At 43.3% G+C, this 72,089-nt stretch overlaps 1 long non-coding RNA gene across 2 annotated transcripts; it reads left to right on the forward strand.

Moving 5' to 3' along the window:
• Nucleotides 1-14,722: 14,722 nt before the first annotated feature.
• LOC138645420 (uncharacterized) lies at nucleotides 14,723-55,564 on the forward strand. 2 transcript variants are annotated; one of them, XR_011314739.1, is made up of 3 exons: nucleotides 14,723-14,989; nucleotides 54,720-55,035; nucleotides 55,118-55,564. It is a non-coding gene; the product is annotated as an uncharacterized lncRNA (long non-coding RNA). The 2 variants fall into 2 exon arrangements; XR_011314738.1 differs by lacking the exon at nucleotides 14,723-14,989 and adding an exon at nucleotides 30,499-30,630.
• The last annotated feature ends 16,525 nt before the right edge of the window (nucleotides 55,565-72,089 follow it).

The raw sequence follows: 72,089 nt of genomic DNA on the forward strand, positions 1-72,089 counted from the left end.
CTGGCTATTCACTGCTTGCGTCGAGAAACACGTGATGGTGTCTCCGCAGCTCCTCTACATGCATCTGCATATTTCCCATAAGGGATGGGGGCAGTGTTCTGGAATCACTGCGTTGAGAAACACGTGATGGTGTCTCCGCGGTGTTGGATGTTTTGGTCTCCCCGAGGCCAATCATCTGTGCCTTTACAGTGGATTGAGGGTCCTACACGGCCACAGTCCACTTTGATCTGAAATTCTTGGTGTTCCACGGCTCTGATGAGAATCTACAGTTCTATAGAATAATGTAGATGATCCTTTTATCTTCTGGAACCACCAATGAAATACTGTGACCTGTCATTTACCAACTGATGGTGGGACCTTCCTCCTACCACCCACCACCAGCGTGGACAGGTTGGCATTGCCTTGGGCATTTGCTCATTTTCTAGCTTCACATTGTTCTGAGAAGTGTTGTAACAATGCCCAATACTATCACAACATGAAAACTATGTAGACAGATAAAGTGCAGAAATCCAGCTATATACAGAACAAGGCGAAATGCAGTCAGACATATATAATACTTCTATACTATTTCTTTTTTCAATATTAAATAGCTTTCGTGAGGGAAATACGTGAATGAACATTACTACTAGAGATGAAGGAATCGGATGATATTAAATTTACCAGATTCAAACGGCTGATTAAAAAAAAAAAATTATTATCCTTGGATGTCTCTCCAGATGCCAGAACATAATAAATGTAGGGATAAAAATGAAAAACATTATATTAGCCTCAACTGTCTTGGCACCACAGTTCCCCGCCCGGTCTTCCTCTGGATCGCCTCCTTTCCCTGACTCCGGTCTTCTCTTCCGTCTACACTCTTTGGCACCTCCGGCGCTCACCAGGCCTCACGCTGTGTCATGACACGGGTCATTCGAGGCCTATTCACAGCTAGAGGAGAAGACCGGAGCCAACGGAAGGGAGGAGGCAGACCAGCGGATAACCGGGCGGGGAGCTGTGGGGCCAAAACAAGTGAGGAATTTGGGGAGTATAATTTATTTATATATATATTTTAATACTATAGCTAAGCTAAAAACAATCAAGCAAAATAGTAGCCGGCTTGGTCATCACGCCCTTTATTCATGGGCCACCAGTCTTTACGCCACGAGTCCCATTAGCTCTTCTGGGCCTCCGGCCTTTTCACCCTATGTCAGTGTAGGCCTCATACGATGTCATGATATTTGTAAGGGCGCAAAGTCCAGACGTCACCCATGGCATGCAGAAGACCAGCAACGTGAATGAACTCTAGACTGGAATGACCAAGCATGGAGCTGGGCGGACACGGTGATGGCTCTGGAGAAGGGAGCACTCATTCCCGGCCCTTTTGAATACAGCAGTGGCTGTTACAGAAAAAGATTTGAGTTCTGGCTAATCTGTAATTCCGACCACCTGAAGATTGGACAGTCCCGGAAACTTTACATATTTGTAGAACAAAAGTCCTTCCAAGGACCAGCTCCTCCATCCTGGACGACTGTAAATTAACCACGTGGAATCGTTTCTCACATCGTCTTCTTGACACTCAGCCATTGTAATACTCTCCTGGTGCTGCCGATCCTGACAGTCTTCAGACTCTACCTTGGGCATTGATCGGTGCGGTATCTGTGTGCCATGCTTCCTCAGATATTAGACATCGGGGGTCCGGTTGAGTCTCTTGGATGGGCGCATGCAGGTGTTCTTCTGGGATGTCGGGGGCAGCGGGATTACAGGGGTCTGCAGGACAAGAATGACACGTGATGAATGAATTTGAACATCTGAGCCACACTCCAAGGCCAACGTTCATTCCCCGGTCTTCTCTGCCCGGATGTCGTCTCCTGGACGTCTCGCTATTGTAGAGACTGAGAAAAAATGTCTAGAAAGTCGCTGTGAAATTATCTATCGCCGTTCGCCTTCTATTTAGTAGGAAAATCAATGCTGCTTAGAGATGCAGGAGGAGGTGAGCTGTGACATCACCTATTGTGAATGGTGGATCCTGTGCTATCTGTTATGGCTGGCAATCAGGCAACACAGCGTGCAGTAATCAGCGCACATACAGAGATCTGGCAATAACCAAAAACAATAGGACGAGCTCTGAGACGTGGAATCTCTGTAGACTGCAGTACCTGATCTATCCTCACACAACTATAAGCAGCAGTGGATTGCGCCTATCACTACCTATGCAACTCGGCACTGCCTGAGGAGCTGACTAGCCTGAAGATAGAAATACAAGCCTGACTTACCTCAGAGAAATACCCCAAAGGAATAGACAGCCCCCCACATATAATGACTGTTAGCAGGATGAAAAGACAAACGTAGGAATGAAATAGATTCAGCAAAGTGAGGCCCGATATTCTAGACAGAGCGAGGATAGCAAAGAGAACTATGCAGTCTACAAAAAACCCTAAAACGAAAACCACGCAAAGGGGCAAAAAGACCCACCGTGCCGAACTAACAGCACGGCGGTGCACCCCTTTGCTTCTCAGAGCTTCCAGCAAAAGTTAATAGCAAGCTGGACAGAAAAAAACAGAAAACAAACTAGAAGCACTTATCTAGCAGAGCAGCAGGCCCAAGGAAAGATGCAGTAGCTCAGATCCAACACTGGAACATTGACAAGGAGCAAGGAAGACAGACTCAGGTGGAGCTAAATAGCAAGGCAGCCAACGAGCTCACCAAAACACCTGAGGGAGGAAGCCCAGAGACTGCAATACCACTTGTGACCACAGAAGTGAACTCAGCCACAGAATTCACAACAGTACCCCCCCCTTGAGGAGGGGTCACCGAACCCTCACCAGAACCCCCAGGCCGACCAGGATGAGCCACATGAAAGGCACGAACAAGATCTGGGGCATGGACATCAGAGGCAAAAACCCAGGAATTATCTTCCTGAGCATAACCCTTCCATTTGACCAGATACTGGAGTTTCCGTCTAGAGACACGAGAATCCAAAATCTTCTCCACAATATACTCCAATTCCCCCTCCACCAAAACAGGGGCAGGAGGCTCCACAGATGGAACCATAGGTGCCACGTATCTCCTCAACAACGACCTATGGAATACATTATGTATGGAAAAGGAGTCTGGGAGGGTCAGACGAAAAGACACCGGATTGAGAATCTCAGAAATCCTATACGGACCAATAAAACGAGGTTTAAATTTAGGAGAGGAAACCTTCATAGGAATATGACGAGAAGATAACCAAACCAGATCCCCAACACGAAGTCGGGGTCCCACACGGCGTCTGCGATTAGCGAAAAGCTGAGCCTTCTCCTGGGACAAGGTCAAATTGTCCACTACCTGAGTCCAGATCTGCTGCAACCTGTCCACCACAGAATCCACACCAGGACAGTCCGAAGACTCAACCTGTCCTGAAGAGAAACGAGGATGGAACCCAGAATTGCAGAAAAATGGAGAGACCAAGGTAGCCGAGCTGGCCCGATTATTAAGGGCGAACTCAGCCAACGGCAAAAATGACACCCAATCATCCTGGTCAGCGGAAACAAAACATCTCAGATATGTTTCCAAGGTCTGATTGGTTCGTTCGGTCTGGCCATTAGTCTGAGGATGGAAGGCCGAGGAGAAAGATAGGTCAATGCCCATCCTACCACAAAAGGCTCGCCAGAACCTCGAGACAAACTGGGAACCTCTGTCAGAAACAATATTCTCAGGAATGCCATGTAAACAAACCACATGCTGGAAGAACAAAGGCACCAAATCAGAGGAGGAAGGCAATTTAACCAAGGGCACCAGATGGACCATTTTAGAAAAGCGATCACAGACCACCCAAATGACCGACATTTTTTGAGAAACGGGAAGGTCAGAAATGAAATCCATCGAAATATGTGTCCAAGGCCTCTTCGGGACTGGCAAGGGCAAAAGCAACCCACTGGCACGTGAACAGCAGGGCTTAGCCCTAGCACAAATTCCACAGGACTGCACAAAAGCACGCACATCCCGTGACAGAGATGGCCACCAGAAGGATCTAGCAACCAACTCCCTGGTACCAAAGATTCCTGGATGACCGGCCAGCACCGAACAATGAAGTTCAGAGATAACTTTACTAGTCCACCTATCAGGGACGAACAGTTTCTCGGCCGGACAACGATCAGGTTTATTAGCCTGAAATTTCTGCAACACTCTCCGCAAATCAGGGGAGATGGCAGACACAATGACTCCTTCCTTGAGGATACTCGCCGGCTCAGATAACCCCGGAGAGTCGGGCACAAAACTCCTAGACAGAGCATCCGCCTTCACATTTTTAGAGCCCGGAAGGTATGAAATCACAAAATCAAAACGAGCAAAAAATAACGACCAACGGGCCTGTCTAGGATTCAAGCGCTTGGCAGACTCAAGATAAGTAAGGTTCTTATGATCAGTCAAAACCACCACGCGATGCTTAGCACCCTCAAGCCAATGACGCCACTCCTCGAATGCCCACTTCATGGCCAGCAACTCTCGGTTGCCCACATCATAATTACGCTCAGCAGCAGAAAATTTCCTGGAAAAGAAAGCACATGGTTTGAACACTGAGCAACCAGAACCTCTCTGTGACAAAACCGCCCCTGCACCAATCTCAGAAGCATCAACCTCGACCTGGAACGGAAGAGAAACATCAGGTTGACACAACACAGGGGCACAGCAAAAACGACGCTTCAACTCCTGAAAAGCTTCCACGGCAGCAGAGGACCAATTAACCAAATCAGCACCCTTCTTGGTCAAATCGGTCAATGGTCTGGCAATGCTAGAAAAATTACAGATGAAGCGACGATAAAAATTAGCAAAGCCCAGGAATTTCTGCAGACTTTTTAGAGATGTCGGCTGAGTCCAATCCTGGATGGCCTGAACCTTAACCGGATCCATCTCGATAGTAGAAGGGGAAAAGATGAACCCCAAAAATGAAACTTTCTGCACACCGAAGAGACACTTTGATCCCTTCACGAACAAGGAATTAGCACGCAGTACCTGGAAAACCATTCTGACTTGCTTCACATGAGACTCCCAATCATCTGAGAAGATCAAAATGTCATCCAAGTAAACAATCAAGAATTTATCCAGATACTCACGGAAAATGTCATGCATTAAAGACTGAAAAACAGATGGAGCATTGGCAAGTCCGAACGGCATCACCAGATACTCAAAATGACCCTCGGGCGTATTAAATGCCGTTTTCCATTCATCTCCCTGCCTGATTCTCACCAGATTATACGCACCACGAAGATCAATCTTAGTAAACCAACTAGCCCCCTTAATCCGAGCAAACAAGTCAGAAATCAATGGCAAGGGATACTGAAACTTAACAGTGATTTTATTAAGAAGGCGGTAATCAATACACGGTCTCAGTGAACCATCCTTCTTGGCTACAAAAAAGAACCCTGCTCCCAATGGTGACGACGATGGGCGAATATGTCCCTTCTCCAGGGACTCCTTCACATAACTGCGCATAGCGGTGTGTTCAGGTACGGACAAATTAAATAAACGACCCTTAGGGAATTTACTACCAGGAATCAAATCGATAGCACAATCACAATTCCTATGCGGAGGTAGGGCATCAGACTTGGACTCTTCAAATACATCCTGAAAGTCAGACAAGAACTCTGGGACCTCAGAAGGAGTGGATGACGAAATAGACAAAAATGGAACATCACCATGTACTCCCTGACAACCCCAGCTGGTTACCGACATAGAGTTCCAATCCAATACTGGATTATGGGTTTGTAGCCATGGCAACCCCAACACGACCACATCATGCAAATTATGCAGTACCAGAAAGCGAATAACTTCCTGATGTGCAGGAGCCATGCACATGGTCAGCTGGGCCCAGTACTGAGGCTTATTCTTGGCCAAAGGTGTAGCATCAATTCCTCTCAACGGAATAGGACACCGCAAAGGCTCCAAGAAAAATCCACAACGTTTAGCATAATCCAAATCCATCAGATTCAGGGCAGCGCCTGAATCCACAAACGCCATGACAGAATACGATGACAAAGAGCACATTAAGGTAATGGACAAAAGGAATTTGGACTGTACAGTACCAATAACGGCAGAGCTATCGAACCGCCTAGTGCGTTTAGGACAATTAGAAATAGCATGAGTAGAATCACCACAATAGAAACACAGTCTGTTCAGACGTCTGTGTTCTTGCCGTTCTACTTTAGTCATAGTCCTGTCGCACTGCATAGGCTCAGGTTTACTCTCAGACAATACCGCCAGATGGTGCACAGATTTACGCTCGCGCAAGCGACGACCGATCTGAATGGCCAAGGACATAGACTCATTCAAACCAGCAGGCATAGGAAATCCCACCATTACATCCTTAAGAGCTTCAGAGAGACCCTTTCTGAACAAAGCCGCTAGTGCAGATTCATTCCACAGAGTGAGTACTGACCACTTCCTAAATTTCTGACAATATACTTCTACATCATCCTGACCCTGGCATAAAGCCAGCAGATTTTTCTCAGCCTGATCCACTGAATTAGGCTCATCGTAAAGCAATCCCAGCGCCTGGAAAAATGCATCAACATTACTCAATGCAGAATCTCCTGGTGCAAGAGAAAACGCCCAGTCCTGTGGGTTGCCGCGCAAAAAAGAAATAATAATCAAAACCTGTTGAATAGGATTACCAGAAGAATGAGGTTTCAAGGCCAAAAATAGCTTACAATTATTTCTGAAGCTCAGGAACTTAGTTCTGTCACCAAAAAACAAATCAGGAATCGGAATTCTTGGTTCTAGCATCGATTTCTGATCAATAGTATCTTGAATCTTTTGTACATTTACAACGAGATTATCCATTGAGGAGCACAGAGCCTGAATATCCATGTCCACAGCTGTGTCCTGAAGCACTCTAATGTCTAGGGGAAAAAAAAGACTGAAGACAGAGCTAAGAAAAAAAAATGATGTCAGGATTTCTTTTTTCCCTCTATTGGGAATCATTGGTGTGGCTCCTTGTACTGTTATGGCTGGCAATCAGGCAACACAGCGTGCAGTAATCAGCGCACATACAGAGATCTGGCAATTACCAAAAACAATAGGACGAGCTCTGAGACGTGGAATCTCTGTAGACTGCAGTACCTGATCTATCCTCACACAACTGGAAGCAGCAGTGGATTGCGCCTATCACTACCTATGCAACTCGGCACTGCCTGAGGAGCTGACTAGCCTGAAGATAGAAATACAAGCCTGACTTACCTCAGAGAAATACCCCAAAGGAATAGGCAGCCCCCCACATATAATGACTGTTAGCAGGATGAAAAGACAAACGTAGGAATGAAATAGATTCAGAAAAGTGAGGCCCGATATTCTAGACAGAGCGAGGATAGCAAAGAGAACTATGCAGTCTACAAAAAACCCTAAAACGAAAACCACGCAAAGGGGCAAAAAGACCCACCGTGCCGAACTAACAGCACGGCGGTGCACCCCTTTGCTTCTCAGAGCTTCCAGCAAAAGTTAATAGCAAGCTGGACAGAAAAAAACAGAAAACAAACTAGAAGCACTTATCTAGCAGAGCAGCAGGCCCAAGGAAAGATGCAGTAGCTCAGATCCAACACTGGAACATTGACAAGGAGCAAGGAAGACAGACTCAGGTGGAGCTAAATAGCAAGGCAGCCAACGAGCTCACCAAAACACCTGAGGGAGGAAGCCCAGAGACTGCAATACCACTTGTGACCACAGAAGTGAACTCAGCCACAGAATTCACAACAGCTATCTACTGTATATAGAGATGTTATCAGTCATTGTACAGGAGGAGGAGGTGAGCTGTGACATCAGCTATTGTGAATGGTGGATCCTGTGCTATCTACTGTATATAGAGGTGTTATCAGTCATTGTACAGGAGGAGGAGGTGAGCTGTGACATCACCTATTGTGAATGGTGGATCCTGTGTTATCTACTGTAAATAGAGGTGTTATCAGTCATTGTACAGGAGGAGGAAGTGAGCTGTGACATCATCTATTGTGAATGGTGGATCCTGTGTTATCTACTGTATATAGAGGTGTTATCAGTCATTGTAGAGGAGGAGGAAGTGAGCTGTGACATCATCTATTGTGAATGGTGGATCCTGTGCTATCTACTGTATATAGAGGTGTTATCAGTCATTGTAGAGGAGGAGGAGGTGAGCTGTGACATCATCTATTGTGAATGGTGGATCCTGTGTTATCTACTGTATATAGAGGTGTTATCAGTCATTGTACAGGAGGAGGAAGTGAGCTGTGACATCATCTATTGTGAATGGTGGATCCTGTGTTATCTACTGTATATAGAGGTGTTATCAGTCATTGTAGAGGAGGAGGAAGTGAGCTGTGACATCATCTATTGTGAATGGTGGATCCTGTGCTATCTACTGTATATAGAGGTGTTATCAGTCATTGTACAGGAGGAGGAGGTGAGCTGTGACATCACCTATTGTGAATGGTGGATCCTGTGTTATCTACTGTATATAGAGGTGTTATCAGTCATTATACAGGAGGAGGAGGTGGGCTGTGATATCACCTATTGTGAATGGTGGATCCTGTGTTATCTACTGTATATAGAGGTGTTATCAGTCATTGTACAGGAGGAGGAGGTGAGCTGTGACATCACCTATTGTGATTGGTGGATCCTGTGTTATCTACTGTATATAGAGGTGTTATCAGTCATTGTACAGGAGGAGGAGGTGAGCTGTGACATCACCTATTGTGATTCGTGGATCCTGTGTTATCTACTGTATATAGAGGTGTTATCAGTCATTATACAGGAGGAGGAGGTGAGCTGTGACATCATCTATTGTGAATGGTGGATCCTGTGTTATCCACTGTATATAGAGATGTTATCAGTCATTATACAGGAGGAGGAGGTGAGCTGTGACATCACCTATTGTGAATGGTGGATCCTGTGTTATATACTGTATATAGAGGTGTTATCAGTAATTGTACAGGAGGAGGTGAGCTGTGACATCACCTATTGTGATTGGTGGATCCTGTGTTATCTACTGTATATAGAGATGTTATCAGTCATTGTACAGGAGGAGGAGGTGAACTGTGACATCACCTATTGTGAATGGTGGATCCTGTGTTATCTACTGTATATAGAGGTGTTATCAGTAATTGTACAGGAGGAGTAGGTGGGCTGTGATATCACCTATTGTGAATGGTGGATCCTGTGTTATCTCCTGTATATAGAGGTGTTATCAGTCATTGTGCAGGAGGAGGAGGCGAGCTGTGACATCACCTATTGTGAATGGTGGATCCTGTGTTATCTACTGTATATAGAGGTGTTATCAGTCATTGTACAGGAGGAGGAGGTGGGCTGTGATATCACCTATTGTGAATGGTGGATCCCGTGTTATCTACTGTATATAGGGATGTTATCAGTCATTATACAGGAGGAGGAGGTGAGCTGTGATATCACCTATTGTGAATGGTGGATCCTGTGTTATCTACTGTATATAGAGGTGTTATCAGTCATTGTGCAGGAGGAGGTGAGCTGTGACATCACATCCTCTTTGCACTGTTATGCTCTGAGGTCACACCTGGGCCTCGCTCCCCTTCGATCACCTTCCTCTATCCAGTCACCATTGCAGTCTCTTTGAAGGCATCTTTGGCACCTCCAGACTAATCCCTGTGATGTTGTGACTTTCTGACTTCACATGAGGACTAGTCACTACGTCATGACTTTGCAGTACCTAGTTTGCTGAACCTGCTATTAAATAGACCAGACCGGTGCCCGGACAGAAGATGGCGATTGGACCTAAGCCGTGAGACCAGTGAGGACCGGGTGAGTTTTATTCTTCATTTTTTTAAATTTACTATTTAAATCCACTTCCCAGCCCACTGTAATACAGGGGAATGTTGGCCGGTCGGTCGCCATCTTGCTGGTTTTGAATGGAGGGAATCTAAGAAAAAACTGCATATTCAGGCGATCCTGAATATCATTGAAAGCCATTGTCATTCTGCACTGGGGACCCCCAAAGATCAACTGCCCCACACTGGCCCGATCCAAACAGTTTACAAAGCCAGAACAGCACAGCGCCAAACACCATGTAGTGGCCGTTCACAGCACTGCAGTTCAGATCACATTCACTTCAATGGGAGCTGAGCTGCAGTCCCAAGAGCAACCACTACACGGTGTATGGCGCTGTGTTATTCCGGCTCTATATACTGAGTGCATCTGCGGGAGCTGATTATGGGGGCGCCGGGTGTCAGACCCCCGCTGATCTGGTATCCCTCACCAATAAGTCACACCTTGTGTTGTGGGGTATGAAGCATTAGACACCCCCTCTCCGCTTGGACTTGTACGACTGTCCGGCCGGGTCTCCTCAATAGACAGATGCACATATTCTGCTGGAATAAAAATAAGTAAAGAAAGAAATAAAATCACAAAATACATAGTGATAACAGTACTATACTATATTATCCACAGCTTAAAGGGGATGTCCCATCACTCCGTGTATCAGTGTTATTTGTGATCTGTAGGGGGAAATACATCGATCATGTCGTCCCTGAGCCACAATACTAAGAAAAAGCCACAGTAAAAAATAAAAAAATAAAGAAAAAATAACAAAATAAATGAAAAAATAATCCTTCCAAACCCCACGCTGGCCATCCTGCAGCATGTGAGCTGGATCTGCAGCGTATGATACTAGTACATTGTGTGCAGCACAGGGCGGCATACGTATCATCATACTTACCGGGGGGACAGCAGCAGCAGCAGAGTCCAGAAATCCCTACAAAAAACATAAAAACATGGTGATGTGGGCACCGTGAGGCGGTATTATAAAGGTCATGATTCCTACTTTTCTCTCTGTTATCAGCTGGATACTTACTGTTCCAGATCCGTCTCGCGGGGCTCATCCTCTGTGACATCCTTCCACTTCACCTGGTGAGATAATGTTTGACTCGTTAGTATAAAATATCGGGAAATATGAAGATAAGAACATGACGCGCCTGTGATCATACCGCATTACGTGTGTATATACAGTATGTGGATGTGTATATTATTATTATTATTTATTATTATTATTTATTATTATAGAGCCATTTATTCCATGGCCCTTTACATGTGAGGAGGGGTATACATAATAAAAACAAGTACAATAATCTTAAACAATACAAGTCACAACTGGTACAGGAGGAGAGAGGACCCTGCCCGCGAGGGCTCACAATCTACAAGGGATGGGTGAGGATACAGGAGGAGAGAGGACCCTGCCCGCGAGGGTTCACAATCTACAAGGGATGGGTGAGGACACAGGAGGAGAGAGGACCCTGCCCGCGAGGGCTCACAATCTACAAGGGATGGGTGAGGATACAGGAGGAGAGAGGACCCTGCCCACGAGGGCTCACAATCTACAAGGGATGGGTGAGGACACAGGAGGAGAGAGGACCCTGCCCGCGAGGGCTCACAATCTACAAGGGATGGGTGAGGATACAGGAGGAGAGAGGACCCTGCCCGCGAGGGCTCACAATCTACAAGGGATGGGTGAGAATACAGGAGGAGAGAGGACCCTGCCCGCGAGGGCTCACAATCTACAAGGGATGGGTGAGGATACAGGAGGAGAGAGGACCCTGCCCGCGAGGGCTCACAATCTACAAGGGATGGGTGAGGGTACAGGAGGAGAGAGGACCCTGCCCGCGAGGGCTCACAATCTACAAGGGATGGGTGAGGATACAGTAGGAGAGAGGACCCTGCCCGCGAGGGCTCACAATCTACAAGGGATGGGTGAGGATACAGGAGGAGAGAGGACCCTGCCCGCGAGGGCTCACAATCTACAAGGGATGGGTGAGGGTACAAGAGGAGAGAGGACCCTGCCCGCGAGGGCTCACAATCTGCAAGGGATGGGTGAGGATACAGGAGGAGAGGACCCTGCCCGCGAGGGCTCACAATTTACAGGGGATGGGTGAGGATACAGGAGGAGAGAGGACCCTGCCCGCGAGGGCTCACAATCTACAAGGGATGGGTGAGGATACAGGAGGAGAGAGGACCCTGCCCGCGAGGGCTCACAATCTACAAGGGATGGGTGAGGATACAGGAGGAGAGGACCCTGCCCGCGAGGGCTCACAATCTACAAGGGATGGGTGAGGATACAGTAGGAGAGAGGACCCTGCCCGCGAGGGCTCACAATCTACAAGGGATGGGTGAGGATACAGGAGGAGAGAGGACCCTGCCCGCGAGGGCTCACAATCTACAAGGGATGGGTGAGGATACAGGAGGAGAGAGGACCCTGCCCCCGAGGGCTTACAATCTACAAGGGATGGGTGAGGATACAGGAGGAGAGAGGACCCTGCCCGCGAGGGCTCACAATCTACAAGGGATGGGTGAGGATACAGGAGGTGAGGGATATACAGTGTGTGGATGTGTATATACAGTATGTGGGTGGGTGTATATACAGTATCTGGATGTGTGTATATACAGTGTGTGGATGTGTGTATATACAGTATGTGGATGTGTGTATATACAGTATGTGGGTGTGTGTATATACAGTATGTGGATGTGTGTATATACAGTATGTGGATGTGTGTATATACAGTATGTGGGTGTGTATATACAGTATGTGGGTGTGTGTGTGTATACAGTATGTGGGTGTGTGTATATACAGTATGTGGGTGTGTGTATATACAGTATGTGGATGTGTGTGTATATACAGTGTGTGGATGTGTGTATATACAGTATGTGGATGTGTGTATATACAGTATGTGGGTGTGTATATACAGTATGTGGGTGTGTGTGTGTATACAGTATGTGGGTGTGTGTATATACAGTATGTGGGTGTGTGTATATACAGTATGTGGAGGTGTGTATATACAGTATGTGGATGTGTGTGTATATACAGTGTGTGGATGTGTGTATATACAGTATGTGGATATGTGTGTATACAGTATGTGGGTGTGTGTGTATACAGTATGTGGGTGTGTGTATATACAGTATGTGGGTGTGTGTATACAGTATGTGGAGATGTGTGTATATACAGTATGTGGAGGTGTGTATATACAGTATGTGGGTGTGTGTATATACAGTATGTGTGTGTGTATATACAGTATGTGTGTGTGTATATACAGTATGTGGATGTGTGTATATACAGTATGTGGAGGTGTGTATATACAGTATGTGGATGTGTGTATACAGTATGTGGAAGAGTGTATATACAGTATATGGATGTGTACAGTATGTGGATGTGTGTATGTACAGTATATGGATGTGTGTATATACAGTATGTGGATGTGTGTATATACAGTATGTGGAGGTGTGTATATACAGTATGTGGGTGTGTGTATATACAGTATGTGTGTGTGTATATACAGTATGTGTGTGTGTATATACAGTATGTGGGTGTGTGTATATACAGTATGTGTGTGTGTATATACAGTATGTGGATGTGTGTATACAGTATGTGGAAGAGTGTATATACAGTATATGGATGTGTACAGTATGTGGATGTGTGTATGTACAGTATGTGGATGTGTGTATATACAGTATGTGGGTGTGTGTATATACAGTATGTGGGTGTGTGTATATACAGTATGTGGGTGTGTGTATATACAGTATGTGGGTGTGTGTGTATATACAGTATGTGGGTGTGTGTATATACAGTATGTGGATGTGTGTATATACAGTATGTGGATGTGTGTATATACAGTATGTGGAAGAGTGTATATACAGTATATGGATGTGTACAGTATGTGGATGTGTGTATATACTGTAGATGTGTGTATACAGTGTGTGGATGTGTGTATATACAGTGTGTGGATGTGTATATATACAGTGTGTGGATGTGTATATATACAGTATGTGGATGTGTATATATACAGTATGTGGATGTGTGTATATACAGTATGTGGATGTGTGTACATTTACAGTATGTGTGTATTGTGGATCTCTCTGTGTGTACAGTATGTAGATGTGTGTGTGCATAATATATATTGTGCCATTATTTGCATATACATGCTCCTGTGCACATGTGTGTGTGCTGTGTGTGTGTTTATATGAATGTGTGTGTACAGTATGTGTATGTTGTGCTTGTATTTGTTTACATGCTTCTGTGCACGTGTGTGTATATGTTTATATGGATGTGTGCATGTGTGTGTATTTATACAGTATGTGTATGATGTGTGTGTATATAGTATGCCGATGTGTATGTATAGATATATATTTGTTTCCATGCTCCTGTACACGTGCGTATATATGGATGTGTGCGCTGTGTGTATATATGGATGTGTGTGCGGATGTAGCAGAGCTGCATTTATCCATTGAACCATTTCGGTTTTGCACAATAATGACGTATCGGACGCGATTTGCCGGTTCTCCCGGAGTCCATTGTAAAGTGACACATCGTTACCGGGAGAAAAGCCAAACTGCGACTCCCGTCTGAGAAGCCCATGTGTGAGTGTGAGTGGCCGCGCAGGTGACGCATTGTTATCATTGCAGAGCTCACAGATAATATATGATGCAACATACCGAATGATGAAAACCGGCAGAAAACGCAAATCACTGCAGCGGTGCAGAAAGATGACGGCATTCCCTGCGACGGCGTTACGCAGCGCGCGCCATCACGTGACTGGAGCCGCCCCCCACAGATTACGCCCTGATGTCACATGGTGTCGCTGTAATACACACCTGTGTAGTTTTACATAGGACTGCAGGTAACCAATCATATTATCCTAACTCAGCCCCCGCAGGGACGTCCCCGACAGCAAAGCACTACAACTCCCATCAGCGCAGCTGTGTAATCAGCCCAACCAAAGGGGCGAAGTACCAGCCAAAATCTCACATCGGAAACCTGCAACTGACCGTACTACAAGTCCCAGCAGGGTCTGGAAATAACTAAATGGAAATATCTAAATCACAATCGACAACTGATTGTACTACAAGTCCCAGCAGCTGGCTAAATGGAATTTTGCAACTGCCCGTACTACAAGTCACAGCGGTGTCTGGAAATATCAGAAAAATAAAAAAATCTGCAACGAAACGCACTGCAAATCCCAGCAGTTGACTAAATGGACATTTTCAACCAACAGTAAGTACTACAAGTCCCAGCAGTCACTGAGAAATATCAAATTAAAATCCGCAGCCAAACGTACTGCAAGTCTTCGCATTATCAGGAAATGTGCAACCAACCAACAGTACTACAAGTCCCAGCAGTCTCTGGAAATATTAATTAAATGAACTTTAAAATCAATTTCTGGAGGTTTTTTTTTTCCCCCCATAGTAATGACTTAAACTATATGGAAAAGAAAGTAAAAAATAGTGTTAACTGTAAGTATATGTATAAAATAAATAGTAAAAAAAAAAATATATAAATGAAATAAAAAATTAGAAATGCAAAAAACAAAATAGAACAACAAATTAATTGAAATTCTAAACTTCCAAAAAGTTTAAACAAGGGAAACGTATAAAAACTAAGTAGACAAAAAATGCACAAAAAAATCATGTAGAAAAGTGAAAACATAATAAAAAAAGTTATTTCCTTAAAGAAAAAAACTTTAGAAAAAGATCTTATAAAGAATAAACCCAAGTGTGACTGAGGAGTCATTGCACCGTCAGGACTGCAGACTTTTCATGCTCCCGGGATCGGAGCCACAAAAAGGATCAGGAAACAATCGGATTTAATGTTGTGGATGTGGCGGCACAAAAAATGAACATAATCGGCGGCAACTAAAGATATTTGAGGGCATTTTTTTAGTCCGAGAACCCAAAATAGGAAATAGAAGATCGGACAGCGGAGCTGAAGTCGCGGGTTAACAATTAGTGAGCGGAGCTAAAGACGAAGAGAAAACTCTGAGTCATTTCCTGCACAAAAGCATATGGAATGTGGAATACGAGAGGCGAACTCACCGCTTTCGGGTTCCTTTGGAAGGAAGAGAACTTTTTGGGCTCCATTGTAGTTTTAGAGATACAAATGTAACAGAGACTTTCGAGAAAGGAAGAAAAGTTTCAAGAAACTTTTCTCAACTGTCTCCAAAGTCCACAGGGCGAAGTCAGGACTCAGGAGGCGTTTTTTTTCCCAGCGCAGCTTGTTTACACGCCTCTTCCTTCCCTTCCCCGTTCTTTGTGTTCTTCTATTTATGTGAAGAAATAAATATTTGTAACTTTGAGATTCTGCCAAAAGTTTCTGAACATGAGTTGGCTGAAAAATATTTGCAATCAGGAACCCAGATGGGAGTTGTGGCGCATGGAGATTTAAAGGGTTAAAACTAGGACATATCGCCATCTTGCAAATCCTAAAAACCGGTGCTACAGAGGGGAGGCCTAGATGAGAGTATGACCACTGCTGAGACTTAGGGAGAGGATTGTCACTGCAGAGAGGCTTATTCTCGCCTCCAGGGTGATGATTATGGCAGCCATAAGGGTCGGGATTTATCTTATCACAGCATAATAATAATATAATAATAATCTTTATTTTTATATAGTGCAATCATATTCCGCAGCGCTTTACACACATTATCATCACTGTCCCCAACGGGGTTCACAATCTAAATTCCTTATCAGTGTGTCTTTGGAATGTGGGAGGAAACCAGAGAACCCGGAGGAAACCCACACAAATACAAACTCCTTGCAGATGTTGTCCTTGGTGGGATTTGAACCTAGGACTCCAGCACTGCAAGGCTGCAGTGCTAACCACTGAGCCACCGTGCTGCCCTAGGGGAAGCATAAAGGCTGATTCCTGGGTGTGAGGACTGTTACACCAGCGCTGATGTCTGAGTGTGAAGACGAGTGCTGGAGACTGGTGCCTGTGTGTTGAAGTGTGTTGGAGACTGTTACATGGTAACAGAGCGTAAACAGCAAGTGTTTACCAATCATCAGACAAAAGCTAACGCAGACCATTGCTGCCAACAGACGTGACCATGAAGATGACTGTGATCAGCACTATGTGAGAATCGCAGACTGTCACAATTGCAAATACAGGCTTTGCTGAGGTGTCCATGGGAGTGGCATAAACTATCCAGTGTGAAAGATGAGCCATGGGAATGGCATAAACTATTCAGTGTGAAGGATGAGCTGCTGAAGTGATTGCCAGCAGACTGTCAAAAGTACAAATATAGGCTCTGCTGAGTTGTCCATTGAATGGTATAAACTATCCAAAGTGAAGGAAGAGCTGCTGAATTAATACCCAGCAGACTGTCATAAGTACAAATACAGGCTCTGCTGAGGTGTCCATGGGAATGGCATAAACTATCCAAAGTGAAGGATGAGCTGCTGAAGTGATTGCCAGCAGACTGTCACAAGTACAAATACAGGCTCTGCTGAGGTCCATGTGAATGGCATAAACTCTCCAGAGTGAAGGATGATCTTCTAAAGTGATTGCAAGCAGACTGTCACAAGTACAAATACAGGTTCTGCTGAGGTGTTGATGGAAATGTTAAACAGGGAGTTGGACATGATGACCCCTCCAACTAACATTCTATAATTCTATGTCCAGAGTGAAGGAGCTGAGAGTAGGGGGAAGGTTTGTCACTGCAGAAGGGAGCAGAACAGAAATGCTTATTCTAGCCTATAGGTCGATGATTATGACAGCCATAAGGATGAGAAGTTATCACAGCATAGGGAAGCATAAAGTCTGATTTCTGAGTATGAGAGTTGTTACATCAGTGCTGATTTCTGAATGTAAAGATGAGTAATAGACCAGTGACTGCTGGAGATTGGTGTTTTTGTGTTGGAAACTGTTACATGGTAATCTGCAACTGTTTACCAATTACCAAACAAAAGCTGCCATAGGACATTGCTGCCATCAGATGTAATCATTGAGATGACTATGACCAGCACTGAGAGAATCACACCTACTGTTCACCGTGAAGGAAGAGCTGCTGAATTGATTGTCAGCAGATTGTCCCAAGTACAAATACAGGCTCTGCTGAGGTGTTCATGGGAATGGCATAAACTATCCAGAGCGAAGGATGAGCTGCTGAAGTGATTGCCAGCAGACTGTAACAATGTCAAGTACAGGCTCTGCTGAGGTCCATGAGAATAGCATAAACTCTCCAGAGTAAAGGATGAGCTGCTGAAGTAATTGCAAGCAGTTTGTCACAAGTACAAATACAGGGTATGCTGAGGTGTCGATGGAAATGTTAAACAGGGAGTTGGACACGATGTCCCTTGAGGGCCCTTCCAACTGTAACATTCTATAATTCTGTGACCATAGTGAAGAGCTGAGACTTAGGGAGAGGATTGTCACTGCAGAGGGAGAGCAGAGAGGCTTATTCTAGCCTATAGGGTGATGATTATGACAGCCATAAGGGTGATGATTTATCACAGCATAGCAAAGCATAAAGTCTGATTTCTGAGTGTGAGAATTGTTACACCAGTGCTGATGTCTTAGTGTAAAGATGAGGGCTAGACCAGTGACTGCTGGAGACTGGTGCCTTTGTGTTGGAGACTGTTATATGGTAAGCTGCAAGTATTTACCAATTACCAGACAAAAGCTACCGCAGGACATTGCTGCCATCAGACATGATCATGAAGATGACTGTGACCAGCGCTATGTGAGAATCACACATACTGTTCAGAGTGAAGGAGGAGCTGCTGAAGTGATTGCAAGCAGAGTGTCACAAGAACAACTAAGGAGTGGCAATTTTCAGGCTCTACTGTATTCAATATTCCTCTGTCCAAACCCACTGCCTCAGAAAACTGCAACCACCAAGCTCATTGCCTCTTAATGAGCACATTTTTTAACAGTTACTGGAGTCCCTAAATGGGGAAATAACCAAAAAATAGTAATCATTAGAGATCTGCAAATTTGTTCGGGATTAATTGAATTTGCTTTAAAAAATATTTTTTTTTAAGTATTTTCTTGATTTCAAATATTTTTTAAATGAATTCAGTTTGCTGCCATTCTGCTGAAATGTAGACACCTCAGCGTTCACCTGTCCCATCACCACCATTGCTCATCATCTGGTCCTCTGCTGAGAGAAGAACGCTGAAGAAGATGTTGTGCACTGGAGGATGTTGGAAAGGAGAAGCTAGAGAGCGAGGAGGATACGATGGCGGGCATCAGTGGGACAGGTGAGCGTTATATAGAGGCAACTTTTGGGTGCATTATACTTCTATCCTCTTAGAATTCATATGATCTTAGAGAACTCCTTTAATAGACAGAGCGCGGTGGGAGTTGCGGTTTTGCAACAGATTGTCTCCAGATCTCCTTCGTCTTAGAGTTTACTGTATGTACTTAATATTTCTCACATTCTTTTCAGCTCGGGGAGATCTGCCAGTGAGGCAGAATTTTCTAGTGCCTTATGCCAAGACGTTGTGCCCATCCTTCTTTTTATCTACTGATTATTGGATTAATCCTTGACATCAGGGAACTTTACCCTTTATTATATGACACCTGGAGTAAATTTGAGAGCAAGTCCCAATCCGAGCACTGTCTAAGTACATTACTGACCATGGGGACACAACCGGATAATGCCATTAATGAAGTCTTGTAGCTGAGAAACATTCAATACTGTCTCTGTGTCAGAAGAATTGTTCATCTGGAGCTATGTGCACAATGCCAGAATGCTTCTGGAATGTTGTAAAGCCACATAATTAGCATAACTGGACGGGGTGCAGAAATAGGAGTGACACTTGTGTGGTCCTGGTTCTTGTGAAAGATCCAAAGACTTCTCTACCACTGATGACATCATTATTATATGTAGCACATGGTCAATTGAAGCTTTGTTACAGATTGTACTTTGGAACCCAAGTTATGCCTTTGTAAAAAGCCACCACTCAAACTTAAGTACTGTATCTAGCTGCCCGATGGACGAGTCTTATATATATATCACATGTACTGATTTTTATGGTATTTCAGGTGGTCCTGTGGCACTGTAGTGGGCCATCTCTGGCATCATACACTTACAGTCTTGGTACCATGTCTCATGTTTGAGATTAGTAACTTTCTCATTGTGAATACGATGTACAGTGCATCTTACTAACCCTATGTAAGCGATGATATCCTTTTGTGTATATATCATGTGACGCACAGGTAATCGCGATATATCGGCACTGAGTGTTGAGGGAGGTTGGATCTGGTCATGAAACATGTTGATCATATCTGAAGCTTCTACTTGGATACCATGTTTTAATATTTGAATAAATAAAAGTCAAGTTTTAATAGAGGTCTTCCTCGTTGCTGGATTTAAGGGGTTCTCTGACAGTTAAATACTTTTTTTTCAGGCATGGATGGTTTTTAATAATGAATAGAGGAATGACCACCTTCTCACAGATCAGTCATATGGTGCTCTGTAGTTCTGCATTGGCTCCGAAATGGTATCTGCTGGATTTGGAAGCCACAGAATCTGTGATTGGCTAAATTGGTCAGGTGACTAAAAGAGTTCCTCATCTGAGAAACATTCAATGACGCGCTTTTCTAGTCACCTGATTCCTACAACCAATTATTCCCAAAAAAATTGTATTTCACTGTCTCACAAACCCTTTGATGTTGTGTTCATACTATTTATGCCCCACCAGAACATTCACAGAAGTGTCTCAGAAAGAAAAAATTGTATTTAACTGGTGGACAACCATTTTAATGTTGTGTTCCTACTATTGATTCCCACAAGAGCACTCACACAAGGTTCTCAGGTTCTTGGACCATAAAAATGATGATGCTAATACTGATCAGCCCCATTGTCGCAGTGTCCATACTTTATTTTTATAAAATAACAATTCGAGGCCCAATGAAAGGCCCCATGGCGGTCCCTAAACAATGCAAAGTATCATAAATATATCCTAATCATTTTTATATATACTGTATGTGTGTGTGTATATATATATATATATATATATATATATATATTCTCATAATCATAACAATATGAATAGTGGGAATTATTCAACCTTGTCACCTCCAGAGCATCAGTGGCATGCTGATTGCTTATCTTTTTTTTCATGCTGGAGCATGTGTACTACTCTCACAATCATTCCTCTTCTTGAACATCATAAGCAAGTGTGTATAGTGTTGTATTGTGGTCAAAGCAGGGCAGTGGGTCTCATGTTTTGCCCTCACTTCATCCCTAGATATGCCACATCAACGAACTACCAAAAGAAAAACTAATACATTTGATATATGCAAGTAGACTTTTCTACAGGAGGAGGACTTGTCTGGTGCTACCTATTAGATTTATCAATCCTCAACATCAATACTGACATTTTAAGGAGTCCTGCCACATGACTTAGGATATGAAGCCAAACTAGAAACTCCCTTTGCGTACACATGTTTCAGGGTGTTGCCCCTCATCAGTGAAAAGCAGGAGATTTGATTTGGCTATGATATACATTCATGTCAAGGACACTTTACTAGCCTTACAGTGGGACTGTACCATGCTCAGCCAAAAAAACATGCACACCGCAATCCCATTTATATGACCCCTGTGTGTGCCCTGGTGTCTGGAGTAAAGAAAATGAGTAGAAATTAGCAATTTTCCCCCCAAAATAATTGATTAGCTGCAAATTACTATTACAACACAAGAAGGGGTAGAAACCCTTTAAAATATTAATTTTTATTTGCACAATTAAACATTCAAAAAAATAAATATAAGTATGTATAAAGGTAAAGGCTGTAAAGCATTGCTGCAGGGACCCATTCAAATAGTTCAGAAAATAATTAGATACATGAAACAGTAGATGGATGAATTAAAAATACCCAATAGCTAGTGTAAAAATACATAGGTAAACTTTCCTAATTGTTTAACACACAAAGGGCACATAAAAATCAGAATGATGTAAACTTACATGTATAACAGTGCTGATTTAGGTGTCTCTGCCGCCCCAACGCACGTTTCGCCAGAACTTCATATAAACCTTTAATATTGTAAAAGCTTACATACTCTGTGGGTTTCTACTCCATTTTGGGTTGTAATATGAATTTGTTTGAGCGTACTTTTACTACGAGTAATGTGTAGATATTTTATTTGCTGCAAATTATAAATACTGCATCAGGCAGACCATTTGTTCACTTCTTGTAAGTCCAGAAGAATTATGGAATATTCCTGTGCAGGGGTATACTGATAGAGGCCTATTAGTAATTGACCTGTTAATATCTGTACACAGAGGCAAAGACTTGAGAACAGGGCCGACAACAGGGCATTACCGGTGTATGGGGCCTGGCGAGCAGAAGCAAAGATGGGGGCCCGGACTGGGTGAGACACGCCTGCGCTGAGGCAACACAGCTGAGCCACTGTATAAATGGCTTGGCAGATTGCGTGGCACGCTGGGGCCACTGCTAATTACTTGACTTTATTAAGCCCTGGGGCCCCAGTAACTAACAGCCGCAACTACATACATTGTATCGCCACAGCAGAGGGGGCCAGCTGCGTCTGACATCAATGTTGTCAGATGCTGCCAGCCCGCCCTCCATTCTTAAGCTGCCGACTCTTGTGGCACAATATATGCTGGAGTTGAGGTCCCGAAAGAGATGCAGTGCATGCGCCTGCCTGCCCACTCGCTTTTCCAACCTCCCATTCCCCTATTTCTGGCCCACCCGCTACTCTTCTTGTACCCTCCTCCCTGCTCTTGCAGTGTAATGTCGGAGGCCGTCTCTGTCGCCTGCCTGCAAACTACTAAATACTACTAAGTTCAACCCTACGGACTGCTGCCTGCAATAAGGTACAGATGCCTGTCTTAAAGGAGATATTCTAGTAACCGAATACTTACCCCTATATACAACATATGGGATAATTATAAGGGCCAGTTCACATCGTCCAAGGGGTGGAGGCAAAGCTGGGGTGGTGCCTGGGCGGAGGTTCAAGGTTGCTCAAAAATGTCAGTATGGGGCCCTAAAATTCCTGGTGGCAGCCCAGATTGAGAATGACCATCCATTCTTGTGTCACTATCCGTCCTATCAATTTTGTATGTTGGGATCTGTGTCCATCATGGTGTCCAGACTATGGGAACCATAGGTTAAGGTCGGGGTTGAAATTCCTGATTTCATTACTCTCCCTGACTATGTGAGTCACAAAAAATAACACTGCAATAGCCTTTTATGTTCCCAGTCCAGGTCAGGGGCCCAATTTTAGACGTGAGGAGACTTACCAAATTAATTTGCATCAGCAAAGGCACCAAAAATCTTCATATTTGCAAAATCACAAAAAGAGGATAATTGTGTTCATAGAAGGCATGAAATGTATTTGTTTTTCAATTCTGCTCAGGGTCCTGCGATGGGAATTCACACCAGCCGAAAACCCCCAAAATATAAATTTTGGCCAAAAAAATTAGGAAGATTGTAAAGAAAATTATATTTATGGTAGACCTTGAATTTTTGTTTGAAAAATAATTTTAGCCCTGCACAGTCAAAACCGAAAAAGTCTTCAAACGAACCCAAAAAACGGAGGATGGCTTATAATTATGGAAGCAATAATGGATTATATTTGGGGAGGAGGGCAGCACAGCAGTAAAATTCTTCAGAATGTTCAGAATGTTCTTGCCTCCAAAGAAAAGCCCCAATGAGGGACCGTATTAACGACATTTAGGAAGAAATGTGAAGCACTAGAATGTTTCGCAAATGTACCCCAGTCCCCCCAACCCTCAGTGATTTTATGCGCGGCAGGTATTTTGGCGCAATATTTGCTCAACCTTGTACTTTTTGCTCTAAAAACTTGCCAAAAAGGTTAAGGACAAAAATAAAAGATTTTAAAAATTTGGAGCCAAAAAATGGCAACGGATACACATGACAAAAAAGAAATGTGACCTTAAAAAATTGCAAATGATGAATTGGGGCCATATATAGTTTCTATACCGTATAGTCGGGCCATTCTCTGGAGACGTCCTGCCTCTCCTACACCCGCTCATCCTTCTTTTCCAGCCTACTGCATCACTCTGCCCATCAGGTTTATGATTTTATACCTGGACTAATTTTTCCCAAGGTCATACGTAGCATTCATTATTTTTTATTTTCTTGTTTTTAAATTTATTTACTTTAGTTCTCTTTTCCCTCTGTCGTTAATAATAATCAAGTCTCTGTATTATTTACAGACTACTGCTCTCATCTTCTTCACTTCTGTTGTACGGCTCGTACAGTTTGGAGTATCACCTTATCTTTATTTCTGAGCTGCGACGTCTTCTCGCTATCCAGGTTCACCATATATGGCTGCTGCATTTCCTGCCTCGTCTTTTACACAGACTGATAATCCTTCCTTATTGGTTGGGATATACCATGTGATGTGATAGCTTCCTGACCCCTCCCCCCATCCCCAAGTTTCCCCCAACCATTTCATATGCAGTTTTTTCCATGACGTAACATGGCGGCAGCCATTTTTCACAAAGCAATTCGTAAATTGTTCTAGATCAGCAAATTCCCCAAAATTTCACGTTTGCATCATATCGATTTGCTCATCTCTAAAAATGAAACTCTTTGTGGTGACAATGAGGTTGCTGAGTAATTGGGAGTCATGGGATAAGAGTATTACACAGAGGTGGAGCTATCCGGTCCGGTGCCTCTTTATACAGTCCGCAGGTTGTTTTTGATTTCACGGACCCGCTCGCTATTGCGAACTTATCGCTCCAGCGCTATTACCTCCTGATAAGGTTTATGGTGAAACACCCCCCTGTATTTATGTATCTATATTGTGTATTTTTGCCTACCTTCACGATGGTAAATGCCCAGTAATCTTCCTCGTTGCTCTCCGTACCTTAAACGCTCAACTTCCTAAAATTTCTGTTCATCCTCCCACTTTGCGACGTAGTTCCTTTACAAGCCCTGTGCTGTACCTGCGCCTGGGTGCCCCGTTACAGACACACTACAGACTAGGGACTACGTAAGGAGCACACAAACATCTTCTGGACCTAAGATAGACCCAACACGTCTCCCACCGATGTCCTACTCGTGATTTGTAGACCTCTATAACATCTTACCAACCATAGGTTCCAGAAAGTTTATAATGGAGGATCTTTCTACATTATTTTAGCGTTGGGTGGTTTTTGTAGGAACCCTGGAAAGTCTAAGAACATAGACTTAGGAGAACATCATGTTATCTTGGGTCCAGAAGAAGATACAAGGATGAAGGTCTATTAATTAGGACTTCCACCAAATCCTACAATATAGGATTGTAATGACCAGTAACCCACTAGGTGGTCTCCAACTATGACTCTCGATAGTTGGAGAGTTGCAGGTCGTAGACCATCAAGACCTTAGAGACAGGGTGATGTTGTATTATATGTCTTATAGATGTCCAGTAGGGGTGTAAAAGAGGTCTCCAACAAGAATCCAGCCCTGGAGGGTGAGACAAGATGTGACCCTGATCACAGCTCCACGCTATGTGGTATATAGTATATATGATATTATATGTGTGTTATGTACCGATAGATTCATGATGGATACAGACACGAGACACAGGATGATCGTGAGCAGAACTTTATTTCAAGCTTCTGATATTTCTTTCTGTCCTTTATTAGATTAGATGTTTGTGCATTTTTCTTGAAGGTATACAAACAACACTTACTCCAATGAGGACGGCTGTGGTTTTTAATTGTATTTTTGGCTCACTAGAGCCAAAACGCTGCTTTGTCTACCTCTATGTATTCTCCGGCGCTTTTGAATTTTTGGTATGAAAACGATAAGCAGAAATTATGAGGACGTCTACATATAACAGGATTGAATACTAAATCCAAAAAATCACCCCAAAGTCAGAAGACGGATTTTATTACAACCCAGGAAAGATTTGCCACAAAATAGCAATCAAACATTATATATATATACATATATATATATATATATATATATATATATATAGAGAGAGAGAGAGAGAGATATACAGTGGGGCAAAAAAGTATTTAGTCAGTCAGCAATAGTGCAAGTTCCACCACTTAAAAAGATGAGAGGCGTCTGTAATTTACATCATAGGTAGACCTCAACTATGGGAGACAAACTGAGAGAAAAAAATCCAGAAAATCACATTGTCTGTTTTTTTAACAATTTATTTGCATATTATGGTGGAAAATAAGTATTTGGTCAGAAACAAACAATCAAGATTTCTGGCTCTCACAGACCTGTAACTTCTTCTTTAAGAGTCTCCTCTTTCCTCCACTCATTACCTGTAGTAATGGCACCTGTTTAAACTTGTTATCAGTATAAAAAGACACCTGTGCACACCCTCAAACAGTCTGACTCCAAACTCCACTATGGTGAAGACCAAAGAGCTGTCAAAGGACACCAGAAACAAAATTGTAGCCCTGCACCAGGCTGGGAAGACTGAATCTGCAATAGCCAACCAGCTTGGAGTGAAGAAATCAACAGTGGGAGCAATAATTAGAAAATGGAAGACATACAAGACCACTGATAATCTCCCTCGATCTGGGGCTCCACGCAAAATCCCACCCCGTGGGGTCAGAATGATCACAACAACGGTGAGCAAAAATCCCAGAACCACGCGGGGGGACCTAGTGAATGAACTGCAGAGAGCTGGAACCAATGTAACAAGGCCTACCATAAGTAACGCACTACGCCACCATGGACTCAGATCCTGCAGTGCCAGACGTGTCCCACTGCTTAAGCCAGTACATGTCCGGGCCCGTCTGAAGTTTGCTAGAGAGCATTTGGATGATCCAGAGGAGTTTTGGGAGAATGTCCTATGGTCTGATGAAACCAAACTGGAACTGTTTGGTAGAAACACAACTTGCCGTGTTTGGAGGAAAAAGAATACTGAGTTGCATCCATCAAACACCATACCTACTGTAAAGCATGGTGGTGGAAACATCATGCTTTGGGGCTGTTTTTCTGCAAAGGGGCCAGGACGACTGATCCGGGTACATGAAAGAATGAATGGGGCCATGTATCGTGAGATTTTGAGTGCAAACCTCCTTCCATCAGCAAGGGCATTGAAGATGAAACGTGGCTGGGTCTTTCAACATGACAATGATCCAAAGCACACCGCCAGGGCAACGAAGGAGTGGCTTCGTAAGAAGCATTTCAAGGTCCTGGAGTGGCCCAGCCAGTCTCCAGATCTCAACCCTATAGAAAACCTTTGGAGGTAGTTGAAAGTCCGTGTTGCCAAGCGAAAAGCCAAAAACATCACTGCTCTAGAGGAGATCTGCATGGAGGAATGGGCCAACATACCAACAACAGTGTGTGGCAACCTTGTGAAGACTTACAGAAAACGTTTGACCTCTGTCATTGCCAACAAAGGATATATTACAAAGTATTGAGATGAAATTTTGTTTCTGACCAAATACTTATTTTCCACCATAATATGCAAATAAAATGTTAAAAAAAAACAGACAATGTGATTTTCTGGATTTTTTTTTCTCAGTTTGTCTCCCATAGTTGAGGTCTACCTATGATGTAAATTACAGACGCCTCTCATCTTTTTAAGTGGTGGAACTTGCACTATTGCTGACTGACTAAATACTTTTTTGCCCCACTGTATATATATATATATATATATATATATATAGATATATATAGATATCTATATATATATATATATATATATATATATATATATATATATTCAATTCTCAGCCCAAAAACAACCTGGGTTGTAACAAAATCCGCTTTCTCAGCAACTGACTTTGCAGTGATTTCCCGCATTTTTTGGATTTACTGCATGTACGAGAGCTTTCAGTGATAATTTTGGAGGCTTTTCAGCCATTTTTGCATAAAAAGTGCTATATCGATCTGTCTCTCCCATATCTATCTTTATATGTCATATTTCATTATCTGTCTCATATAAGTGTTTATTGTGGAAAGATGGAGATGGAACAGATTATTATACAGACAGATACAAAAAAAACCCCGCAAAATTGAACCTCTGGATTTATCTCCAGATAATACATTTCAAAAGGAAGATGGCAGCCCTCCAAATAATAGGCAGACAATGGGGACTGTTATTAATCCCTTCTGTCCACATTTTTTTTATTCGAGCCAAGATACACAAAGAATAAGCAACAAAACCTCCGGTGTTTCTGGAAGAAGCTTCACAGCGTGATCGGCATGTGTATATAAAAACATTTGGCATTTACATTTTGCCTCTTAGGTGTTTTTCTCTGGTCGCTGAGGATCAGTTATAAAGATTTCAGAAGTTTTTACACTTTTATTGAAAAATCTATGAAGTTTCGGTGAAGCCTCAATATTCCCTGCGTTGCCCCTTGTTCTCCACTCTGCCCCTTGTTCTCCACGCTTACCTTCCAGACTTCTGCCCCTTGTTCTCCACGCTTACCCTTGTTCTCTAGACTCCTGCCCCTTACTCTCCCAACTTCTGCCCCTTATTCTCCAGACTCCTGCCCCTTATTCTCCAGACTCCTGCCCCTTATTCTCCAGACTTCTGCCCCTTATTCTCCAGACTTCTGCCCCTTATTCTCCAGACTCCTGCCCTTATTCTCCAGACTTCTGCCCCTTATTCTCCACACTTCTGCCTCTTATTCTCCAGACTCCTGCCCTTATTCTCCAGACTCCTGCCCCTTATTCTCCAGACTCCTGCCCCTTATTCTCCAGACTTCTGCCTCTTATTCTCCAGACTCCTGCCCTTATTCTCCAGACTTCTGCCCCTTATTCTCCACACTTCTGCCTCTTATTCTCCATACTCCTGCCCCTTATTCTCCACACTCCTGCCCCTTATTCTCCAGATTTCTGCCCCTTATTCTCCACACTTCTACCTCTTATTCTCCAGACTTCTGCCCCTTATTCTCCAGACTTCTGCCTCTTATTCTCCACACTCCTGCCCCTTATTCTCCACACTCCTGCCCCTTATTCTCCACACTCCTGCCCCTTATTCTCCACACTCCTGCCCCTTATTCTCCAGACTCCTGCCCCTTATTCTCCACACTCCTGCCCCTTATTCTCCAGACTTCTGCCCCTTATTCTCCACACTCCTGCCCCTTATTCTCCAGACTTCTGCCCCTTATTCTCCAGACTCCTGCCCTTATTCTCCACACTCCTGCCCCTTATTCTCCACACTCCTGCCCCTTATTCTCCACATTCCTGCCCCTTATTCTCCAGACTTCTGCCTCTTATTCTCCACACTTCTGCCCCTTATTCTCCACACTCCTGCCCCTTATTCTCCAGATTTCTGCCTCTTATTCTCCACACTCCTGCCCCTTATTCTCCAGATTTGTGCCTCTTATTCTCCACACTCCTGCCCCTTATTCTCCACACTCCTGCCCCTTATTCTCCAGATTTCTGCCTCTTATTCTCCACACTCCTGCCCCTTATTCTCCAGACTTCTGCCCCTTATTCTCCAGACTCCTGCCCCTTATTCTTCAGACTTCTGCCCCTTATTCTCTAGACTCCTGACCCTTATTCTTCAGACTCGTGCCCGTTATTCTCCACACTTCTGCCTCTTATTCTCCAGACTTCTGCCCCTTATTCTCCACACTTCTGCCCCTTATTCACCACACTCCTGCCCCTTATTCTCCAGACTCCTGCCCCTTATTCTTCAGACTCGTGCCCCTTATTCTCTAGACTTCTGCCCCTTATTCTCTAGACTCCTGTCCCTTATTCTCCAGACTTCTGTCCCTTATTCATTCTCCAGACTTCTGCCCCTTATTCCTCAGAATTTTGTCCCTTATTCTCCGCACTCCTGCTCCTTATTTCATCAGACTTCTGCCCTTCCCGTGGCAGCTGGATATCGGCTCCTGGACATATCCTCACTGATGGCCACCTGTTCTTGTCTCATCAAAGCTCAGAGTTTATCACAATTTCTGGGTTTTTCTTTGTCGTTTTTGAGGACTGACCGTAGGTTCTCACTGGTGTCAGTTTGGGGAGTTTCCTGGACCTAAATTTTCAATATTTTGTTCTCTGAGCTGCTTAGTTCTCACTTGGTCACAAGGCAAAAGTCAGAACTTAGTGACTCGGGGAACAAAACATGGACATTTTGGGTCCAAGGAAACTCCCCCGATCTCACACCAGTGAGAACCTGCAGTCAGTCCTCAAAACTGACGAAGGAAAATGAAGAAATTGTGATAACTGCAAGCTTTGATGAGACAAGAAAGGGCGGCGATCAGTCAGGATCTGTCCAGGTGCCGATATCCAGCTACCAGGGTGAAGGGTAGAAGTCTTTAGAATAAGGGGCAGCACTGGAAATATTGAGGCATCACAGAAACTTCATGGATTTTTCAATCAAGGTGTAAAAACCTATGAAATGTTTGTAATTTTCCATCAATATCCATAGAAAAGTCCAACAAAAAAAGCGGAAACCCTGAGGCCACAAAATGTGAAAAACAAAACTTGTGTCAATTCTCAAAACTTTTCTCCATGACTGTATATCGTATCTATTATCTCACATCTATCTAACCCTCCATGAGCTACATGACCTTGATGCCAACTTGCTGATGGTTTCCGTTGAGCACCTTTTCTTCACCTTTCACAAAGTAGACCTACATGAAAGCAGCAGCCCAGAGCCTGTGCCCAGTCACATCTGCAGCCTCTCGTCCATTTCCTCCATCCTCGGAGCAGAAGTCCCTGTGTGGTCACTAGTTGTGTGTCAGCCTCCGGCTTCGGTTCCTCCTGAGCCCCCTTGTGTCATACATTACCAGATCGGGATCAGCCTCACTTCCTCAGAACTCCGAGCTTGTATATATACTGTATGTGTATACTCCTCCCTGTGTCATCAGTAGGAAGTTGTGATTTAGAGAAGTGATCCTTGTCTCGTCCTCATCTGCTGGGAACGTTATTCAGGTCACAGAGCAGGGTCTGCCCATATGGACCCCTCTAATAGCGACACTAGAGGGCTACTGCAAAGATCCCTCCAGGTAACGATCCCTACTTCTTCCTCCGGACGTCTTTTATTTTTTACCTTCTAAGATCTTCTCATGGATATAGTAACAAATCATGAGCTGTGTGACCAGAATTGAGGTTCACATTGCGTTAGGGCAGTCCGTCTAGCGCATAGCGCTACGGACTGCGCTAACGCAATGTCCCAAAAGGGATCGCGTTAGCCGATCCCGCTAGCGCAGAGCAGCAAGCAGCGTTCAAGGTCCGTCACTCATATGACGGCACATCGCTAGCGCATGCCCAGTGTGGGCGTGCGCTAGCGGTGGGTTCGCCATTACAAGCAATGGCGGCGTTAACGGACTACATCACACCGCGTTTTGCCGCGGTGTAACGTAGTCCGTTAAACATACCGCCATAACGCAATGGGAACCTATGGGCAGGTTACAGCTATGTTTCCATTCACTGACAGCAAGCAAAATTAAATAATTGAACACTTTAGCAGTATTTGAAGGTGGGCTGTGGGGGGGGGGGCGATAATTGGAGAAGGGCTCTGGGGGCGATATTTGGAGATGGGCTGTGGGGGGGTGATATTTTGGAGATGGGCAGTGGGGGACGAAATTTTAAAGATGGGCTGTGGGGGCGATATTTTTGAGATGGGCAGTGGGGGGCGATATTTTGGAAATGGGCTGTGGGGGGCGATATTTTGGAGAGGGGCTGTGGGTGGTGATATTTTGGAGATGGGCTGTGGGGGGTGATATTTTGGAGATGGGCAGAGGGGGGCGATATTTTGGAGATGGGCTGTGGGGTGCGACATTTTGGAGATGGGCTGTGGGTGGTGATATTTTGGAGATGGGCTGTGGGGGCAGTATTTTGGAGATGGGCTGTGGGGGCGATATTTTGGAGATGGGCCGTGGGAGGCGATATTTTGGAGATGGGATGTGGGGGGGGGGCAGTATTTTGGAGAAGGGCCGTGAGGGTGAAATTTTGGATATGGGCAGTGGGGGGCAATATTTTGGAGATGGGCTGTGGGTGGCGATATTTTGGAGATGGGCAATGGGGGGGGCAGTGTTTTGAAGATGGGCAGAGGGGGCGATATTTTGGAGATGGGCAGTGGGGGGCGATATTTTGAAGATGTACTGTGGGGGCAATATTTTGGAGATGGGCTGTGGGGGGGGCGATATTTTGGAGAGAGGCTGTGGGTGGGGCGATATTTTGGAGAGGGCTGTGGGGGTCATATTTTGGAGAGGGGCAGTGGGGGGCAACATTTTGGAGAGGAGCTGTGGGTGGCGATATTTTGGAGAGGAGCTGTGGGTGGCGATATTTTAGAGATGGGCTGTGGGGGGTGATACTTTGGAGATGGGCTGTGGGGGGCAGCATTTTTGAGATGGGCAGTAGGGGGTGATATTTTGGAGAAGGGCAGTGGGGGCGATATTTTGGAGATGGGCAGTGGGGGGCAATATTTTGAAGATGTGCTGTGGGGGCAATATTTTGGAGATGGGCTGTGGGGGGGGCGATATTTTGGAGAGGGCTGTGGGGGGCGATATTTTGGAGAGAGGCTGTGGGGGTCATATTTTGGAGAGGGGCAGTGGGGGGGCAACATTTTGGAGAAGGGCTGTGGGGGGCGATATTTTGGAGAGGAGCTGTGGGTGGCGATATTTTGGAGAGGAGCTGTGGGTGGCGATATTTTGGAGAGGAGCTGTGGGTGGCGATATTTTGGAGATGGGCTGTGGGGGGCGATATTTTGGAGAGAGGCTGTGGGGGTCATATTTTGGAGAGGGGCAGTGGGGGGGCAACATTTTGGAGAAGGGCTGTGGGGGGCGATATTTTGGAGAGGAGCTGTGGGGGGCGATATTTTGGAGAGGAGCTGTGGGTGGCGATATTTTGGAGAGGAGCTGTGGGTGGCGATATTTTGGAGATGGGCTGTGGGGGGCGATATTTTGGAGAGGAGCTGTGGGTGGCGATATTTTGGAGATGGGCTCTGGGGGGTGATACTTTGGAGATGGGCTGTGGGGGGCGATATTTTGGAGATGGGCTGTGGAGGGCAATATTTTTAAGATGGGCTGTGGGGGGCAATATTTTGGAGAGGGGGCTGTGGGCGGTAATATTTTGGAGATGGGCTGTGGAGGGCAATATTTTGGAGATGGGCTGGTGGGGGGCAATATTTTGGAGAGGGGCTGTGGGGGTGATATTTTTGGGAGTGGCAATGGGGGGTGATGTTTTGGGGATGGGCTGTGGGGGCGATATGGAGAGGGGCAATGTTTTGGAGATGGGCTGTGGGGGGCGATATTTTGGAGAGGGCTGTGAGGGCGATATTTTAGATCGATGCTATGGGGGGCGATATTTTGGAGAGGGCAGTGGGGTTGATATTTTGGAGAGGGGCAATGGGGGTGATATTTTTGAGATGGGCTGTGTGGGCAATATTTTGGAGAGGGGCAGTGGGGGTGATATTGTGGAGATGGGCTGTGGGGGGCGATATTTTGGAGAGGGGGCTGTGGGCGACGATATTTTGGAGAGGGGGCTGTGGAGGGCAATATTTTGAAGATGGGCTGTGGGGGCGATATTTTGGAGAGGGGGCTGTGGGCGACGATATTTTGGAGAGGGGGCTGTGGAGGGCAATATTTTGAAGATGGGCTGTGGGGGCGATATTTTGGAGAGGGGGCTGTGGGCGGCGATATTTTGGAGATGGGCTGTGGAGGGCAATATTTTGGAGATGGGCTGGTGGGGGGCAATATTTTGGAGAGAGGCTGTGGGGGTGATATTTTGGAGAGGGGCTGTGGGGGTGATATTTTGGGGAGTGGCAATGGGGGGTGATGTTTTGGAGATGGGCTGTGGGGGCGATATTTTAGAGATGGGCTGTGGGGGCAATATTTTGGAGATGGGCTGTAGGGGGCGATATTTTGGAGAGGGCTGTGGGGGGCGATATTTTGGAGAGAGGCTGTGGGGGGCGATATTTTGGAGATGGGCTGTGGAGGGCAATATTTTTAAGATGGGCTGTGGGGGCAATATTTTGGAGAGGGGGCTGTGGGCGGTAATATTTTGGAGATGGGCTGTGGAGGGCAATATTTTGGAGATGGGCTGGTGGGGGGCAATATTTTGGAGAGGGGCTGTGGGGGTGATATTTTTGGGAGTGGCAATGGGGGGTGATGTTTTGGGGATGGGCTGTGGGGGCGATATGGAGAGGGGCAATGTTTTGGAGATGGGCTGTGGGGGGCGATATTTTGGAGAGGGCTGTGAGGGCGATATTTTAGATCGATGCTATGGGGGGCGATATTTTGGAGAGGGCAGTGGGGTTGATATTTTGGAGAGGGGCAATGGGGGTGATATTTTTGAGATGGGCTGTGTGGGCAATATTTTGGAGAGGGGCAGTGGGGGTGATATTGTGGAGATGGGCTGTGGGGGGCGATATTTTGGAGAGGGGGCTGTGGGCGACGATATTTTGGAGAGGGGGCTGTGGAGGGCAATATTTTGAAGATGGGCTGTGGGGGCGATATTTTGGAGAGGGGGCTGTGGGCGACGATATTTTGGAGAGGGGGCTGTGGAGGGCAATATTTTGAAGATGGGCTGTGGGGGCGATATTTTGGAGAGGGGGCTGTGGGCGGCGATATTTTGGAGATGGGCTGTGGAGGGCAATATTTTGGAGATGGGCTGGTGGGGGGCAATATTTTGGAGAGAGGCTGTGGGGGTGATATTTTGGAGAGGGGCTGTGGGGGTGATATTTTGGGGAGTGGCAATGGGGGGTGATGTTTTGGAGATGGGCTGTGGGGGCGATATTTTAGAGATGGGCTGTGGGGGCAATATTTTGGAGATGGGCTGTAGGGGGCGATATTTTGGAGAGGGCTGTGGGGGGCGATATTTTGGAGAGAGGCTGTGGGGGGCGATATTTTGGAGATGGCTGTGGGGGTCATATTTTGGAGAGGGGCAGTGGGGGGCAATATTTTAGAGATGGGCTGTGGGGGGGGCGATATTTTGGAAAGGAGCTGTGGGTGGCGATATTTTGGAGAGGAGCTGTGGGTGGCGATATTTTGGAGATGGGCTGTGGGGGGCAGCATTTTTGAGATGGGCAGTGGGGGTGATATTGTGGAGATGGGCTGTGGGGGGCAGCATTTTTGAGATGGGCAGTGGGGGTGATATTTTGGAGAAGGACAGTGGGGGCGATATTGTGGAGATGGGCTGTGGGGGGCGATATTTTGGAGATGGGCTGTTGTGGGGCGATATTTTGGAGAGGGGGCTGTTGTGGGGCGATATTTTAGAGATGGGCTGTGGAGGGCAATATTTTGAAGATGGGCTGTGGGGGGCAATATTTTGGAGAGGGGGCTGTGGGCGGTGATATTTTGGAGATGGGCTGTGGAGGGCAATATTTTGGAGATGGGCTGGTGGGGGGCAATATTTTGTAGAGGGGCTGTGGGGGTGATATTTTGGAGAGGGGCTGTGGGGGTGATATTTTGGGGAGTGGCAATGGGGGGTGATGTTTTGGAGATGGGCTGTGGGGGCGATATGGAGAGGGGCAATGTTTTGGAGATGGGCTGTGGGGGGCGATATTTTGGAGAGGGCTGTGGGGCGATATTTTAGATCGATGCTATGGGGGGCGATATTTTGGAGAGGGCAGTGGGGTTGATATTTTGGAGAGGGGCAATGGGGGTGATATTTTTGAGATGGGCTGTGTGGGCAATATTTTGGAGAGGGGCTGCTGTGGGTGGCGATATTTTTGAGATGGGCTGTGGGGGCGTTATTTTGGAGATGGGCAGTGGGGAGGCAGTATTTTGGAGATGGGCCGTGAGGGTGATATTTTGGAGAAGGGCAGTGGGGGTGATATTGTGGAGATGGGCTGTGGGGGGGCGATATTTTGGAGATGGGCTGTGGGGGGCGATATTTTGGAGAGGGGGCTGTGGGCGGCGATATTTTGGAGAGGGGGCTGTGGAGGGCAATATTTTGAAGATGGGCTGTGGGGGGCGATATTTTGGAGAGGGGGCTGTGGGCGGCGATATTTGGGAGATGGGCTCTGGAGGGCAATATTTTGGAGATGGGCTGGTGGGGGGCAATATTTTGGAGAGAGGCTGTGGGGGTGATATTTTGGAGAGGGGCTGTGGGGGTGATATTTTGGGGAGTGGCAATGGGGGGTGATGTTTTGGAGATGGGCTGTGGGGGCGATATTATGGAGAGGGGCAATGTTTTGGAGATGGGCTGTGGGGGGCGATATTTTGGGGAGGGTTGTGGGGGCGATATTTTAAATCGATGCTATGGGGGGCGATATTTTGGATAGGGCAGTGGGGTTGATATTTTGGAGAGGGGCAATGGGGGTGATATTTTTGAGATGGCTGTGTGGGCAATATTTTGGAGAGGGGCTGCTGTGGGTGGCGATATTTTTGAGATGGTCTGTGGGGGCGTTATTTTGGAGATAGGCAGTGGGGAGGCAGTATTTTGGAGATGGGCCGTGAGGGTGATATTTTGGAGAAGGGCAGTGGGGGTGATATTGTGGAGATGGGCTGTGGGGGGCAATATTTTGGAGATGGGCTGTGGGGGGCGATATTTTGGAGAGGGGGCTGTGAGCGGCGATATTTTGGAGAGGGGGCTGTGGAGGGCGATATTTTGGAGAGGGGGCTGTGGATGGCAATATTTTGAAGATGGGCTGTGGGGGTGATATTTTGGGGAGTGGCAATAGGGGGTGATATTTTAGAGGTGGGCTGTGGGGGCGATATTATGAAGAGGGCAATGTTTTGGAGATGGGCTGTGGGGGGCGATATTTTGGAGAGGGCTGTGGGGGCGATATTTTAGATCGATGCTGTGGGGGGCGATATTTTGGAGAGGGCTGTGGGGTTGATATTTTGGAGAGGGGCAATGGGGGTGATATTTTGGAGATGGGCTGTGTGGGCGATATTATGGAGCGGGGCAATATTTTGCAGATGGGTTGTGGGTGGCAATATTTTGGAGATGGGCTGTGGGGGGCAGTATTTTGGAGATGGGCAATATTTTGGAGATGGGCTGTGGGGGTGATATTTTGGAGGGGAACAATATTTTGGAGATGGACCGTGGCGGGCAATATTTTGGAGGGAAGCAATATTTTGGAGATGGGCAGTGGGAGTGATATTTTGGAGATGGGCTGTGGGGGCATTATTTTGAAGAGGGGCTGTGGGTGGTGATATTTAGGAGATGTACAAGAATATAACTACTATAAAACTGCCCCTATATACAACAATATAACTACTATAATACTGCCCCTATGTACAAGAATTTAACTACTATAATACTGCCCCATGTACAAGAATATAAATACTACTAGATTGTGGCCCGATTCTAACGCATCGGGTATTCTAGAATATGCATGTCCCCGTAGTATATGGACAATGATGATTCCAGAATTCACGGCAGACTGTGCCCGTCGCTGATTGGTCGAGGCAACCTTTATGACATCATCATCGCCATGGCAACCATTATGACATCGTCGTCGCTGTGCCCGTTGCTGATTGGTCGAGGCCTGGCGGCCTCGACCAATCAGAGAGGCGGGATTTCCAGGACAGACAGACAGAAAGACAGACAGACAGACAGACGGAAAAACCCTTAGACAATTATATATATAGATAATACTGCCCCATATGTACAAGGATATAACTACTATAATACTGCTCCTATGTACAAGAATATAACTACTATAATACTGCCCCTATGTACAAGAATAAAACTACTATAAGACTTCCCCATATCTACAAGAATATAAATACTATAATACTGCCCCTATATACAACAATAAAACTGCTATAATACTGCCCCTATGTACAAGAATATAACTACTATAATACTGCTCCAATATACAAGAATATAACTACTATAATACTGCCCCTATGTACAAGAATATAACTACTATAATACTGCCTCATATGTACAAGAATATAACTGCTATAATACTGCCCCTATGTACAAGAATATAACTACTATAATACTGCCCCTATGTACAAGACTATAACTGCTATAATACTGCTCCTATATACAAGAATATAACTACTATCTACTATAATACTGCTCCTATATACAAGAATATAACTACTATAATACTGCCCCTATGTACAAGAATATAACTACTATAATACTGCCCCATATGTACAAGAAAAAAACTGCTATAATACTGCCCCTATGTACAAGAATAAATCTACTATAATACTGCTCCTATGTACAAGAATATAACTACTATAATACTGCTCCTATATACAAGAATATAACTACTATAATACTGCTCCTATGTACAAGAATATAACTACTATAATACTGCTCCTATGTACAAGAATAAAACTACTATAATACTGCCCCTATGTACAAGAATATAACTACTATAATACTGCCCCTATGTACAAGAATAAAACTACTATAATACTGCTCCCTATGTAGAAGAATATAACTACTATAATACTGCTCCTATGTACAAGAATATAACTACTATAATACTGCTCCTATATACAAGAATATAACTACTATAATACTGCCCCTATGTACAAGAATAAAACTACTATAATACTGCTCCCTATGTAGAAGAATATAACTACTATAATACTGCTCCCTATGTAGAAGAATATAACTACTATAATACTGCCCCTATGTACAAGACTATAACTACTATAATACTGCCCCATATGTACAAGAAAAAAACTACTATAATACTGCCCCATGTACAAGAATAAATCTACTATAATACTGCTCCTATGTACTAGAATATAACTACTATAATACTGCTCCTATATACAAGAATATAACTACTATAATACTGCTCCTATGTACAAGAATAAAACTACTATAATACTGCTCCTATATACAAGAATATAACTACTATAATACTGCCCCTATGTACAAGAATAAAACTACTATAATACCGCTCCCTATGTAGAAGAATATAACTACTATAATACTGTTCCTATGTACAAGAATATAACTTTTAAAATACTGCTCCTATGTACTGGAATATCACTACTATAATACTGCCCCCATATACAAGAATATAACTACTATACTACTGCTCCTATGTACAAGAATATAACTACTATAATACTGCCCCTATATACAAGAATATATCTACTATAATACTGCTCCTATGTACTGGAATATAACTACTATAATTCTGCTCCTATGTACAAGAATATAACTACTATAATACTGCCCCTATGTACAATAATATCACTACTATAATACTGCCCCTATGTACAAGAATATAGCTACTATAATACTGCTCCTATGTACAAGAATATAATTACTATAATACTGCCCCTATGTACAAGAATATAACTACTATAATACTACTCCTATGTACTGGAATATAACTACTATAATACTGCCCCTATATACAAGAATATAACTACTATAATACTACTCCTATGTACTGGAATATAACTACTATAATACTGCATGTACAGTATATACAAGGATATAACTACTATAATACTGCTCCTATGTACAAGAATATAACTACTATAATACTGCCCCCTATGTTCAAGAATATAACTACTATAATACTGCCCCCTATGTACAAGAATATAACTACTATAATACTGCCCCCTATGTACAAGAATATAACTACTATAATGCTGCCCCTATGTACAAGAATATAACTACTATAATAATGCTCCTATGTACTGGAATATAACTACTATAATACTGCCCCTATATACAAGAATATAACTACTATAATACTACTCCTATGTACTGGAATATAACTACTATAATACTGCATGTACAGTATATACAAGGATATAACTACTATAATACTGCTTCTATGTACAAGAATATAACTACTATAATACTGCTCCTATGTACAAGAATATAACTACTATAATATTGCCCCCTATGTTCAAGAATATAACCACTATAATACTGCTCCTATGTACAAGAATATAGCTACTATAATACTGCTCCTATGTACAAGAATATAACTACTATAATACTGCCCCCTATGTACAAGAATATAACTACTATAATACTGCCCCTATGTACAAGAATATAACTACTATAATACTGTCCCTATGTGCAAGAATATAACTATTATAATACTGCTCCTATATACAAGAATATAACTACTATAATACTGCCCCTATGTACAAGAATATAACTACTATAATACTGCCCCTATGTACAAGAATATAACTACTATAATACTGCCCCTATGTACAAGAATATAACTACTATAATACTGTCCCCTATGTACTGGAATATAACTCCTATAATACTGCTCCCTATGTACTGGAATATAACTACTATAATACTGCCCCTATGTACAAGAATATAACTACTATAATACTGTCCCTATGTGCAAGAATATAACTATTATAATACTGCTCCTATATACAAGAATATAACTACTATAATACTGCCCCTATGTACAAGAATATAACTACTATAATACTGCCCCTATGTACAAGAATATAACTACTATAATACTGCTCCTATGTACAAGAATATAACTACTATAATACTGCTCCTATGTACAGGAATATAACTACTATAATACTGCCCCTATGTACAAGAATATAACTACTATAATACTGCTCCTATATACAAGAATATAACTACTATAATACTGCCCCTATGTACAAGAATATAACTACTATAATACTGCCCCTATATACAAGAATATAACTACTATAATACTGCCCCTATGTACAAGAATATAACTACTATAATACTGCCCCTATGTACAAGAATATAACTACTATAATACTGCTCCTATGTACAAGAATATAACTACTATAATACTGCCCCTATGTACAAGAATATAACTACTATAATACTGCCCATATGTACTGGAATATAACTACTATGACACGGTCCAGTGTTGATTCTTTTCTCTTACTGATTTCTGCTTTTGGACATCAGATACAAACTTCTTGTTAGACAAGTGACCTAAGCAGCTCGTGATTGTGCGGGTTATTATTTGTCATGTGTTTCTTGTCAGTATGTAATGACTTTATTTACTGTATGAATTTAAAGGGGAATGTTAACCGCATGTTCAGGCCAAAATATTGTTGATATGAATTAATAGAAATAAATTCTTAACAGACTCTTTCATTACTTGGGAGGATTCCTCACTCGACCCACCTCTTCCATGAAATGCTTGTAGGAAGGGGATTTTTAATATATTAAGAATGAAACCTTGGCCCCGGTACAGCTAACCCCCCCCCCATCAGCACAAGGGGTCTTGTCACACGCATGTAATACGGGCACCACCCTAACCAGCAAGAATAGTGTAATGGCGGGCATCGTCCCATGCAACCCTTTCCAGGCACGAATATTGTATGTATGGCCACCCCTGCTCCAGTCATCTCATCCCACGGCCCCCTAACAATGTTTTTAATTTTTATTTTTTGCATAATTTTTCAAAATAGCACCCAAACGCTAGATGAATTTTTGAGCAAAATTAAAAATTCTCTTTTATTTTGTTGACCGATTCTTGTGTCACCCACTAGTCGAAATTACAATGAGGCAGAAATGGGTGCTCTGACTTTATCGATCCGAAAAAAAGTGAGAAAACTGTTACACTTTTAACGTTTTCAAGTGACCCTTAAGGCTATGTGCACACGCTGCGGATTTTGTTGCGGATCCACAGCGGATTTGACCGCTGCGGATCCGCAGCAGTTTTCCCAAAGTTTACAGTACCATGTAAACCTAAGGAGAAAAAAAAACGCTGTGCACATGCTGCGGAAAATGCCGCGTGGAAACGCTGCAGATTATTTTCCGCACCATGTCAATTGTTTGTGCGGATTCCGCAGCGGGTTTCAACCAGCACCAATAGGAAAGTGCTGGTGAAAACTCGCAGAGGAATCCGCAGAAGAAACCGCAAGAAAATCCGCAGTGAAAACCGCAGTGGTTTTGCACTGCGGATTTTCAAAATCCGCTGCGGATACCCTAAAAAGGGGCAAAGAACCATTTAGGCTACGTTCACATTAGCGTTCCGCTAATGTGCATCGCTGTTGCGTCGGCGACGCGCCCCTATGTTTAACATGGGGGACGCGTGCGTTTTTTTTGTTGCGTTTTCCGACACGTGCGTCGTTTCCGACGCTAGCGTCGGACGCAAGAAAATGCAACAAGTTGCATTTTTCGTGCGTCCGATTTTCGTCAAAATACGACGCACGCGTCGCAAAATGCAGCGTTTTTGCGTGCGTTTGCGCGCGTTTTTTTGTGCGTCGTGCGTTGCGTCGCCGACGCAGCGGCGCGCAACGCTAATGTGAACGTAGCCTGTAGAAAAAATGACTAAAAAACATGATGAATCGCGGCCGTGAGAGTCATCAGATCAGAAGACAATTTGGACTCAATTTATCAAAAAAATTCGAAAGATTTCTGGAATAAAACTGTTCCAATTTTTGCAAAAAATTGGTGCAAAAATGTTGCAACTCAGAGTTCCAGAACCCCGGGTCCTGCACATTTACCATTATCTGCACCACAAAGGTGACCGTGAATGAGGACAGACGTGATGAACGTTTCTTGGTGAACGCAACTGACGGATGTTCGCGCCTCTTAATGGATTTGGGGCATCTTATTCCAGAATTCACTTTATCAGGACTGGAGTAGAAAAACCTTAATGACCCGAGATCCATGCTCTTTGCTCTTTCAGTTCAAGAAATATAGCAAATGGCAAAAGAACAGAAAAGAAGTGAGGTTCGTGATCGGTGACTCAGTGGTCATTGGTTGGTTGATGTTCTTGTCTACAACATTCTTCTTCTTTCACAATTGTGTCATGGACGAATTGCAAAATTTTTCAGCCTCAAGTTGTTTTTTTCTTTTTTTTTTTTAAATTAATGCTCCTCTCATCACTTTTAAAAATATAAATATTGTATTGTTAGTTATACAAATAATGTTTAACCCCTTTGCGACATGGCCTGTACCGCAACCCCCCTGTGTCGGTGATCACTGTGATTGGCTGATCAATTCTGACCAGCCAATCACAGCAATGTCACAACAAAGTTATAAAAAAATCACAGTGACATGTGATTGATCACAATTGTATTTTTGGCGCACTTCTTTTGCGCTTTTTCCTGCGTCGAACATTCGTGCTCTTCCCGTTGGCTGCTGCTCTCTGATCAGTATCACTGCTGATCAGAGTCTGCGCCAAGAGAGTTTTTAATTTTTTAGATATTGACGTCGCAGTGTGAGTCACGTCCGATTTTCTTTAAGAAAAACAAATAGTAATAGTTAGTATAGAGTAACTTTATAGGTAGGGAGAGACCGTTATTCTATTGCCAGAAAAAATAAAGATTTGTTAGCTTCTGGTAAATTTTTAGCTAGAGCAAGAGGTGAGCGTACATTGCAGTGTTTGTAACGTCCGTTTTTCTTCCGCAAAAATAAAAAGAATAGTTTGTAATTTTATAGATAGGTCATTAGTGTAGTGAACGTCACTGTAATTTTTTTATACTTTTTTACATCTACTGATTTTTATTTTTTTTTTTTCGTTTTATTCTTCACAATTTTTCTACAACTTTTTTCCCCTCTTTTTTTTCCTCTATTTTTATAATAAATAGTACCCTTTGCACAAATTCCAGACAAAGAAAAAACGATCCGCACCACTGCAACACTTTGTGCTTGGCCTTTTTTTTAAATATCCAGTGTGCTTATGGCTGCCCAAATCAGACTCCTGGGTGCTCGCTCATAGAAAAAAAAACAATGCAAATGTCCATGCAGCAAAAGAGAAAAGAGTGGCACTCACTATCCTTAAAATTCACTTTATTTCACCAATTTTAAAACATCAAGGCCAGGAGAGTAGTCAGTGGAACAAAGAGCTGGACGATGATCGTTTTGCGCACAGGCGCTTCAACAGGTCCGAAGTGCCTGTGCGTGAATTGAACGTCGTCCAGCTCTTTGTTCCACCGATTACTCTCCTGGCCTGGATGTTTTAAAATTGCCGAAATAAAGTGAATTTTAAGGATGGTGAGTGCCACTCTTTTTTTCTTTTGCTGCATGTACCCTTTACACAAGCCTCATGCAATACACATGTTAAAGCCCCACTTACACACACATCCCCGGGGTTTTGAAGAATAGCATAAAAATGGCCCATTTCTCAACAAGACGCTATTCACCAGAGGAGGCCAACCCTTTCCATGCCTCAGACACAGATTCAGACAGTGAAGAAGATCCAACATTCCTCTATTTCTCTTCCTCCTTCTCATCTAGTGAGGAGAGACCACCCACAAGTGTTATGACCTGGTGGTTAGGAGCACCCGGAATGACCTGATAGTTAAACCTCATACAGGACGAGCTCTGGGATGTGGGAGCTCTGCTGACCGCAAACCCTAATCCTATCACACACACTAAAAATAGCCGTGGAGCGCTCCTGACCAGACCTAGGCGCCTCGTCACAGCCTAAGAACTATCTAGCCCTAGAGATAGAAAATAAAGCCTACCTTGCCTCAGAGAAATTCCCCAAAGGTAAAGGAAGCCCCCCACATATATTGACTGTGAGTAAAGATGAAAGTCACAAACGCAGAAATGAAACAGGTTTCAGCAAAGGGAGGCCAGACTTACTAAATAGACAGAGGATAGGAAAGGTAACTTTGCGATCAGCACAAAAACCTACAAAAGACCACGCAGAGTGTGCAAAAAAGACCTCCGCACCGACTCACGGTGCGGAGGGGCCACTCTGCATCCCAGAGCTTCCAGCTAGCAAGACAAAATCATGAAAACCAGCTGGACAAGAAAACAGTGAACAAATAATGACTATCAGGAACTTAGCTTCTGCAGGAGAAGGCAGGTCACCAGAGAGATCCAGGAGCGAACTGAACCAATGCAAAAACATTGACAGCTGGCATGGAGTAACGATCTGAGAGGAGTTAAATAGAACAGCCAACCAAAGGATAAACCACGTCACCTGTGTAAGGAACCTCAGAATCAGCAGCTTCACTCACAGCCACCAGAGGGAGCCCATAGACAGAACTCGCCGAAGTACCATTCACGACCACAAGAGGGAGTACAACAACAGAATACACAACACACAAGGCACCCTAGGACCCAAGCAACCTCTACAGCAATCGATCCCACATGGACTCCACACCCTGAAAATTATCTCTAATAAATGGCCCGACAAGGAAAACTCCGTGGACAGACACGTGTGGACTCAGAAGTAACCGTTGACCCCAACAAGTGGAAGTAATCAGAATGGACTGGGATGAGACTGATTCAATGTTTGGCACCTTGGTCCTCATTAGACACCAATGTAAATCTGTCGAAGGTCAAAGGAAATTTATTAAACAATCATCTCCTCGTGGGTAATTCCATCCTTGACTGATTCATCCGGGGAATTTATAGACGGTGGAGGAGCAGAGAATTTCCAACTTCTGTTTTGGGAACAATTAAGAATAATTAAGCATGGTTTCCGAAAGCAACTTCCTGAAATATATTTTCCGAACTACATCTAAATTGTCAAAAACTGTTTTAAGAACAAATAAAAAACACAATAACCAAATATGAAACGTGAAGACCAAGCCCACCGAAAAACGTTCTCTTGCAGTAGGGTTTGGACAATGGTTGAGCAAGTCAGCTGGTTCCCTTTGTTTGAACCTTTGCCTGCAGGACATACTCATTTTATGGCTACCTTATGTAAATGTCTGGTCCAATCTTAAGACTAGACAAAAAGGATTTTGGTAAATTTTCTCCAATTTCGTAGTTAGTACGGTAATTAGACTACAAATGGCTAAGATAGAAGAAACCTTCTGCCAAATCCAGCTGAACTGAACCTGAAAGATCAACCTTGTGGGTCTAACCACAAATTGACATCACTGGTAAACCACTGGTCTAGCCGGTATTACCACTGGTAGAACCGGTGCTGGAATTTAATTAGTACCCGCAAAATAATTGACTGTGTTTCTAAGCAAAGCTTTGCATGTATTCTCCGTGTAAACATTACAAGGGCTGTAATGAGTTCTCTGCATTTTTGCCTATTTTTGTTACGGTGGTCACTACCTTTTCAGGAACAGTATTACTCTCCGCATGTACAAAATATTGAAAATCAGAACATTTTAATATCCACTTAGGCAACTAGATCTGGTGTTCAAAAAAGAGTGACTGCAGGAGTATTCGCTCATCGAATGTCCTGTACTCACAGCCCCTGCGAGCTGCATGGGAACAGATCAATGATCCGGCAGTTTCCGTATTGCCGGCTACTCCTCCTGTTTATACGCAGAGATTCGTTGCTGACAATGGATCGTTTGTCCCGGCAGATAAGTCATCAATCCATGGATGAGAGTTTTGCAAATTGACATGTTTACACGGGACAAGGACGGGGAATGAACGGATGATTGTTCACTGATTAACGACCCTGCGAAAGGACTAGAGTTTAGCGAATCAATTTAGGGCTAATCAAATTTTTACAAAAAAAAAAACATATTAGATTAGTCAGAATTCATCCATTTTGCAGGATTACAGAGGGATTAAAAAAATAGAAATATATGTATAATCTCATTAAGATTTTACCAGTTCCTCCGGATCTCCCCCAGTCCGGTCTGATTTCCGATGCCTGCCATCTTGTGTGCCTTTAGCAATGCTACTTTTCGCAAAGTCTTGCCATAGTGGGGCAAAGCAATGCACATCTTCATGGGACCGGACCTAGTCAACACCGGAGATACCAAAATATCACTGATGCTACCAAAGAAAACAAATGGGGGACTCCACGGCAGCACAGCGGAGGGCCGGAGTGGTATAATTTATATTGACCATTATTATTCCCTGGGGTCTGCAGTGATCTCCGAACATAAAAATGCACAATTTGCATCAAATTTCATGTGAATCTAATTGTCAAATTTGGGAAAATCTAACATGTAAATTTAATCAGGTTCTTTCTTCCTTAACAATGACATTAAGGATAAATTTCCATAAATCAAAAATGTACTAGATTTTACTTTGGTTACTCATTAGCAGAAAATCGTCAAACTATGGGCAGCACAAATCAGAGATCATCAAGTATGTTTTACTCTAAAAATACTCAGGAGGCCGGGGACCAAAAGCATATGTGCACCCTGAAGGTCTATGCACCATGAAGGTCTGTGCACCATGAAGATATGTGCACCATGAAGGAATGTTCCCCATGAAGGTCTGTGCACCATGAAGGTCTATGCACCCTGAAGGTCTATGCACCATGAAGGTCTGTGCACCATGAAGGTCTGTGCACCATGAAGGAATGTGCACCATGAAGGTCTGTGCACCATGAAGGTCTGTGCACCATGAAGGTCTGTGCACCATGAAGGAATGTGCACCCTGAAGGTCTATGCACCATGAAGGTCTGTGAACCATGAAGATATGTGCACCATGAAGATATGTGCACCATGATGGAATGTGCACCATGAAGGTCTGTGAACTATGAAGATATGTGCACCATGAAGATATGTGCACCATGAAGGTTTGTGCACCATGAAGATATGTGCACCATGAAGATATGTGCACCATGAAGATATGTGCACCATGAAGGTTTGTGCACCATGAAGATATGTGCACCATGAAGGTCTATGCACCATGAAGGTCTATGCACCATGAAGGAATGTGCACCATAAAGGTCTGTGCACCATGAAGGTCTGTGAACCATGAAGATATGTGCACCATGAAGGTCTATGCACCATGAAGGTCTATGCACCATGAAGTAATGTGCACCATGAAGGTCTGTGCACCATGAAGGTCTGTGCACCATGAAGGTCTATGCCCTATGAAGGAATGTGCAGCATAAAAGTTCACCATGAAGGTCTGTGCACCATGTAGGTCTATGCACAATGAAGATATGTGCACCATGAAGGAATGACTTATTAACGCCAATGTACTGACTACATTTTTCAAGCAGAGCACGCTTTAGGAAAGGTCACTGCTAAACAGCAATCAGTTTTACATTGCAGCACTTATGTTTATTGTTCTGAGAATATTTTAAGCTCTTTCTTGAGGCCCATTTCACTGATTTGTGAGGGTTTTTTTGCAGAATTTTTGGGATCGATTCTCTCCAATCAAACTGCATGTTTTTATGGAAAGTTCCACAAAAACAGCGAGAAGAGTGGAGTGTCTCTGATGCTCGGCTACCGCACGAGGTTGTGTACAGTCATGGACAAAAATTTTGAGAATGAGACAAATATAAATTTTTCCAAAGTCTACTGCTTCATTTTTTCTAATGGCAATTTGCATATACTCCTGAATGTCAGAGTGATCAGCTTAACAGCAATTACTGTACTTGCAAAGTCAATATTTGCCCAGAAAATGAACTTTAACCCCCAAAACACATTTCAACATCATTGCAGTCCTGCCTTAAAAGGAGCAGCTAACATTGTTTTAGTGATTGATCCATTAACACAGGTGTGGGTGTTGATGAGGACAGGGCTGGCGATCAATCAGTCATGATTAAGGAAGAATGACATCACTGGACACTTTAAAAGGAGGCTGGTGCTTGGTATCATTGTTTCTCTTCAGTTAACCATGGTTATCTCTAAAGAAACACGTGCAGCCATCATTGCACTGCACAAAAATGGCCTAACAGGGAAGAGTATCGCAGCTACAAAGATTGCACCTCAGTCAACAATCTATTGCATCATCAAGAACTTCAAGGAGAGAGCTTCCATTGTTGTCAAAAAGGCTCCAGGGCGCCCAAGAAAGACCAGCAAGCGCCAGGACCGTATCTTCAAACTGTTTCAGCTGCGGGATCGGACGACCAGCAGTGCCGAGCTTGCTCAGGAATGGCAGCAGGCTGGTGGGAGTGCTCCTGCACGCACTGTGAGGCGGAGACTCTTTGAGCAAGGCCTGGTTTCAAGGAGGGCAGCAAAGAAGCCACTTCTCTCCAGAAAAAACATCAGGGACCGACTGATATTCTGCAAAAGGTACAGGGAGTGGACTGCTGAGGACTGGGGCAAAGTCATTTTCTCTGATGTTTGGGACATCTGGAAAACAGCTTATTCGGAGAAGAAGAGGTGAGCGCTCCCACCAGTCTTGTCTCATGCCAACTGTAAAGCATCCTGAAACCATTCATGTGTGGGGTTGCTTCTCAGCCAAGGGAATCGGCTCACTCACAGTCTTGCCTAAAAACACAGCCATGAATAAAGAATGGTACCAGAATGTCCTCCAAGAGCAACTTCTCCCAACCGTCCAAGAGCAGTTTGGCGCCCAACAATGCCTTTTCCAGCATGATGGAGCACCTTGCCATAAAGCAAAGGTGATAACTAAATGGCTCATGGAACAAAACATAGAGATTTTGGGTCCATAGCCTGGAAACTCCCCAGATCTTAATCCCATTGAGAACTTGTGGTCAATCATCAAGAGACGGGTGGACAAACAAAAACCAACAAATTCTGGCAAAATGCAAGCACTGATTATGCAAGAATGGACGGCTATCAGTCAGGATTTGGTCCAGAAGTTGATTGAGAGCATGCCAGGGAGAATTGCAGAGATCTTGAAGAAGAAGGGTCAACACTGCAAATATTGACTTGCTGCATTAACTCATTCTAACTGTCAATATAACCTATTGGTTCTCATAATATGATTGCATCAGACAAACACTAATAAAAACCAGAGGGCAGCAGATCATGTGAAATTATAATTTTGGTGTCATTCTCAAAAATTTTGGCCATGACTGTAATGTCTCCTCTGGTTTTATCACATTTACCGAAAAAATTTCTGTACCTTCTGTTCCCTTTATCGAGAAAGATGCAAATTGTGTCACCTGTGTCTACATCTGTGATGAAACTGATGTTGTGCAGTGTTGACCGAAGAGAAGTTATAGACGAATGCTCGTCGACGGATGTTGGGGTGGAAGTGCAAACTGTGAAATTTGTGGTAAAATTTTCATTTAGTTGAAATAACTGTAGGAAGAAACTGCTTGGGTAACCGGAGCAAATATTAACTCCTTAGTGACCGGGCCAATTTTTTTTTAATCTGACCATTGTCCCTTTATATAAACATACTGACCGCAGAGTTATTAAACTACACTTAGTCAAGAAGTGTTCTCAATTTGAGAGATATACCTTTATTAACATATAAAAAATACACACAATTAAAATAAGTGCCTCAAAACCAAAATCGCAGTAGAGGTAAGCAAAGGGAACCACAGGTATCCAGATAAAATCAATCAATTATATTGCTGCCGGAGCGCCCACAAATGTTCATTAGTCACCGGGAAAAATAATAACTGTTTATATAATTTTTGGAGTGTTGCCCTTCCTTAGCTTAAGGAAATGGGCTGGTGCGTTATGTTTACATTGTCCCTTTATGTGATAATAACGCTGGAACGCTTCAACAGATCCCACTGATTTGGAGATTGTTTTTTTCGTGGCACATTATACTTTATGATAATGGTAAACTTAGGTTGATATGTTTTGAGCTATTTATAAATATATCAGAAATTTATAAAAAAATGTTAAAAACAAAATTGCAGTTTTTAATCTCTGAATGATTATCCCTTTAACCCCTTCCCGACCCATGACGCCACGTAGGCGTCATGAAAGTCGGTGCCAATCCGATCCATGACGCCTATGTGGCGTCATGGAAAGATCGCGTCCCTGCAGATCGGGTGAAAGGGTTAACTCCAATTTCACCCAATCTGCAGGGACAGAGGGAGTGGTAGTTTAGCCCAGGGGGGGGTGGCTTCACCCCCCCCCCCCGTGGCTACGATCGCTCTGATTGGCTGTTGAAAGTGAAACTGCCAATCAGAGCGATTTGTAATATTTCACCTATTATAACGGGTGAAATATTACAATCCAGCCATGGCCGATGCTGCAATATCATCGGCCATGGCTGGAAACACTAATGTGCCCCCAGCCCCCCTCTGCTCCGGCTCCCCTCCGTCCTGTGCTCCGATCCCCCCCCCGTGCTCTTGTCCGCTCCCCCGTGCTTCAATCACCCCCCCGTGCTCCAATCACCCCCCCCCCACACTCCGATCCACCCTCCCGTGCTCCATTCCACCCCCCCGTGCTCCGTTCCACCCCCCCGTGCTCCGTTCCACCCCCCCGTGCTCCGTTCCACCCCTCCCGTGTTCCGATCCACCCCCCATGCTCCGATCCCACCCCCCGTGTTCCCCCCCACCCCATCATACTTACCGATCCTGCCGGGGTCCGTCCGTCTTCTCCCTGGGCGCCGCCATCTTCCAAAATGGCGGGCGCATGCGCAGTGCGCCCTCCGAATCTGCCGTCCGGCAGATTCGTTCAAAGTGCATTTTGATCACTGAGATATAATGTATCCCAGTGATCAAAATAAAAAAATGATAAATGACCCCCCCCCCCTTTGTCACCCCCATAGGTAGGGACAATAAAAAAATATAGATTTTTTTTTTTCCACTAATGTTAGAATAGGGGTAGGGGTAGGGTTAGGGCTAGGGTTAGGGCTAGGGCTAGTGTTAGGGCTAGGGTTAGGGTTAGAGCTAGGGTTAGGGCTAGGGTTAGGGTTAGAGCTTAGGGTTAGGGCTAGGGTTTTGGTATGTGCACATGTATTCTGGTCCTCTGCGGATTTTTCCGCTGCGGATTTATGGCGGATTTACCATGTTTTTTTCTGCGCATTTCACTGCAGTTTTACAACTGCGGTTTTCTATTGGAGCAGTTGTAAAACCGCTGCGGAATCCGCACAAAGAAGTGACATGCTGCGGAATGTAAACCGCTGCGTTTCCGTGCGATTTTTGTTTCCAATAGGTTTACATTGAACTGTAAACTCATGGGAAACTGCTGCGGATCCGTAGCGTTTTCCGCAGCGTGTGCACATACCTTTAGAATTAGGCCATGTGCACACGGTGCGGATTTGGCTGCGGATCCGCAGCGGATTGGCCGCTGCGGATTCGCAGCAGTGTTCCATCAGGTTTACAGTACCAAGTAAACCTATGGAAAACCAAATCCGCTGTGCCCATGGTGCGGAAAATACCGTGCGGAATCCGCAGATGAAATCCGCACAAAAAACACTGGAAATCCGCGGAAAATCCGCAGGTAAAACGCAGTGCCTTTTACCCGCGGATTTTTCAAAAATGATGCTGAAAAATCTCACACGAATCCGCAACGTGGGCACATAGCCTTAGGGTTAGGGTTGTGGTTAGGGATGTGATTAGGGTTATGGCTACAGTTGGGATTAGGGTTACGGGTGTGGGGGGGTTAGTGTTGGAGGTAGAATTGAGGGGTTTCCACTGTTTAGGCACATCAGGGGTCTCCAAACGCAACATGGCGCCACCATTGATTCCAGCCAATCTTGTATTCAAAAAGTCAAATGGTGCTCCCTCAATTCCGAGCCCCGACGTGTGCCCAAACAGTGGTTTACCCCCACATATGGGGTACCAGCATACTCAGGATAAACTGCGCAACAATTACTGGGGTCCAATTTCTCCTGTTACCCTTGTGAAAATAAAAAAATGCTTGCTAAAGCATCATTTTTGAGGAAAGAAAAATGATTTTTTATTTTCACGGCTGTGCGTTGTAAACGTCTGTGAAGCACTTGGGGGTTCAAAGTGCTCACCACATATCTAGATAAGTTCCTTGGGGGGTCTAGTTTCTAAAATGGGGTCACTTGTGGGGGGTTTCTACTGTTTAGGCACACCAGGGGCTCTGCAAATGCAACGTGACGCCCGCAGACCATTCCATCAAAGTCTGCATTTCAAAAGTCACTACTTCCCTTCTGAGCCCCAACATGTGCCCAAACAGTGGTTTACCCCCACACATGGGGTATCAGCATACTCAGGAGAAACTGTACAACAACTTTTGGGGTCCAATTTCTCCTGTAACCCTTGGGAAAATAAAAAATTCTGGGCTAAATAATTATTTTTGAGGAAAGAAAACGTATTTATTATTTTCACGGCTCTGCGTTGTAAACTTCTGTGAAGCACTTGGGGGTTCAAAGTGCTCACCACACATCTAGATAAGTTCCTTTCGGGGTCTAGTTTCCAAAATGGGGTCACTTGTGGGGGGTTTCTACTGTTTAGCCACATCAGGGGCTCTGCAAACGCAACGTGACGCCCACAGAGCATTCCATCAAAGTCTGCATTTCAAAACGTCACTACTTCACTTCCGAGGCCCGGCATGTGCCCAAACAGTGGTTTACCCCCACATATGGGGTATCAGCGTACTCAGGAGAAACTGGACAACAACTTTTGGGGTCAAATTTCTCCTGTTACCCTTGAGAAAATAAAAAATTGCAGGCTAAAAGATCATTTTTGAGAAAATAATTTTTTTTTTTTCATGGCTCTGCGTTATAAACTTCTGTGAAGCACTTGGGGGTTCAAAGTCCTCACCACACATCTAGATTAGTTCCTTTGGGGGTCTAGTTTCCAAAATGGGGTCATTTGTGGGGGATCTCCAATGTTTAGGCACACAGGGGCTCTCCAAACGTGACATGGTGTCCGCTAATGATTGGAGCTAATTTTCCATTTAAAAAGCCAAATGGCGTGCCTTCCCTTCCGAGCCCTGCCGTGCGCCCAAACAGTGGTTTACCCCCACATATGGGGTATCAGCATACTCAGGACAAACTGGACAAGAACATTTGGTGTCGAATTTCTCCTATTACCCTTGGCAAAATAGGAAATTCCAGGCTAAAAAATCATTTTTGAGGAAAGAAAAATTATTTTTTATTTTCATGGCTCTGCGTTATAAACTTCTGTGAAGCACCTGGGGGTTTAAAGTGCTCAATATGCATCTAGATAAGTTCCTTGGGGGGTCTAGTTTCCAAAATGAGGTCACTTGTGGGGGAGCTCCAATGTTTAGGCACACAGGGGCTCTCCAAACGCGACATGGTGTCCGCTAACGATGGAGATAATTTTTCATTCAAAAAGTCAAATGGCGCTCCTTCCCTTCCGAGCCTTACCATGTGCCCAAACAGTGGTTTACCCCCACATGTGAGGTATTGGTGTACTCAGGAGAAATTGCCCAACAAATTTTAGGATCCATTTTATCCTGTTGCCCATGTAAAAATGAAAAAATTGAGGCTAAAAGAATTTTTTTGTGAAAAAAAAGTACTTTTTCATTTTTACGGATCAATTTGTGAAGCACCTGGGGGTTCAAAGTGCTCACTATGCATCTAGATAAGTTCATTGGGGCGTCTAGTTTCCAAAATGGGGTCACTTGTGGGGGAGCTCCAATTTTTAGGCACACGGGGGCTCTCCAAACGTGACATGGTGTCCGCTAAAGAGTGGAGCCAATTTTTCATTCAAAAAGTCAAATGGCGCTCCTTCCCTTCCAAGCCCTGCCGTGCGCCCAAACAGTGGTTTACCCCCACATATGAGGTATCAGCGTACTCAGGACAAATTGGACAACAACTTTCGTGGTTCAGTTTCTCCTTTTACCATTGGGAAAATAAAAAAATTGTTGCTAAAAGATAATTTTTGTGACTAAAAAGTTAAATGTTCATTTTTTCCTTCCATGTTGCTTCTGCTGCTGTGAAGTACCTGAAGGGTTAATAAACTTCTTGAATGTGGTTTTGAGTACCTTGAGGGGTGCAGTTTTTAGAATGGTGTCACTTTTGGGTATTTTCAGCCATATAGACCCCTCAAACTGACTTCAAATGTGAGGTGGTCCCTAAAAAAAATGGTTTTGTAAATTTCGTTGTAAAAATGAGAAATCGCTGGTCAAATTTTAACCCTTATAACTTCCTAGCAAAAAAAAATTTTGTTTCCAAAATTGTGCTGATGTAAAGTATACATGTGGGAAATGTTATTTATTAACTATTTTGTGTCACATAACTCTCCGGTTTAACAGAATAAAAATTCAAAATGTGAAAATTGCGAAATTTTCAAAATTTTCGCCAAATTTCCGTTTTTATCACAAATAAACGCAGAATTTATTGACCTAAATTTACCACTAACATGAAGCCCAATATGTCACGAAAAAACAATCTCAGAACCGCTAGGATCCGTTGAAGAGTTCCTGAGTTATTACCTCATAAAGAGACACTGGTCAAAATTGCAAAAAACGGCAAGGTCTTTAAGGTCAAAATAGGCTCGGTCATGAAGGGGTTAATCCAGACAGTCGCACCACACAAAAACAATAATAAATACCGTAACAATGACAGGTTTAAAAGTATAGCAGTAATTTTTTTTAGGGACCAATTCAGTTTTGAAATTACTTTGAGGGTCCTAGGTATTTAAAATCTCAAAAAGTGATTCCATTGTAACAACAGCCCCTCTCAAGGTGTTCAAAGTTGCGTTCAGGTAGTTCATTAACTAATTATTCTTTGTGTTTTCCAGGAATTAATGCAAAGTGACGTTACAGGAATGAAAAAAAATATTTTTACCACATAATGTTTGGATCGTCTGAACAGGTCACTATAGCTGGAAGACTCTAAGGCCGTTATTTGGCTATGATTTGCCATAGCAAACATCAGGACCGCACGATCAAGTTCAAGGACATTAGCTGATATGATGTCTTGCCATACAGCGCTCACAGACAAGAGATTCTTGCTCTTCATTCCTAAGTTATCTCACAGACAGAAGAAGCAGCAGCATGGAGAGCATAATACAGCAATACTGAGCAGTGTAGATGTGAATCCATCTCTGGTGTGAGGTAAAAGACTTGCTAGAAAGCTCAGCATCATTTTCTTTATTTTCCTCTGCCTGATTTCTCACTTCTTCTCCCTTCACTACAGGAACCAAAATGCCATTCGTACACCTTACATAACGTGGGAAATGATAAGGTAACAATTATTGACCCCAGTGTCGCCCTGACCAATCTAGAATAGAAAACTGTGCTGCAATAACAGTGCTGTAGTAACAGTGCTGCACTAACCCATTCCCAATATATGAAGCATCTCAGGAGCCGTGTCATACAGCCGACATCTGCCTACAGCAGCATTGAGCATCGATCACTGAGGTTTCACCCTTTAGACCACAACAGATAAATTGTGTACACCGGATTCCATCAACACCCCCTACATGGTGTTGTTGAGTTGTCATGGTAGTCGGCGACCTGATAAAGGTCCCATAGCTGCCATCTTTCTCTTCCTGTGATTCAAAGTCTATGGCTGGACGCCATAGGAGAATTTCTTTTTTATCTATGTACTGTAATACCTTGATATAGCAATACATTGTATAAGCAAACAATCAAGGTTTAGAGTCCACTAAGGACTCTAACAAGTAAAATAAAAAAATGATTAAAATTTTTGTATTTTTTTCATATTTTTTAAATCTTTTCCTTTTCCCAGTTTAAAAATAAAGGTATTAAAAAGTAATTGTATTTCATATCACTGCATCCAAATATATATAAAAAATCCAGTCTATCAAAATATATAATAAATTAACCCATATGGTAAAATCCATAAAGAGGAAAAATACAAACACAAAGCCATGACACTGCTCCTTCAAAAAAAATGTTACAGGTCTCAGAAAATGGTGACAGGAACCAATTTTTCAAAAGCAAGTTTGGTATCAATCTGAACAATTAAATTCCGAAGCCATTTTTAGTGCCCAGTGAACGCCGTAAAAACAAGACCCAAAAAAATGACGCATTTTTCACCATTCCTTTTGGAATTTTTCCCCATTTTTCAGTACAATGCATAAAAATAAAATGAAGGGCGACATTGAAAACTACAACTGGTCCCCGGGACTGCAAAATAAAGAGTTATATCTTTTGAATAAAGTGGATAAAAAAAATGGAAGAGCGCCAAACGGAAATTTGCCGCAGTGGGGCTTTTGACTCATGGCGTATATTTTTGGTTTTTGCTTCTTGTTTTCTTAAATTGCTCAATTTCTAAAAGATCTCCTTTTTTTAAGGAACTCAACAAAAAAAGCTGACGGCGATATTCCTTGACCAAAATACTGTATATAATGCTTTTCTATAGACCGTGAGCTTACAGCCCTTGGAGAAAGGCAACAATTGCAATGCTCCTATAGTCTAGCCTGCATACCCAGAATTCATTGTGTAGACATAGGCAGGGGTGGGTAAAGACCACCCAGTCCAGACCCGCCTCCGCCTATGAATCCTGGATAGACCGCGTCTGCAGTTACTCAAAATCCTCATGATAGCAGGCTCTGAACAAGCAGGGGGTGACGCTACACCGTGTGCTTTTTCTCACATTCATTTGTAATTCCTGTAAAAAAAAAAACAATTAGCAGAAATTGTTAAGTCCGCCCACAATTAGACAGCCTCGCCCATTAGGGTGTGGTTTATATCAACTCTGTTCCTTTAAAAATGAAACAATTATCAAATTTTTTTAAAGATTGCTTTTAATAGGAATTATGAAATTTATAAATGCGAATTCTCAATCTCAATCTCATTGATTGTACGAACAAACTCAAGACCGGTCTCCCGGATAGGAAAATTTAGGAATTCCTCTGAAAATTAAAAACAGAAAAGAAAAAAAATTAAAAAGTTGTAAAAACAATTTCAAGTACATTTCTTAGTTAGAAAAAGAAAACCTCTCAATGTTTCGCCGTGTTTTTTACACTTTCTTTTTTTCTTGGAGACATCAGGGGAATATTAGGTGATAATCAATAATTTTCAGCATTGGTGAAAGCCGTGAGCAGGCAAATTTGTTTGTAGATATAATATTTGTCTGTTGCAACAGTGTTAGTAGCGTGAACAGCTACAGTGAAGAGTTCATTATGATTATATCAGAAAAAGGGTTAGTCAGCAAAGAAATGGATAGGCACTGGCAGACGAGAGGAACAAGCAAACTTTTTTTTTGTAGAGAAGATATATCCTGTTGCAGCAGCGTTTGTAGTGTGAACAGTTCGGTCTTTTCAGCAGACTCTCTCAGTGACCAGATTTAGGCTTTGTTCACATGGGTTATATTTGACCTAAATGAATTTGAGGCCAGATTCCATTCTGAAATCCAGCCACTCAATACATGTGAATGGGGTTCATGCAACCTCAATCATCCAGTGGAGAGTCTGGTGGAGAAATACCAGAAAATAAGGAAGGTGGGTTCAAGAGTACTAGTGTCTTAAATGAGGCTAAGTTTTATCTTTTTCATGGGTGTGCTCACCAGGAAAGTCAATATTAGCTCCAATAAGATTGTATCGATTATTTTTCAATATAAACTTGTCCTCCTCTATTCCATCTGTGAACATACAAAAAAAAAAGCATGTAAAATTGTATCCAGGCATCTCCATGGTTACAGACTACAAATAAGCTCTGTGTAGTCAGATCCTGCTGTCTTGTTTTGTTTTTTTGTTTTTTTTCCCTTCCACCATCTTCAACTTTTTTAATTAAAAAATAGTTGTGATTATTATCACTAAAGATGAGCGCTAGTGCTTGTTACTTGAGTTTGGCAAGGGTGCTCGGGTACGCACCGAGGATCGCGGGTGCTTGAGTGACACGTTCGAGTCCCCAGAGCCGCACATTTGGCTGTTAGACAGGTACAAAACATGCGGGACTGCACGTGCTCGTCAGGGAAACCCCCACATGCCGTGTGGCGGTCTGACAGCCGTGAAATACGCGTCTGCTGAGATTCTAACAGGTCACCCGAGCACCCGCGATACTCGGAGAATACCCGAGCACCCTAGGCAGACTCAAGTAAGGGGCACTTACACTCATCAATGTCAGCAAATGCCAAAATGGAACATCTACCCAGCGGGGTAGAAATGTGCTAGTGTCAAGCAGCTCCTGAAAGGAGGCTAATTTTATCGGTGCCATAGGCATACTCACCAGGAAAGTCATTATAAGCCCCTGCTCCATAACAACTTATTTTCTTATCCTTCTTTATAACTACATATACTGAATTGTCTTTTTTAATTTCATCTGTGAATGTAAAAAAAAACACAAGGATTTAAACTTGTATCCAAGTGTCTCCATGGTAACAGACTACGAGTAAACTCTGTGTAGTCAGATCTTGCTGTCAAGCTTTTTTTTTTTTTTTTCTCTCACCTCCCATCTCCACCTCATTATGTTCAAAATCAACACACAGGACAATAGAAAGGAAGAGATTAACCCATGACTGCCAGGTTGTAGTCTCTTACTTTGGAGACATATATTTCTGTATAGGTTCTGTAAACGCATAACCGTAGAAGACTGTAGTCATTGTCAACTTTATTTCTCACTTTATATTTAAAAAAATGCTGTGTTGTCAGTAAATAGGAACCCTGCAATCAATGCGGCATATACATTCGGTGACTCGTTCCCTACCGTTTTTTGTCTGCAGCTCCTATGCAGATGAATGTGTCTCCGTAAAGAAGGTTAGGGGTTGTCCACTACTTTAAGATTGATGATCTATCCTTAGGATAGGTCATCAAAAGCGGATTGGTGGGGGTGATACACCCGGCACCTCCGAAGATCCGCTGTTCCCGGTATCGGTGGCAGCTGGAACTGCTCGGTTGCGGAACCGCACTGCACTCCTCCATCAACTCTCTAGTGGCCGCGGCCGGGTACTGCACATCCGCTCTCTTTTCAAATCAATAGGTGGCGCATGTGCAGTAACCGGCCGCGGAAACTATTCCATCGACGGAGCTGCGCAGTTCCAGAAGACACTGGGAACAGATGATTGGCGGCGACGCCGGCTGTCTTATCCCCACCGATCAGCTATTGATGACCTCTCTTAATAGTGGACAACCTCTTTAAAAAACATAAAACTGAAAAATAAACTGAGAACTCACCAGCACGATGGATACAACAGCATAAAATATTCTTAAAAGCTGTATGAAATGGAAAAGAAATAAATTATTCGAGGGTAGCAAAAATGATCTCTTAAATGGAACCTTCAAAATGCAATTATTAAGGGAACCCTACACTGTTATGGCAAGATTGGGATGAAGTTGTTGTGCAACTATAACTATCCAACACTGGACCGTAAGGTTCGGTACAAATTACAACTACATTCAATAGAGCCCCTGATGAAGCTATAAGCGAAACACACGTATGGTTCTGAGTTCCACTGGCATGGCATTTGGTGGGTATTATACTTAGGGTTCTTGTTCTTTTTGGACCTGTGTTTATATAGATATTGTGAGAGTGGTTGGTTATAGCCATTGTAATGGTTTATGTGTCTATAATGACGACTTTCTAACCACGTTGTGTGTGAAATATTTGGTATCCGCCTATCAGAATGTTATATTTATTTTATATATTATAATGGATTGTAGTACACTTCTGCTTATATTATGACTGCATTGTTCTATCTGGGTTTTTATAGAACATTTTGAGCGTTGTTTGTATAACATTTGTGTTGATAAAGTTTGATATTCTATAACTATTGAGCTGCAGTTGATCATTAATAATAATTTGTTGTCTAAGGGTCATTTATAGGTAACTGTTTGCGCAATTTACAGGGACTATGTCTTTGGCTTCCCGTCACGTCCACACCCTATGATAAAGCGTTTGCATCACTTACATTGTATATCCTGCAACTTTAACAAGTGCTGACATTTAGTGGCCAAAAAGGGTACTGCAGACTAGTATTAAAATCCTTCTGGGTTATCAGGAGAACTTACTGAACAAAGGTAGAAAATGTGCATTTAAATACTGGAATGTCGTTTTTATTAACTTTTCCCTTTAGGAAACAAACTTGCATCACTTTTTTTTTCTTCTATATCCACACTAAAAGCAAAAAAAAAAAAAAAAAAAATCTGAGCTCCCACAATGCACTGCTTTGAATTAAGCAGTATCTCCGAACAACATGCTCCTTAGAATACATCTCCATATTAGATCTTCAATGGTCTTGATTCTACTCTAGTCACATCTAAAGAACCTTCAAAAGCAAGAAAGTTTCAGGTCATTGCTTTCTTGGTGTTCAATTTCTGAAGGATTCCTCGTGGGTGGAGTCAGTGATAAGGGGAGGCATACAGACCGCCCCTGCAGAGACTGATTAGGTAGAGATCATCTATATAGAGCTTTTTATTTAGCTGCTGTAGGATGGGAATTTGGGATTTGTGATCTAAGGGGTTAACTAGTTTCAGGATGGGGTCTTTTTGTCTTTTTTTTTAAGACTGGGCCCTTATATGCCCTTATGCGCAATTATTTAATTTCTCACCTTTCATTAATCTTTCCTTATATTCTCCTTTGTTGGGGGGCTTATCTGCAAATAATAAAAAAATGACAATTATTTCCAATAAATTACATTCATTCCTGTTTTATATTCTCCACTCATCAGTTAACAATTTATCATACATCATCGTCAAATTTGCCTTGTACAAATGTATGGAAAAGAAAATCGCAAAACGTTAAATGCGAGTTATTTTTTTTAAAAGGGTACTTATACTTCTGCAACCAGATTTTTGTTATACTCCTGTAAAATAAAAAAGTGTAGCAACTGTGCAAAAAAAGCCGTGATTGAACAAGCTCCCGTTTTGTGTTTGCAGCTCTCATGAATATTCATAACTCCGTGTAGTCTGATCCTGCGGTTTTGTGTTACTCCGCCCTGTTGTGAATTCTGTGGCAGAGCTCCCTCCTGTGGTCACAAGTGGTACTTCGGCTGATTCTCTCTGTAAGCTTCCGTTGGCGGAGGGAAGTGGTACTGCGGCTTCTGAGTTTCCTCCCTCAGGTGATGTGGTGAGGTCGTTAGGTGCTGCTCTACTTAACTCCACCTAGTGCTTTGATCCTGGCTTCCTGTCAATGTTCCAGTATTGGACTTGTTTTCCTCCTGGATCGTTCCTGTGGCCTGCTGCTCTGCATAGCTAAGTTTTCCTTTGCTATTTTGTTTGCTTTTCTTCTGTCCAGCTTATCTATTTGTTTGCTGGAAGCTCTGGGACGCAGAGGGTGTACCTCCGTGCCGTTAGTTCGGTACGGAGGGTCTTTTTGCCCCCTTTGCGTGGTTTTTAGGGTTTTGTGTTGACCGCAAAGTTACCTTTCCTATCCTCGCTCTGTTCAGAAAGTCGGGCCTCACTTTGCTAAATCTATTTCATCTCTACGTTTGTCTTTTCATCTTACTCACAGTCATTATATGTGGGGGGCTGCCTTTTCCTTTGGGGTATTTCTCTGAGGCAAGGTAGGCTTATTTTCTTTCTTCAGGCTAGCTAGTTTCTCAGGCTGTGCCGAGTTGCATAGGGAGCGCTAGGCGCAATCCACGGCTGCATCTAGTGTTGTTGGATAGGATTAGGGATTGCGGTCAACAGAGTTCCCACATCTCAGAGCTCGTTCTATGTTTTTGGTTTATTGTCAGATCACTGTATGTGCTCTGACCTCTATGTTCACTGTGGTACTGAATTGCCTAATCATAACACCGCCCCCTCCGCCGCTCTTCTACAGAAAATAGAGGAGAGAACAACACCTGACTACAGGATCAGGGTTTGTTTGTAGTCTGTTACCATGGGAACAGAACAGTCTGCAGATAGTACCAACTGTAGACACTGAACGGTAGGAGATTTTTAATCGAGACTATTCACAAATGTTCTTCATTTTTTTTATTCTAATGTCAGGTAAGTAGAAAAAAAAATTGTTTTGGTTTCAACGACTTGACCAGTTACATTTTTTTTATCACCAATACTTAGGGAAGGGAACAAGAACCAAACTGCGAAGTCTTGGACTATGAGATGGAATCGGCCATAACCCTTATTGATTTTTTACGTTGTGGCCATTACTGCTCTTTTCTTACCTTTTATATTTCTCCTAAAGAATATGAAGTTGGGAGGTCCATCATATCGATTAGGTTCTTCTACAAATTTGTAAAAATAAAATATAAAGATTAATTCTGAGATTTCCCATATAATCACAATAGTGGAGTGTTGGGAAGGTCCTGTGCGATTTATCTTCTCACCTTGTGTCGGATAGTTACTATAAATCACAGCTCGCCGGTCCGGACTTGTCTCTTGTTTGGATATTTTATCTTGTACATCTGATAAACGGGAAAAAAAAAATGTTACAATTATGTATCATACTGGTTTATGCCGAATCAGACTACGTAGGGTTTGTTTGTAGTCTGTAACCATGGAAATGCATAGATCTAGATAAGAGCTCAAGAGCCCAATTCTTGTTCTTTCTTTTTTTTTTTTTTTCAGCAATAAAAAAAAAATGTGCAAATTTATATATATTTATATTTGTATATTTTGTTCTTTTTTGGAACAATAAAAGAATGATTCCAATGTTTATATGTCAGTTACATTTTTGCGACTGGTGATGGGTGTAACAGTGAGTACTTGTACTTCGAAATATGACTTAAAAACAAGTAATTTTTTTTTTTTGGAGCATTGCCTCCTTGTCTGTAAAGCGCTATGGAACTAACGGCGCTATATAAGTGAGTAAAATAAATAAATAAATAAATAAAAAGTCTCCCCTGTAAATAATGTAGGCACAGATAGTACTTCTTCCTTGTCTCTTTTGTGTCAATTTCGTAACTATTGATAATACCATACATCATCGTGAACATGAAGTACAGGTTCTGACTCTCAGTCTAATCCTATAAATTACATAGGCACAGATAGTGCTGCATCCCTGTCTTTTCTTCCTAATTGTATAACTACAGATAGCAGTGCCCTGCTATAAAATGTACGTAGCTAAAGATAGTACTGCCTTCTTGCATCATCCTTATATACTGTCTCCTTGTCTTATCTTATAATTTATAAAGATATGATGTCCTCCAATCTATCTCATTGTAAATCATGCAGACATAGGTAGCATTGCTTTCCTGTCTATTCCTTTAAAAGTGGAAGGCACAGATAGTATTGCTTTCCTGTCTTTTTCTGTGAATTATGTATGCATAGATTGTACTGTCTTTGCTTCATCCTAAGTGTAGGCACAGATAGTACTATCTCCCTGTTTTTCCATGAAAATTATGTAAGCACAGATAGTACTGCCTCCTTGTCTTTTCTTGTGATGTATGTATGGACAAATAGTACTGCCTCCCTTGCATCATTCTGTAACTTAAATAAGCACAGAGAGGGTTAGGATATAAAAAAAAATAGCCCAAGCCCTGAACATCTCACGGAGCACTGTTCAATCCATCTTCCAAAACTGGAAGGAAGGACACAACTGCAAACCTACCAAGACATGGCCATCCTCCTATACTGACATCCCTAGCAAGGGGAGCGCTAATACAGAAGAAGCCAAGAGGCCCATGGTCACTGTTGAGCTGCAGAAATCCACAGCTCATGTGGAGAATCTGTACACAACTATTAGTCGTGTACTCCACAAATGGAAAATATGGAAGTGTGGCAAGAGGAAAGCAATTTTTGAAAGCCATAAGAAGACCCGTTTGTGGTTTGCAAGAATTCATATAGTAGACACAATGAGCATGTGGAAGAAGGTACTCTGGTCAAATGAGACCAAAGTTAAAACTTTTGGGGCTAAATGCGAAACACTATAAGTGGTAGAATATTAATACTGCACATCCCCCTGAAAACACCATCCCCACTGTCACACATGGAGGTAGCAGCATCATGCTGTGGGGAGACTTTTCTTCAGCAGGGGCAGAGAAGCTGGTCAGAGTTGATGGCAAGATAGATGTAACTAAATACAGGGCAATCCTGGAGGAAAACCTGTTAGAGGCTGAAAAAACTTGAGACTGAGGCGTAGGTTCACCTTATAGCAGGACAATGACCCTAAACATCCTGCCAGAGCTACAATCTAAGGTTTATATTACATAGTAACATAGTAACATAGTAACATAGTTAGTAAGGCCGAAAAAAGACATTTGTCCATCCAGTTCAGCCTATATTCCATCATAATAAATACCCAGATCTACGTCCTTCTACAGAACCTAATAATTGTATGATACAATATTGTTCTGCTCCAGGAAGACATCCAGGCCTCTCTTGAACCCCTCGACTGAGTTCGCCATCACCACCTCCTCAGGCAAGCAATTCCAGATTCTCACTGCCCTAACCGTAAAGAATCCTCTTCTATGTTGGTGGAAAAACCTTCTCTCCTCCAGACGCAAAGAATGCCCCCTTGTGCCCGTCACCTTCCTTGGTATAAACAGATCCTCAGCGAGATATTTGTATTGTCCCCTTATATACTTATACATGGTTATTAGATCGCCCCTCAGTCGTCTTTTTTCTAGACTAAATAATCCTAATTTCGCTAATCTATCTGGGTATTGTAGTTCTCCCATCCCCTTTATTAATTTTGTTGCCCTCCTTTGTACTCTCTCTAGTTCCATTATATCCTTCCTGAGCACCGGTGCCCAAAACTGGACACAGTACTCCATGTGCGGTCTAACTAGGGATTTGTACAGAGGCAGTATAATGCTCTCATCATGTGTATCCAGACCTCTTTTAATGCACCCCATGATCCTGTTTGCCTTGGCAGCTGCTGCCTGGCACTGGCTGCTCCAGGTAAGTTTATCATTAACTAGGATCCCCAAGTCCTTCTCCCTGTCAGATTTACCCAGTGGTTTCCCGTTCAGTGTGTAATGGTGATATTGATTCCCTCTTCCCATGTGTATAACCTTACATTTATCATTGTTAAACCTCATCTGCCACCTTTCAGCCCAAGTTTCCAACTTATCCAGATCCATCTGTAGCAGAATACTATCTTCTCTTGTATTAACTGCTTTACATAGTTTTGTATCATCTGCAAATATCGATATTTTACTGTGTAAACCTTCTACCAGATCATTAATGAATATGTTGAAGAGAACAGGTCCCAATACTGACCCCTGCGGTACCCCACTGGTCACAGCGACCCAGTTAGAGACTATACCATTTATAACCACCCTCTGCTTTCTATCACTAAGCCAGTTACTAACCCATTTACATACATTTTCCCCCAGACCAAGCATTCTCATTTTGTGTACCAACCTCTTGTGCGGGGCACGGTATCAAACGCTTTGGAAAAATCGAGATATACCACGTCCAATGACTCACCGTGGTCCAGCCTATAGCTTACCTCTTCATAAAAACTGATTAGATTGGTTTGACAGGAGCGATTTCTCATAAACCCATGCTGATATGGAGTTAAACAGTTATTCTCATTGAGATAATCCAGAATAACATCCCTCAGAAACCCTTCAAATATTTTACCAACAATAGAGGTTAGACTTACTGGCCTATAATTTCCAGGTTCACTTTTAGAGCCCTTTTTGAATATTGGCACCACATTTGCTATGCGCCAGTCCTGCGGAACAGACCCTGTCGCTATAGAGTCACTAAAAATAAGAAATAATGGTTTATCTATTACATTACTTAGTTCTCTTAGTACTCGTGGGTGTATGCCATCCGGACCCGGAGATTTATCTATTTTAATCTTATTTAGCCGGTTTCGCACCTCTTCTTGGGTTAGATTGGTGACCCTTAATATAGGGTTTTCATTGTTTCTTGGGATTTCACCTAGCATTTCATTTTCCACCGTGAATACCGTGGAGAAGAAGGTGTTTAATATGTTAGCTTTTTCCTCGTCATCTACAACCATTCTTTCCTCACTATTTTTTAAGGGGCCTACATTTTCAGTTTTTATTCTTTTACTATTGATATAGTTGAAGAACAGTTTGGGATTAGTTTTACTCTCCTTAGCAATGTGCTTCTCTGTTTCCTTTTTGGCAGCTTTAATTAGTTTTTTAGATAAAGTATTTTTCTCCCTATAGTTTTTTAGAGCTTCAATGGTGCCATCCTGCTTTAGTAGTGCAAATGCTTTCTTTTTACTGTTAATTGCCTGTCTTACTTCTTTGTTTAGCCACATTGGGTTTTTCCTATTTCTAGTCCTTTTATTCCCACAAGGTATAAACCGCTTACACTGCCTATTTAGGATGTTCTTAAACATTTCCCATTTATTATCTGTATTCTCATTTCTGAGGATATTGTCCCAGTCTACCAGATTAAGGGCATCTCTAAGCTGGTCAAACTTTGCCTTCCTAAAGTTCAGTGTTTTTGTGACTCCCTGACAAGTCCCCCTAGTGAAAGACAGGTGAAACTGCACAATATTGTGGTCGCTATTTCCTAAATGCCCATATTAGCGTTATATTCCTGTGTGTGAACGGGCCCGGTCACAGCCAGACCTGATCCTCAGAGAATCTGTGACAAGACATGAAAATTGCTGTTTTGCTTCTTTGTGCTGGTATATCACATAAAATCCCAAGAAAATATAAACAAGGCCTCCTTCACGCACCTGTATAATACCAGTACTGAAAAAAAGCAGTACCAGTGTCATCAGTGTTTTGGATCAGTGTTTCAGCAGTGTGCCATCCATTTTTTTTTCTGGTCTGACTTAAGAAAAATCAATTCCAAAGCTTCTCCTGTACTTTGCAATGTTAAAAATGTACAGCACACGGACTGTACACTTCTGCCATCCGTGTGCTGCACGTATTTTACATGGACCCATAGACTTTAATTGGCCCTGGTCATCTGTGCCGCTGGTAAAAAATACAGACGTGCACAGCACCATAGGTTATAATGAGTGTGTGTAGTATCCATGAAAAAAGCCAGGTTTGGGGTATAATGTGGGAAAAAAGTGGAAAAGTTAGCAGGGTGTGAATATGTTTTCAAGGCACTGTGTATGATTCTGCAAGGACATTTCATAATGTCCTTAATGACTCAGCACCTGCAGGAGACAGCAGGACTATCGTGGAGAAGGCAGAGATGGTTAATTTTTTTATGCTCTTCCGAGCGCTGTGTACACACGCCGAACAGACTGAGCACTGTGGGTAATGTTCAGGGAGCGTTGATGGCGCCTCCTTCTCACATCTCGGCGATCACGCGATCATTGGGTGATGGGAAGGTACAGGAGATGCAGGTACTAAGCAGACTCTAATAAGCTCTACAGTGAAGGAGAGCAAGTGGAAAGGAGAAGAGAGGGAAGTGATAAGAGGTGAGGTAGAGGAGAAAGATGAGGAATATACATAGAGGGACAGGGAATGGGATAGTTAGCTCACCACATATCAATTCTTCAGATGAAGATGGAGTCTCCGGCTCTGGACGTGCGGAAGCAAACAATGTGAAAGAAAGGTGAAGAGAGGGAAGTGATAAGAGGCGAGGTAAGGAAGAAGAGAGAGGAGAAAGATGAGGAATATATATAGAGGGACAGGGAATGGGATAGTTAGCTCACCACATATCAATTCTTCAGAAGAAGATGGAGTCCCCAGCTCTGGACGTGCAGAAGCAAACAATGTGAAAGAAAGGTGAAGAGAGGGAAGTGATAAGAGGCGAGGTAAAGAAGAAGAGAGAGGAGAAAGGTGAGGAATATACATAGAGGGACAGGAAATGGGATAGTTAGCTCACCGCATATCAATTCTTCAGAAGAAGATGGAGTCCCCGACTCTGGACGTGCAGAAGCAAACAATGTGAAAGAAAGGTGAAGAGAGGGAAGTGATAAGAGGCGAGGTAAAGAAGAAGAGAGAGGAGAAAGGTGAGGAATATACATAGAGGGACAGGAAATGGGATAGTTAGCTCACCGCATATCAATTCTTCAGAAGAAGATGGAGTCCCCGACTCTGGACGTGCAGAAGCAAACAATGTGAAAGAAAGGTGAAGAGAGGGAAGTGATAAGAGGCGAGGTAAAGAAGAAGAGAGAGGAGAAAGATGAGGAATATACATAGAGGGACAGGAAATGGGATAGTTAGCTCACCGCATATCAATTCTTCAGAAGAAGATGGAGTCCCCGACTCTGGACGTGCAGAAGCAAACAATGTGAAAGAAAGGTGAAGAGAGGGAAGTGATAAGAGGCGAGGTAAAGAAGAAGAGAGAGGAGAAAGATGAGGAATATACATAGAGGGACAGGAAATGGGATAGTTAGCTCACCGCATATCAATTCTTCAGATGAAGATGGAGTCCCCGACTCTGGACGTGCAGAAGCAAACAATGTGAAAGAAAGGTGAAGAGAGGGAAGTGATAAGAGGCGAGGTAAAGAAGAAGAGAGAGGAGAAAGGTGAGGAATATAAATAGAGGGACAGGAAATGGGATAGTTAGCTCACCGCATATCAATTCTTCAGATGAAGATGGAGTCCCCGACTCTGGACGTGCAGAAGCAAACAATGCGAAAGAAAGGTGAAGAGAGGGAAGTGATAAGAGGCGAGGTAAAGAAAAAGAGAGAGGAGAAAGGTGAGGAATATACATAGAGGGACAGGGAATGGGATAGTTAGCTCACCGCATATCAATTCTTCAGATGAAGATGGAGTCCCCGGCTCTGGACGTGCAGAAGCAAACAATGTGAAAGAGGTTCTCCAGCGTGGTCAGGAATAAAACTTCACTTTTATTGTAGAAACATTAAAAGGACATATGGTGGATGGCTAGCGACCGACGCGTTTCAGCCGTGAAGTCTTAATCATGAACCATGAAACATTTTGGTCGCTAGCCATCCTGGGCTACCAAGTGTATCCACCATATGTCCTTTTACTGTTTCAACAATAAATCTGAAGTTTTATTCCTGATCACGCTGAAGAAAGGTGAGAAGTGGAAGTAAAAGAAAAGAGAAAGAAAAGGAAAAAAAGAAGGGAAAGGAAAGAAGTAAAAAATACCGTAAGAAGAAAAGAAAGGGAAAAGAGAAGTGAAAAATAAGAGGAGAAAAGAAGACACATAAGTGAAAGAATGGAAAAAAAGAAAAGAAAGAAAAGGGGAAAAAAAACAAGAAAAGAAAAAAGAAGAAAAACATTAAGAGAAAAGAAAGTGAAAGAGAAAAGAAAGGAAATTATAACAACATAAAGGAAAATAAAGTGCAGTTTCTACCAATGCCTCAGCTCCAAGGCAGTATGAACAATATATAAGCATAATAGTGTTGGAAGTGACAGAGCAATACACAATGTAATTTAATGTGGCACCTTCTACTATTTTTACAAAAAAAAATGAAAAACAGACGTGTATTTCCTTTTTTCTTTATCTTTTCCCCCAAGATCACAACAAAATATCAAATATAAATCTGAAAACAACATAAAAAGAATATAAATAATTTAAACAACCAGAAGCAAAAACACCTAAACTACATAAATGAAATGAAATGGAAAAAAAAAAATTGCCTGGTTATAAACAGGAACGTTTTACATTCTCACCTTGTTTAATTCCCTGTATAAAATCCCGTGGCACAATACGAGGATATGGAGGAAATTTTCTAAAATTCTCATCTGCAAATACAGTGAAGAGAACAAGAAACACGTTCCATTAAGATCATTGCCGGTGAGTGAGCCGCCTTCATATATCGGGGCAGATTTACTGTCTGACAACTCTGATCAGAGTTTCCGCCCAGAATTCCAAAAGTTCAAAAAGTTAGTAAAGTTTTTGGGATTTGCCCCCATTTTGGTAAAAACTGATGTGTGATAATAACACATGATGAAAGATTTAACTGCCTGACATGCAATACTATATTGCTCCTGTAGTGGTCACCATAGAGCAAATGTAGAGTAGGGAGGAAACTGAAGCCAGAATGGCTTAAAGGGATGGTCTATTCGTAGGGTGTGCCATGAATATCGATCAATTGCGGTATGGAGAGTTGAAATCCTATGATCAACTGACTGAAGGGGCCTTTACTTTTGGATATGGTGTGGCATACAAGGGTCCCAGATTTTGCAATGGGGTCCAAGATCTCCAAGTTACCCCTGTTGAGATAACCCCTTTAATTGTAAATAGGAAGTTGCACTCACCTTCTCTATAACGTATGCTGCACATAATCTTACAACCTAGATGTAAAGACATAGAAAAATAGTTGAGTGGCTCTGTACATGCCTTATGTCACATTTTATGATTATCCTGAGTTATAACCTGTATTATATTCCGGAGCTGCATTCATAATTCTGCAGGCTTTATAGCCACATTCTCCCTGCTGCATTATTGGTGAGATGCAGATTTGTATGCTGGGAAGTGCCCTCTTTACTCCTGGTCCTGCACGGTCATGAGATGTGTAAAAAACTGTCCTCCTACGTCCCACGGATGGATATAATTCTGGTCAGGTCCTCGGTGATGGCTCCTGTAGTAACTGCTTAGAGCAGAGGTCCCCAACCTTTCTGACCTTGAGAGCCACATTCACCTCTGCAAGAGGGTCGCGGCCCACATCCAGCTACTGCCCCCCTCACAGTAGTGGCATCCAAAGCCCCCATTACGGGTATAATAACAACCAAAGCTTTTCCACACAAATCACCCCGAAGCAGTATACCAAGATCCAGGGGTTCCCACCACATTCAGCGTTCTCCCACCACTCACTCCCACCACAGTCACATCAATCTTCAAGCACCTCCTCTGACCGGTAGTATCATCCTGTCTCCAGCGTGCCATACTTAAATTACCTCTAAACCCCCATGACCAGTAGAAGAGTCCCCAAATCTGCCCTTCTGTGCAGGGCTACTCACAAAGTTCACCATTTTGATATGTGCTCTTCATACCAGTTTACTAAATCTGGAGCTAATGCACCAAGCTGGCAGACAGCCGCGAGCCACAATTCATGGGACCACGAGACACAGGTGGCTCCCGAGCTGCAGGTTGGGGACCCCTGGCTTAGAGCAACAATTTCCCATTTTTTCCCGTAGAAATATAAATTTTCTGTTGATAACTGAATGAGAAAGTGAGAATTCTGCCCAATGTTAGTCTTCTTTTATGGTTAAATATATGTTCTGTAGATACGGTACCCAGATAGTGCGGCACTTGATGCTTCCTGGTGCCATCTTTATACACATGTATATACTTCTAAATCTGTTCATTACGAAACTATTTATGCACTTGTGGTTTCTCTTTCCTACATAGCTAAGTTGGGAAAATCCCCTTCCTTTTGCAAACTCACAGTAGAAAGTGTCTGTAGGTTAGCATATAAAAAAGAACCACCCACTGGAGTAATTCCCTGTAGCCTGGGAGGCAGGAGAGCTGCAGGTGGTTGTGAGGCCTACTGGAGTAATTCCCTGTAGCCTGGGAGGCAGGAGAGCTGCAGGTGGTTGTGAGGCCTAGTGGAGTAATTCCCTGTAGCCTGGGAGGCAGGAGAGCTGCAGGTGGTTGTGAGGCCTACTGGAGTAATTCCCTGTAGCCTGGGAGGCAGGAGAGATGCAGGTGGTTGTGAGGCCTACTGGAGTAATTCCCTGTAGCCTGGGAGGCAGGAGAGCTGCAGGTGGTTGTGAGGCCTACTGGAGTAATTCCCTGTAGCCTGGGAGGCAGGAGACCTGCAGGTGGTTGTGAGGCCTACTGGAGTAATTCCCTGTAGCCTGGGAGGCAGGAGAGCTGCAGGTGGTTGTGAGGCCTACTGGAGTAATTCCCTGTAGCCTGGGAGGTAGGAGAGATGCAGGTGGTTGTGAGGCCTACTGGAGTAATTCCCTGTAGCCTGGGAGGCAGGAGACCTGCAGGTGGTTGTGAGGCCTAGTGGAGTAATTCCCTGTAGCCTGGGAGGCAGGAGAGCTGCAGGTGGTTGTGAGGCCTACTGGAGTAATTCCCTGTAGCCTGGGAGGTAGGAGAGATGCAGGTGGTTGTGAGGCCCAGGAAAGTGGAAGGGAGGAGAGCTGCAGATGGTTGTGAGGCCCACTGGAGTAATGCCCTGCAGAGTAGAAGAGAGAAGAACTGCAAGTGGACATGAGGCCCACTGGAGTAATGGCCTGGAGAGTGGAAGGGAGTAGAGCTGCAAGTGGTTGTGAGACCAACTAGAGTAATGCCATGTAGAGTGGAAGGGAGTAGAGCTGCAAGTGGACATGAGGCCCACTGGAGTAATGGCCTGGAGAGTGGAAAGGAGTAGAGCTGCAGGTGGTTGTGAGGCCCACTAGAGTAATGCCATGTAGAGTAGAAGAGAGGAGAGCTGCAAGAGGACATGAGTCCCACTAGAGTAATGCAATGGAGAGTGGAATGGAGTAGAGCTGCAAGTGG

This window comes from Ranitomeya imitator, chromosome 7 (genome assembly GCF_032444005.1).
Source record: "Ranitomeya imitator isolate aRanImi1 chromosome 7, aRanImi1.pri, whole genome shotgun sequence".
In the NCBI taxonomy this organism is placed as follows: domain Eukaryota; kingdom Metazoa; phylum Chordata; class Amphibia; order Anura; family Dendrobatidae; genus Ranitomeya; species Ranitomeya imitator.